Consider the following 72,089-nt stretch of genomic DNA (forward strand, 5'->3'; position numbering starts at 1 on the left):
TTATCAAACCTTATATTAAAATTAATATAAAATTGAAATATACACATGCATATTATTTATTGTTTATGTTATTATTGTTAACTATGAGAAATTATATTAAACAACTTATTAATCAAACTAAAAATTTAAAATAGTATTAACCTAATTTAAAAATAATAAAAATTTTCATTTTGATTTAGAAAGATTTTTTTAACAATAGATAACCCCTTGTAATACACAGGGTTTTTAAAAATATAATATATTTTTATTATTTGATATATAAAATTAGATTTATTCAACCCGTACAATACACAAAGTTTTTTAACATAACTTTTTTATTATTTAGTATACATTTAATCCACCTATCAATATACAGGTTTTTTTTAATATAACTTTTTTATTGTTTGATATATAAAATTACATTTATTTAACCCGTATAATACACGAGGTTGTTAAAGATATAATTTTTTATATCATTTAATATATAAAATTATATTTACTCAACATGTGTAATAAATAAGATTTTTAAAAATATATTATTTTTATTTAGTAGATAAAATTACATGTATTAAACCCGTGTAATACACGGGGTTCTAACCTAATACCATATGAAAGAGTTATTAACGTTTAAAAAATGGGGGGGGGGGGGAATTGGAGGAGAGAGAAACTATTGGCATGGATTGACTAGAATGCCCTTGAACAAACTCACGCGCCTTTTCTCTCTCTTTTAATTTCCCTGATTTAATCTTATCCCTTAATTAACTTAATGGATGGTCAAAATCACTTCCTAGCCTTCCTAGGCAAATAAACTTCCTATTGTATCTCCACCCACCAAACCTTAATTTACCTGCCAAATCATCTTATTCTCTAACCGCCTCTTAATTTACCCCCCCCCCCCCCCCCCCCCCCCCCAAATTCCCAATGCCCGGGGTGAGTAAATCGGTCAGACCGACCCTTCCCGAAACCCGACTTCGAATGAAACAATAACCCGAGTCCCGGACCTGTATTCCCTATGTCGTTTCGGGTTATCTTCACTTCGGGTTTCCGGTCTAATGTAAATACCCGAGACTGAAACATCATGAAAAAAAAGTGCGGGGAAATCGTGAGCCGTTCTGCACTTGTACATCCGCAATTCCATCTTTCGTCTGCTGATGATATCCTATCCAATTCAGCATATGACCGCAATTCATCCCTCAATCATATGAATATAGGATTGCAATTGATGTCCATCCCCTAAATTTAAGGTACTTTCTACTTGGTGTTCATCATATTCTATACGATTTTTTTTAAATCAGATGTTATGTTACGACATTTTGATATGAAACTCTGTTGTATAACATTTGTATTGTATAGCACTTACTGATTTTGGGGCTGAATTGATCAATATGTGTTTAATGTTTTGCTTGATTAATATATGCACTCCTACTGTTTGATGAAATATGACAATTTATCATTATCATCTAGTTTTTTTATTATATATCATAAATCTTAAGAATGCTGTCATCTGTAATTTTAAATTTTTAACAATTAAGCGAACTTCTCCTTTGAAACTTTGCAAAATGAAATTTGCAGGAGGGACACAATTAAGCAATATGGTTCTGTAAACTGTCGTCTACATAGAAGCAAAGAAAATAACACTCTAAAGCCTAAAGCCTAAAATGAGCGAATTGATGCTCAGTAATTCGGTCACTTTTACTAAGAAAAACAAGTGAGTTTAGTTGTTTGATGTATCTGTTTAGCTCAGTGATCCTTTAACTGAGTTTATAATATTGTTGTTACACCATTCTCTTTTACATGCTTTTAAGACAGTCGACCCTCATTCGAAGGTGTTATCAACATGTATGAAGTGCTTATGTTGTCAAAGCTGTTGGCTTTAGATTATAATTCACTGAGTATTGTTGCATGGTGTATGACCAGATGCCGGAGCCAAGGTGGGTGATCTCCATGGGAAGTTGTGCCAATGGCGGTGGATACTACCCTTACTCATACTCTGTTTTCTATGTCTCTGGCTGCCCACTAACAACTTAGGCTCTTTTATAAGGGCTTCTCCAGATTCCAGCTGCAGTAAAAGATCAAAAGGTGAGACTTGCCTGATGCTATGGGCCTGGCTTTTGGCATATGCTTTATTTATTTATTTTTTTTACCGAATAAGTTGTGCATTTGCTCTTCCTGCATATGTGTACATGTAGATGAAGCATTTATGACTTGTGAGACAGCTCAAAAATGTTTTTGCATGTTATAGTTAAAAATGTATGATTAGGGTTTAGTTGCATACTTGTGTATGGTCCATGAGCCCAAAATAGGTTTCCTTAGGGTATCTTACTTGCATATATTGAGGGTTCCCCTTTCATGGTAATTATTAAATATTTCAATTCACTTTTACATGATATCAGAGCTTAGGCTCTCAGTACCATACAAACACTAGCCAAGGCCTGTTCTTGTTCATTTGGGAAACCTGTTTTTGTCCCACTCTCAGATTCCCGCTACTTGTTCCTGTCTGAAATTCCTGCTACGTGTTCTGTCGTATTATATATCCTTGCTGCGTGTTCACTGCTTCTTCAAGAAACCTGTTTCCTTTCCAGAACTGCCATCGTCCCAATTCGCCGTTAGACACCTATGATTATGGAACCTAAAGAAAGCGTTGCCAAACCAACTATCAAATGCACCAGTGCGTGACTGGCCGGATCTTAGCCGGATTTTGTCTTTGACGTTCATGTTTCCATTTGTTTTAACCCTTGTCGTTGCACATAGCAGCCATCGTTTGCTCTCATCGGAATCTCGCACACTGTTTTCTATGTTTCAAAACAGAACGATGCTACCACTTGTAACGTGTCCCAGAATCACAGCTGACCATTCCTGTTTTTCCGTCCAGGCAATTCAAATTAAACATTCCGTCCCACGATAATTGTTTTCGGTTCCAGTGATTCCGGTCATGCCCCACGATGAGTGTTTTCGGTTCCAGCTTACTTATCCCTGTGTTAGTCGTGTTCCTGTTTCGATTTCCTCTGTTCATGTTTTATGTTCCCGGTCTTTGGTAATGTTCAAAATGTTACAGCCTCTGCCCAGTCCCTGTCGTGTGTTACGGTCCCCGCTGCAGTTCTTGTCTTGTGTTACAACCCCCTTGATCCTTGTAGTATGTTACATTTTTTGTTTTGTTCCTGTCCTGTGTTACATTCACTGTTCTGGTTCAATGTTTCAGGTTCCAGTATCTTTTAATATTGGATAAATGGGTGAAATACCCAAGTACCAAAGTCTAGTGGCATTGCAATATGCAAATGCTTTAGGTGATCATTGTAATTGGCCTGGTATCTATTGCAATGAAGCAGGAAGTATCATTCAGATAAGCTTAGGTCAGTACCTTGGGGGTCGACCTCATCTTGGAAACCTTGACTTCTCTTCGTTTCCAAACCTTAAGAGTCTTCATACAGACTACTGTGGGCTTGAAGGAAGCATCCCAGAGCAGATTGGTGTGCTGTCAAATCTCACCCAACTTTCACTTTCGGGGAATAAACTCACAGGTAAGTTGCCTGTTTCCCTCGCCAATCTAACCCATTTAGAAGCACTTTATCTTTCTAATAACAATTTCAGTGGTAACTTACCTGTCTCTTTCACCAATCTCATCCGTTTGAAATCCCTGATCTCTCTTTCTATGAACAGTTTCAGTGGTGAGTTCCCTGCTTCACTCACCAATCTCATCCGTTTGAAATCCCTCTCTCTGTCTTATAACAGTTTCAGTGGCAAATTACCTGCTGCTTTGCTCACCAATCTCATCCATTTGGAATCCCTTTCTCTTTCTAGTAACAATTTCAGTGGTGATTTACCTGTTTCCCTTACCAATCTCACCCATCTAAAATACCTTGGTCTTTCGAGCAACAATTTCAGTGGTAACTTACCTGTTTGGCTCACCAAGCTCGCCCAGATAGAATACCTTTCTCTTTATGACAACAATTTCAGTGGCGAGTTACCTATTTCCCTCGCCAATCTCACCCATTTAAAATACCTTAATCTCAATAGAAACAATCGTACGGGTCCAATCCCACCATCTTATGGTTCCATGCTCAATCTCAGAGAACTAGACTTGAGCACAAATAAACTGAATGCATCCATCCCAAACGAGTTGAGCACAAATATGTCGAGCCTTTCTTACCTTGATGTTTCATCAAACCAGTTGTCTGGTAATTTGTCTTTTCAAAGTCCATGTAATCTTTGTTGATACATATTTTGTGGATACGGCTCGGCTCGGTTCGACTCGGCTACGAAGTAAAGGCCGTAGTCAAGACAACCTCCTGTCTTGACTCGGTATGCGATTTACTTTGTAACGTTCGTTGTAAATGCTACTGCATGTGTGCAGTATGCATATTGATAAGTCTAGTGTTGTCTGTTCATTGTTGAAGCCCATTGATGAAGCCCATGTCCAGGCCCAACACATGTGACGAAATCACATGTGATGAAAACACTTTTGGATGAAAACACTTTTGGATGAAAACACTTTTGGATGAAAACCAAATAGGACGAAATCACAAGGGATTTCGTCCATAATGAAGTGTTTTCGTGGGCCTCTTTGTTTTCGTTGGTCTGATAGTATAAATACCCAGAAACAAGACAGAACACTTAAGACAAGTCTGAATAGATTTGAGAGCGAACACTGTAAACACACACTGAGAGTTTATGAGAGCATCTTGTAAACATTGTATTGTAACCGTTTCATAGCATTAATACAATGGAGTGTTAATCGTTGAATTGTTGTGTCTTACGTGTTCGTCACTTGGTTTAACTTACCCGTTTGGATTCCGCACTTTCGGGTTTGTCGGAAAACAGGGAATAGAGGTTACTCGATCCTCCGGGTGGACCTACAATTGGTATCAGAGCATTGGCTCGATTCCTTGTTTAAACCAAGTCGATTTTCTTGTGTTTTAATAGATTTTAAAGTATTTTTCAGTTTTGTTCTTGTTTGAATATCATACTTTTCTGGAAAATAGTTATGAAATCGTGAAAACCTTGTTGTTTTTGCTATTAGTTTTTATAAAACCATTGTTAAAATGCATTTACACATGTTTAGATTTGGTTTTTACTAAACTTTTGTGCAAAAACTTGTGTTCGGAAAGTTTTCAGGTTGCCGAAAAACTCATATATTCATCGGAGTTCATCAGACATTCAAAGTGTTCTTGAGTTGTTCTTATTTTAAATATGAGTTTGATCTTGGTTTGTTAAAATATTGAAGTGTTAGTGATTATAATATTGAAGTTTGACAAATGTGTACAAGTGCAATGATGAAAGGTTGAAATTAACATGCTTCGAAATCTGTTTCAGTAAGGTGCTTTCGGCAAAAGAAGTCTTTGTTGTCAGAAAGTAGGATAAGATTTGATTTTAAAATATCTTGCAAGTTGTTTACAAATTGTTTGTCTGGTCATTATTGTTCAACGAAAACACCTTGGTCAAACATATCATCCTAGACGAAAACACTTGTGCAACTTTACTTGTCTGGACGAAATCACACTTCATCAGGAAATCACTCAGTCAACAACATCAAGCTGGCCGAAAGCACACCCTTGCCGAAATCACCCTTATCAACGAAAACACTAGTGCATGAAATCATACATTCAGTCAACGAAATCACCTGGTCAATAATATCAAGCTGGAACAACTTTCTGGACGAAATCCCCTCCTATTTTCGTCATAAACAGTTCAGCAACAATCCTATTTTCGTCATAAACAGTTCAGCGACGAAATCAACTAATTCTGGACGAAATCACTTTTCCTGACGAAATCATAAGTGTCAGTAAAACATTTCAGCAACGAAATCACTTTTCCTGACGAAATCAGAAGTGTCAGTAAAACATTTCAGCAACGAAATCACCATTTCAGCAACGAAATCACCATTTCAGCGACAAAATCAAACATATCAGCAACTAAAACCCCTATTTTCGTCACATATCTTTTCATATTGTTAATAGAAGCTTTTTAAATCATATTTAACTGTTTGATTTGAGTGTGACTTTCAGGTAATCATTTTTAGTGATCAAACATGAACCCGAGTTGGTGGGGAACTCCGGCTTCAGATGGGGGAAAGTATACAAATACTAGTTTGTCTCCCTCATGGGCCGAATCTCCGGTGTCGACATCTTCGCAAGCAAATGCCATATCAACCGGTCAATGGGCATTCGTATCGAATCAGACTCCGAGCATTCAAAGTATCCTATTAAGCGAAAGCGAAACCGGAAGTTTGAATCGACCTCCAAAGTTGATGCACTTAAACGAATATCCGGGTTGGGTTGACAGATTCCGTACATACGTTCTCGGTCAAAATACAGAATTGTGGATACGTTTCACCACAGATTTCGATCAAGCTATAGAGGTTGCTGCTTCATCGACTGCTACGTTTGCCGATCTTCCAGAAGATCAAAAGAAGATATATGATCTGGAAAAGAAAGCATACGCCATTCTCACTCAGGCGTTAAGCAAAGATATCTACCACCAGTTTGTCAGCTTTAAGACAACGAAAAAGTTGTGGGACGCGTTGAAGACCAGAGGGGTAGGGAATGAAGCAACACGTCAATTGCGTCACGATCTACTCAAGAAAGAATTCGATGGTTTCACGTGTATGGATAAGGAGTCGTTGGGAGATATGACAAGTCGGTTTTATCACTTGCTTACAGAGTTGGGCAATTTTGGAGTAGTAACGACTACATCAGAGGTGGTGAAGAAGTTTGCTGATGCGTTGCCTCCCCAATGGAATAGTTTCTTGGAGATTTTGAAGTATAACGGGGTTTTGGGTACTACAAACATCAACGACTTCGTGCAGCTTTTAGAGAACAAGGATCAGGAGGAAACCTTAAAGGCAAAAAGAGTTCCAGTGCCACAAAATCCTGAAATGTATTATGGAACTCCAAGTACTTCTTCTGCAAAATCCATTGTGCCATGCAATCCTGAGATGTATTATGGAACTTCCAGTTCTTCGTCTGCAAGACCTGGTTCACATGCTCCACTTCAAACGGCGTTTGTCACAAGCACGGATATGTATGGCAATCCAATACAAGTTCCTGTTAAGCCGGCTCCCACCACAGACATGTATGGAAATCCACTACAACCACCTCCCCCTGCTCAACAACAAGCGTGTTATGGAAATACATCATCTGCTGGTCAGCAATCAAAGCCAAATACAGTACGGCTCGACACTTCAAGCTTTTCAAAGGTCAGTGTGGAAGTAGCAAGGGAACACATGGAGCTGCTTAACACTTTAGTGAGCGCGTACTGTGGGTTAGTGGAAAGTCAGATTGGCAACATTAATCTGACACAAGAAGACTATCAGCAGATTGACAAGGAAGAGATGGATTTGATGGACATCAAGTGGGCCTTTGCTAGTGCTGTAAGAAGGGCAAAGGATTTCATGGAGAGAACGGGCAGAACCAGCTTGGAAAGCAAGAAAGACACCAAGTATGGGTTTGATAAACAAGCAGTGAAGTGCTTCAACTGTGGTGAACGGGGTCACTTTAAAAGGGAATGTACAAGGCCAGCACAGCATGGGAACCAGAATCCCTTCAGAAACCAAGGCAACCAGCAAAACCAGAACAGGAACAATGAGCGTACATTGATACCTGTCAACAACCAGAGCCAAGCTGGAACATCAAATGCCAACCAGGCACTTGTGGTTCAGGTAGATGAAGGTTGTGACTGGTCAATTCAGTTAAGTGGTGATGCTCCAGACGGAACAACATGTTTTGCTGAAGTTGTGAAGGATTTAGTTCACACCAGTGGTGGAGAATCTTCCGCCAATGGTGGTGAATCTTATGAGGATGAAGACTCTTCGGGTTACAGCAGGAGTTCAGATGAAGAATCCTCAAATTCAGGTGATGATCATGTGGGTGAGGCCTCAAGTGTGTCAGTTGATGTAGACATTGATGAGCTTTTGGAGGAAGCTGCAGCAGGAACTCAAAGAAGATCTATCTTGGTGGATCAAGCTGCTTATTCTTCGTCCTCTCTCCATTCAGCCTTTATGGCTAATGTCGACAGTTCATCAAGTCAGGTATATGTCGATGAACCCACAGATATTAATTGTGATAATTGTGACAGTTTGCATGTTAAATGTGCTGATTTAGAGGAAAACATGTCTGAGTTGCAAGACAAACATGATGCTTTACAAGCTAGTTTGTTTGACTTGCAAGACAAACATGTTTCTTTGAATGCCAAGTGGTGTGACTTGCAAAGCAAACACGAGGCTTTGCAAGAGAAATATGATGTGACATTCATCCACAATCAAAAGTTGACCGTGGATCTTTCCAAATGCACTGAAGCCAACATGTTTTACGAAAACCATGAAAAAGAGTTTAAATCGGTAATTGAGAAATTAAAGAAAGATAAAACCGAGTTAACAAAAATGGTTTCCAGAAAACAAACTGACATTAATTTGTATATATCTCGCCTTGAGATAATGCAAAAGGAGATGGCTTGTGTCAAAACAGAAAGTGAGGCGATCCAACTTAAGTTAGACAGTTATTTGAGCTCTAGCTATGTGCTGGATCACATCATTGACGTTCAGAAAGAAAAACGGGATGTCACATGCATAGGCTATAAGAAATGTCCACCACATGTGAGACACAATTATGATGCGATGCCTGACGAGGAAGATAGAACGTTCTTTGAACCATCTGTCCCTCTAGATGTTAAAGAATTTGCAACAGGGCTCGGATATAAGAAAGAAATATCATCAGATTCAGATGTATCAGCAGATACGTGTGTGTCTTCTGCTGAACTGAATCAAGATCCTCCAGTCATTATTGAGGATGTTGATTCTTCTGATGATGAATCTGATGATACTATACCAGCAAAGTCTGATGCGGAAATTAAAGAAGATGACATACCTCTTGAGAATCATATTCTATGTGATCCTCCTGCAAAACCCGCTAAGACTGTTGCAATCAAGTCCACATCTGCAGAAGAATCGGAGAGTGTGAATTTGCTGTACACTCTTGTTGGTGATGATAGAATTTATTCAGACAAAGATTTTCCTATTAAGAATGTTAATCAATCATTAATAAGTAAAGTCTTTGAAAATTCGACAAGTAAGTTTTTGGGAAAGACAGGATCACATGTTACTGTAACACAGTGCCCTCCTATTCCAAAGGCCGAAGTTCGATGTCACACCCCGAAATATCAGAGCTGGCGTGACTGGACCGGTATCTTCATTGCACAGCGGAAGCAAATAAGCTAAGACTTCTCGAAAATGAACGCCGCTAAGTACTCGAATTCCCATGGGTTCTCCTATTCCAACCGTTCCATAGTTTTGAAAATGCAACCTGAGAAAGAAACATGCGAAAAATCAACATAAAGTTGAGCGAGTTCATAGTTTGTTTTGAAAAGATTTAATATAAATCTTTTAGATAACCGGTTTTAAAGTTGTTGAGAAAATATAGAAAAATCATTTTCTCGGCATAATATATGAAAAACTGTGAGTCTAGCCCACGAGAGTCTTTGTGCATTGCACGAGAGAGAAAGGGCCGAGCCCAAACGAACCTTTGTAAGCAGGATCAACGCGTCCTCTTACTTAGGTATAATTTGAAAAGCGTTACCAAAGTTTGTAAATCCATGTATTTGTGAGTTTCCATCAAATGAATCTTAAAAACATTTGAAAATTTGAGTATCAAAAGCTGGTATGTAAGCGTCTATGAACAGATCATTAATGTTTTGCAAGGACATTAATATGTGTGGCGACATAGGAAGCACTCAACCCTAGCGGATTTCCCCCGGTCCACCCGGTTAGAACAACAAAAGCACTACATGGGCCACACAAGGACCCAAGAGTGGGGCTCGCTACACCCGATAGATCTACCACTTTTGCCCTCGGTCTTATACAAGATTAATGGCACTTAAGAGAGATTACTATTCGCTCACCTGATCTAACAGTTCATTCCCTAGCTTAACCATACCCTAGTTAACGTATAATGTGTGAGTTATTCATGTCCTTGGGCCTCTGCCCACGTCATTTGTGTTATTAAAACTCATGCATGTTTCGAAAAACACTTATGTTTTCATAAACATTTATAAAAATGTAAAACAGTAAAAAGTGGGGGTTATGAACTCACCTTGACATTCCTGTGCAAAGCTAGCTTAGCGTGATTCCGTAGTGTCATTCCAAGAACGTGAAGTGGCTAGCATACGACTACGACATTCCTACGAAGGAATACTTATGAGTGTCTAAACGAAACAACGTAGCTAAACTACGTGTCCGAGCTCTACCGAATCGTTAACTAAACGATTCTATAAAGGTGTTATTATCTTGGTTTGAAATAACCAAACTATTGTTAGTTGATCCCGTTTATAATCGGGATAAAACTAAGTCTCGAGATCGACTTAGTTTTCGAGTGATTAAGATATATACATGTGTATTTATATCCATAAATATAATATATTTACATAGCCGTGTTAGTTGTCGCGAATAGAAATACGTATATGGATAATGGAGCGTCTTGTTGTGTCGTATATGATACGGTAATACACCGTTGTAGTTTTCGTAGGATGGAAGTAGATGAATATATATACATATATATAGATATATATACTCGAAAACTTGGTGTTTGAAGCCAATATAAACAAATATACCGTTGTTGTAAAGTCACTCGAAAACATTCGAGTCGTCGACGCTTGCAGTAAATATAACAACTCAATCTATTTCACATAAGGGTTTAAAGTTGGCGTGCGAAATAAACATTCGAATTCGCGATATTTGAAACAAATGTGGACTATTATATTTATGTTATAAAGACGCTTGGAGTATCGTATACTAAATGTTTGAAATATATAAATTCCGGATTCCGTCGTTTGAAATAAATATAAAACAATTATATTTGTAAATATACATGGCATTTGAAATAAATATAAATAATTATATTTATTTAAAAAAATATTATTCGAAAAACGACGTTTAAACGAAATACAACTAGTCATAGTTTCGTTGTGAAAGTTTCCGAGGTTTGGACGTTTGAAACAAATATAAATAATTATATTTATCTTAAATCAAATATCGGTTTTCGTTAACTTATAGCGTCGGAAAAATAAATACGTCTTCTTATTTATGCTATACGAAAAGCTCGAATTTCAATACGTGACGTTTAAACAATAGAGTTACGTTTTGGTATTTTGGATTTTTAACGAAAAACGGACAGAGCTTCCTCTGTTTTTGGAATAACCCCGACAACTCAAGTTGTCGTTAGTCGTCAAAATTCAGCAATCACTCAACAAACATTATATTATTTTTACGTTAAATATATCAACACGTCGAATACGAAACAAAATCACTATATGTAAAACCGTTAGTTAGTCGGGTCGAGCTCGGTTCGCGTATACTAAATAAAATCTAACGTAGACTAATTCGCTACGCTAACTTTACCGGGTCTTTCACGTTCTCGACGTTTGACTGAGTTGACCGAGTCGACTGGGTTGACCGAGTTGACTCGCTGAGTTGACCAGGCTTGACCAGGTTGACTCGGTTCGACCGAGTCAACCGAACTGAAACTAATGTATCTCGAACACGCTGACCAGTTGTCACTGTTGACCAGAACCTGCTGAAACTGAAAGAACCGAACTTCAACAGCATCAGAATCGGACTATACAAAACATAAAACGTGGATTTTGAGTGCACAAATCTAACGGATCTGAGTAAAAGAAATAATAAAAAAAATAACAAACCCGGCTCACTAACCGGAGCTCATCAGAGACACACCGCCATCGTCTGTTCTCTGTCATCATCATCAGCTTATCATCATCATCATCTTCAACAGCGGATCATCAACAGAAACAGAGCCGGAGCCGGTCCGACCAAAGATCCGGAGAATGAACGGGGGGGGGGGGGGGGGTCTAACCGTGAAACTGTCGGAATCAAAAGTGCCACCACCGCCGTCGTGACGGCTCTGCTGTCGCCGTTTGTCGTGCCCGGGTCCCGTTCCTCTCACTACTCTCTCTCTCTCTCTCTGATTCCTCTCTCTCTCCTCCGCTATGTTCTCTCTCTCCTCTCTCATTTTTCGATCTCGCCGCAGCACCACCATACGACACCACCGGTTGGTGGTGGCTGATCGTTAACCCAGAGAGAGCAGATAAAAAGATGGTCTGCGGGTTTTCTTTTGATCTGTGTTTGGAAGGAGGGAGTTTGGGAACTAGGGTTACTCACAAAGAAGATGGAGGGCTTTCTCATTGTGTGCGTGTAGGTTTGATCAGGGGTTTCAAATGAAAAGCTAATGGTATCACTACACATTTATACTTAGGGTTTAGTAGTGGGCTTTGGGCTTGGGCCCAAGGCCCACAAGCCCAATCCCTGAGTTTAAGTGGCCCGTAATTCCTACGAGACCCGTTTTCGCATCCCGAACTATTCGTAAGTCGTAAATTAAAATTTTTGGTTTAAATGCTCGTGAATTAGTATAGGTAGACGTCGTTTGCGCGCCCGTTTGTCGACTACGGTAATGATCGCGTAAAATTGTGTCGTTGTCATTTTTAATCAGTTCTTCTATTCGGTTTCGACTATGGTTACTAAAATTTAAATACGAGGCTAAATATATCGTAAAATTTCATTTTTAAAGGTAATATGCGTGTCTGCTGCTTCCTTTTCGTTGCCGGTGCGTTCCTGCAGTCACGTTTCTCATTCACCTTTGCGTTTTGTGGCGTACGGAAGCACGATAAATTCGTAAAACAAAATTTATCAGTATAAAATATTCGTATACAATTCGTGATTGTCGACGTTGTCAGTATTTTGTTCGGTTTCAATTCGTTATTCGTTTAACACTTAGCAGGTTTCCCGAAAATCACCATATGCGCGCTGTAGCGTCAGATAAGCGTTCTTAGGCATTCCAATGGCCTAATTAAGTTAATTCGTGTCCTAAACACTATTTATTATCGCCTTAAACGTTCGTTAATCGCGTAATTAGAAGCCGTTAATTACCGGTTGTCACATTCTCCCCCTGTTACAGAAATTTCGTCCTCGAAATTTGTACTACGTTATCTCCACAGAGTTGTTTCGTTTCGCAGGTAAGTCCGAATAATACCAAAGTGAATGATCGCGTAATTGAATCAAGGCTTATTCAGGTTACGTGAGTGTAAAGACATTTTGCATCAATAAGAGCCCAACGGTTCAACCGAGTTTGTTCCAGAAATCGATGTCAAGTGAACGAAGCGTTGTGATACTATCACCAAAGTGAGTACGTTTACGGGTTTCAACAAAAGAGAAATTTCGACCAATAGAATTCCAAATTAACGTTCACAATATGCAATCACTTTTTGAAACAATAGAATTTACTACCAACGGATGCTTGCGTTGGTTGTTGTATGATTAAAACTCGAATTCAACAAGCTCAAATAAATAGAATCATAAAAATGATTTGTCAACTATCGAACCAATAAATGAATAAGATAAAATCATGGTGTTGACATTGTTGAGTTGCAAGGATACACCGAAATGAAATACAAACGAACCTGGTGTATCATCGTCCTAATACATAGTTGCATTAAGACTACTTAAATGACGCGTCAAACGAAAAACATATACAATTTCGCATGAGACGGCTGATCGTGATTAGCACAAGCTTCAAGTTTATACCGACGCCACAAAGTGTCGTAGTGAGTGAAACAATTCAATAATAGCGGTGATCGAACAAGTATCACCTGCGTTTTGTGTGAAACGCTCCATTATGATTAGCCCAAGCTACAAGTTTATACCGACACCACAAGGTGTCGTAGTGATTGAAATAATTCAATAATAGCGGTGATCAAACAAATATCACCATGTTTGAAATCAAATGAAGGTTCAACGAAGTAAATCTGAATGGTTGTTTCAAACAAATCTCATAGGATTTTTTTTCAATTGAAAATGAAACAAATAAATAATGTTTTTGATCGAAGTTGGAAAGCAATAAATATCACAGAATGTTTGATCGATGATGAAAGAACCGTTAAGAGGTACACCAGAATATGACATGAATTTGTGTACCATTATCTTAACACACGATTGTGTTAAGATTGCTTTAATGCGACAAATCAACAAAATGGATTTAATATCAACAAACAAATAATTAAATAATTAAACCCATACGTGATGTGAGCAACAAGATTAGCGCAAGCTTCAAAGTTGTGATAAATAGAAATACCACCACAAGGTGATCGTGATCAAAGAAAAGGTTCAATGAAGTCAAAGACCAAACAAGCCTGTTATGGTTCAAAGCAAATGAAGTGCTTGTTGGGATTATTTCGAATATGATGGCTTCAATCCATCATATGGAATCTTGAATCGAATATATATAACGAGCAAGTTCAATCAATTGAACTTGGGTTAAGCGTAATCCAACAATGATTACATGTATCAACAAGAGAGTTTTGCCATGGTTACAACGAAAAACCATGTATGTAGCTTGAAAAGAAAGGAGCTTCAACGAGTTTCGTTGACTCGATATCAAAGAGTCAACATTATGCAATAATGTGGTTTAGCTAGATCACAATGCAAGGAGTGAAGATAGCGAAATAATATTTGAACTTGATAAAGCAACAATTTCAAGTGAAGCCACATGCTTAACAAACAACACATGTGTAACATATGAATTCGTTAAGAATGAAGCAAATGAGTATTCGCTATTATGAAAGAAGATTTTTGTGATGCAAGGATCATTAGGGGGAGTAGAAATATGAAAGTCTACTCGCTATATGCAAAAGTCAGAATTTCAACAAAAGAAGTTTAAGGACTTTACCTGGAACTTCGTGTGATGGTCGGTTGTTAGGTGACATTACCATGGAATGTCGAACATAGCGTATTTGCCATAAATGAAATAGGGGGTACGAAGACGTGTGACTTCTTTTGCAGCGCCAACCATTGTGAGTCTCTTCAGACTAAGTAACGACCGTTGTGAAATCTTGTTTTAACATACCTCTGCGTGACTCATGTCATTTGCAGGATCACGTGGCAAAGTACCGCATTTCGGTTGTCGTTCCTCCCGCTGGCGGGATTAGCATCGTTGTTGTCATGCCCAATCATGTTTCCCAAAGGCCTTGCCTCGAAAGTCGTGTGTGATATACTTCGACGTCCGTTGACGTATAGTTTAAGTTTCACGTATAGTTGCGCAATGGCGTTTCGTTCTACGGAGGTTACCTGCTCGGGTAACTAAAAAGCATAGACAAGATAATATAATGGCGTTTGCCCGAGTTGTTAGTCACGGTTTCTAAGTGAGGACCTTTAATAAGTTTCGACATAAGATTTCCAAAGGTGCTAAATGCGTGTTATCAAAACCCTCCAGGTTTGCTTACTGTATGTAATCATTCGTGTATCGTGTATCAAACGCAACTCTTGTGCATGTTTAAAATCGAAACAGTTGATTCATTGTTCTTGGCAACGGTTGGAACCCATATTCGAGTCTTAGGCGTTCTGTCTGTGTTCAATTCTTGATATCTAAGTCCCCAGAGGATAGTGAGGTTAAAGCCTAGGTATCTCTACAGAAACCTAATTCGCTGAAACCTATAGCTCTGATACCAATCTGTCACACCCCGAAATATCAGAGCTGGCGTGACTGGACCGGTATCTTCATTGCACAGCGGAAGCAAATAAGCTAAGACTTCTCGAAAATGAACGCCGCTAAGTACTCGAATTCCCATGGGTTCTCCTATTCCAACCGTTCCATAGTTTTGAAAATGCAACCTGAGAAAGAAACATGCGAAAAATCAACATAAAGTTGAGCGAGTTCATAGTTTGTTTTGAAAAGATTTAATATAAATCTTTTAGATAACCGGTTTTAAAGTTGTTGAGAAAATATAGAAAAATCATTTTCTCGGCATAATATATGAAAAACTGTGAGTCTAGCCCACGAGAGTCTTTGTGCATTGCACGAGAGAGAAAGGGCCGAGCCCAAACGAACCTTTGTAAGCAGGATCAACGCGTCCTCTTACTTAGGTATAATTTGAAAAGCGTTACCAAAGTTTGTAAATCCATGTATTTGTGAGTTTCCATCAAATGAATCTTAAAAACATTTGAAAATTTGAGTATCAAAAGCTGGTATGTAAGCGTCTATGAACAGATCATTAATGTTTTGCAAGGACATTAATATGTGTGGCGACATAGGAAGCACTCAACCCTAGCGGATTTCCCCCGGTCCACCCGGTTAGAACAACAAAAGCACTACATGGGCCACACAAGGACCCAAGAGTGGGGCTCGCTACACCCGATAGATCTACCACTTTTGCCCTCGGTCTTATACAAGATTAATGGCACTTAAGAGAGATTACTATTCGCTCACCTGATCTAACAGTTCATTCCCTAGCTTAACCATACCCTAGTTAACGTATAATGTGTGAGTTATTCATGTCCTTGGGCCTCTGCCCACGTCATTTGTGTTATTAAAACTCATGCATGTTTCGAAAAACACTTATGTTTTCATAAACATTTATAAAAATGTAAAACAGTAAAAAGTGGGGGTTATGAACTCACCTTGACATTCCTGTGCAAAGCTAGCTTAGCGTGATTCCGTAGTGTCATTCCAAGAACGTGAAGTGGCTAGCATACGACTACGACATTCCTACGAAGGAATACTTATGAGTGTCTAAACGAAACAACGTAGCTAAACTACGTGTCCGAGCTCTACCGAATCGTTAACTAAACGATTCTATAAAGGTGTTATTATCTTGGTTTGAAATAACCAAACTATTGTTAGTTGATCCCGTTTATAATCGGGATAAAACTAAGTCTCGAGATCGACTTAGTTTTCGAGTGATTAAGATATATACATGTGTATTTATATCCATAAATATAATATATTTACATAGCCGTGTTAGTTGTCGCGAATAGAAATACGTATATGGATAATGGAGCGTCTTGTTGTGTCGTATATGATACGGTAATACACCGTTGTAGTTTTCGTAGGATGGAAGTAGATGAATATATATACATATATATAGATATATATACTCGAAAACTTGGTGTTTGAAGCCAATATAAACAAATATACCGTTGTTGTAAAGTCACTCGAAAACATTCGAGTCGTCGACGCTTGCAGTAAATATAACAACTCAATCTATTTCACATAAGGGTTTAAAGTTGGCGTGCGAAATAAACATTCGAATTCGCGATATTTGAAACAAATGTGGACTATTATATTTATGTTATAAAGACGCTTGGAGTATCGTATACTAAATGTTTGAAATATATAAATTCCGGATTCCGTCGTTTGAAATAAATATAAAACAATTATATTTGTAAATATACATGGCATTTGAAATAAATATAAATAATTATATTTATTTAAAAAAATATTATTCGAAAAACGACGTTTAAACGAAATACAACTAGTCATAGTTTCGTTGTGAAAGTTTCCGAGGTTTGGACGTTTGAAACAAATATAAATAATTATATTTATCTTAAATCAAATATCGGTTTTCGTTAACTTATAGCGTCGGAAAAATAAATACGTCTTCTTATTTATGCTATACGAAAAGCTCGAATTTCAATACGTGACGTTTAAACAATAGAGTTACGTTTTGGTATTTTGGATTTTTAACGAAAAACGGACAGAGCTTCCTCTGTTTTTGGAATAACCCCGACAACTCAAGTTGTCGTTAGTCGTCAAAATTCAGCAATCACTCAACAAACATTATATTATTTTTACGTTAAATATATCAAAACGTCGAATACGAAACAAAATCACTATATGTAAAACCGTTAGTTAGTCGGGTCGAGCTCGGTTCGCGTATACTAAATAAAATCTAACGTAGACTAATTCGCTACGCTAACTTTACCGGGTCTTTCACGTTCTCGACGTTTGACTGAGTTGACCGAGTCGACTGGGTTGACCGAGTTGGCTCGCTGAGTTGACCAGGCTTGACCAGGTTGACTCGGTTCGACCGAGTCAACCGAACTGAAACTAATGTATCTCGAACACGCTGACCAGTTGTCACTGTTGACCAGAACCTGCTGAAACTGAAAGAACCGAACTTCAACAGCATCAGAATCGGACTATACAAAACATAAAACGTGGATTTTGAGTGCACAAATCTAACGGATCTGAGTAAAAGAAATAATAAAAAAAATAACAAACCCGGCTCACTAACCGGAGCTCATCAGAGACACACCGCCATCGTCTGTTCTCTGTCATCATCATCAGCTTATCATCATCATCATCTTCAACAGCGGATCATCAACAGAAACAGAGCCGGAGCCGGTCCGACCAAAGATCCGGAGAATGAACGGGGGGGGGGGGGGTCTAACCGTGAAACTGTCGGAATCAAAAGTGCCACCACCGCCGTCGTGACGGCTCTGCTGTCGCCGTTTGTCGTGCCCGGGTCCCGTTCCTCTCACTACTCTCTCTCTCTCTCTCTGATTCCTCTCTCTCTCCTCCGCTATGTTCTCTCTCTCCTCTCTCATTTTTCGATCTCGCCGCAGCACCACCATACGACACCACCGGTTGGTGGTGGCTGATCGTTAACCCAGAGAGAGCAGATAAAAAGATGGTCTGCGGGTTTTCTTTTGATCTGTGTTTGGAAGGAGGGAGTTTGGGAACTAGGGTTACTCACAAAGAAGATGGAGTGCAGGGCTTTCTCATTGTGTGCGTGTAGGTTTGATCAGGGGTTTCAAATGAAAAGCTAATGGTATCACTACACATTTATACTTAGGGTTTAGTAGTGGGCTTTGGGCTTGGGCCCAAGGCCCACAAGCCCAATCCCTGAGTTTAAGTGGCCCGTAATTCCTACGAGACCCGTTTTCGCATCCCGAACTATTCGTAAGTCGTAAATTAAAATTTTTGGTTTAAATGCTCGTGAATTAGTATAGGTAGACGTCGTTTGCGCGCCCGTTTGTCGACTACGGTAATGATCGCGTAAAATTGTGTCGTTGTCATTTTTAATCAGTTCTTCTATTCGGTTTCGACTATGGTTACTAAAATTTAAATACGAGGCTAAATATATCGTAAAATTTCATTTTTAAAGGTAATATGCGTGTCTGCTGCTTCCTTTTCGTTGCCGGTGCGTTCCTGCAGTCACGTTTCTCATTCACCTTTGCGTTTTGTGGCGTACGGAAGCACGATAAATTCGTAAAACAAAATTTATCAGTATAAAATATTCGTATACAATTCGTGATTGTCGGCGTTGTCAGTATTTTGTTCGGTTTCAATTCGTTATTCGTTTAACGCTTAGCAGGTTTCCCGAAAATCACCATATGCGCGCTGTAGCGTCAGATAAGCGTTCTTAGGCATTCCAATGGCCTAATTAAGTTAATTCGTGTCCTAAACACTATTTATTATCGCCTTAAACGTTCGTTAATCGCGTAATTAGAAGCCGTTAATTACCGGTTGTCACATTCGAAAACAATTTGGCAATAAGAAATTACCAACAGTGCAAAAACAGCAAAGTCACACCAAGCCAAAAGGAAAATTACCGGCTCAAGGTCAAAAGAAGCCGAATCAAAAGAAGAACAAAAATGTGAACTTTGTGAAATCTAAGGGAACGGACAAAATTGAAACGTTTGAAAACAAATCTAACTTAGATTTTGTTAAAAAAGCAACTGTGTCAAAAAGAAATGAACCAAGCAGTTCAAAACCTAGTACCTCGGGATCACAAAGTTCATCATCATCGGCAAGACGATCACATGATACTTCGGGGTTTGTTGAATGAAGATCATGTTTTGAATGCGGTACAATTGGACACATAATTCGAAATTGTCCATATCTTCATAAACAAAAAGGAAAAGTTGATGATCCCCGTGACCAAACTGACCGTAGGCGATCTGTTTCTGTAAAACAAGATTTCCGCCTAGTAAAAGAAAGGGAAAAGAAACAGAAACGTCAACAGGTCAAGAAAATTGAAAAAGCCATTAAAACCGATGTGGTTAACAAAACATCTGTTTCTGCAAAACCAGACAATTCAATAACTTCAGACAACCATGAAGTTAAAATTTTTAAGAATAACACTGGTAAAACAAAACAGACCTGGAAACCAAAAACGGTTACTGAATCAGGGGGACCATCACAATTTCCAAATCATCAAAAGGTGGAAGTTATCGTTGTAGATGAAAATGGAAGACCCAAGACCACAATGGCTTGGGTCCCCATCTCCAACTAATCAATTGAGTTCATGTGCAGGGTGTTCCAGGAGGAACTATCAGTAGTCATTGGATTGTTGATAGTGGGGCATCCAGGCACATGACGGGCGACATGAAGCTTCTCTACGACGTCAAATCTATTAGAGGAGGTTATGTTGCTTTTGCTGGAGATAAGGGTGGTTATATTACGGGTGAAGGAATGATATCCAACGGGATTGTCAGCTTTGACAAGATCAACTTTGTGCAACAACTTGATCACAATCTTCTTAGTGTTTCTCAAATCTGTGACAAGCAGTTCTCAGTACACTTTGATGCTAATGGATGCTATGTGCTGAAACCCGGCTTCAAAATTCCAAAAGAATGGATTCTCTTGTCAGCTCCAAGGATAAATGATTTGTACGTCCTTGATATGAGCCAAGCTATTACTACGTCTGCGCAAGCAACATGTTTCGTTTCTAAAGCCACAGAAAAAGACTCAATCTCTTGGCACAGACGAATGGGTCACATTCACTTACGCAAAATGAATCATTTGGTGTCAAATGAATTGGTGAATGGTGTTCCTCTTAAAAATTTCCATCTTCAAGACGTCTGTGTTTCGTGCCAGAAAGGAAAACAAACAAAGAAGCGACATCCTACAAAGAAAATCAACTCGGTGGCCGTTCCGTTAGAACGTTTGCACATGGATTTGTTCAGTCCTGTCAAGCACAAAAGCATTCGGAATGATCAATACTGCCTCGTGATAACTGATAACTGATGATTATTCAAGATTTTCTTGGGTGGCGTTCATGGCCCACAAGAGTGAAACCTTTGGTATTATCAAAAACTTAATCATTCAGATTGAGAACTTGTATAAGCTGAAGGTTAGGCGGATACGTAGCGACAATGGTACTGAATTTAAAAATCATGCCATGGTGGAGTTTTGCACGTCAAAAGGTATTCTTCATGAATTTAGTGCAGCTTATACTCCTCAGCAGAATGGCGTCGCTGAACGTAAGAACCGCACATTGATCGAGACTGCTAGGACTATGTTGGTAGAGTCGCAGTTGCCCATTCCATTCTGGACTGAAGCTGTGGCCTCTGCATGTTACACATTGAACCGAGTCCTTACAGTCAAAAGGCACAACAAGACCTCCTTTGAGCTTCTTCACAAACGGAAACCAGATTTGTCTTATCTTGAACCGTTTGGAGCTCCATGCACAATTATCGATCCTAATGGAAAGTTTGGGGCAAAAGCAATTGAGGGATACTTTCTTGGGTATGCCACCCCGAACTTAAGAGTCTGGAATCTAGAGACAAAAAGGGTCGAGGAATGGTCTGAGGTCAGAGTACAAAGGCACACATTACCAGTCAAATGTCCTGGTCAGCCTTGGATGTTTGAGTACGATGACTTTTTCAATTCGATCAATGTTGAAGCCGTTGAAGAAAATGCTGCGGCAAGGATGTTTTTCGAGAGTGACAATGCAACAGTTTCACCGGTGGTTCGTCCAATTATTGTTAATCAAGAACCATCTTCGGTGAACAACAATGCTCTCGACAATGAGGATTTTCACGATGCTAACGAATTGAACGAATCTTCAGAGGATGATGAATTTCCAGATGCAGATCAAAAAGTCCCAACAACAGCAGTTCATGGTACTTCAGAGGGTACTCCTCCAGTGGATGCCCCTAGAACAGCTGAAGCTACTGCATCATCCTCTTCGTCAATTCCGGGAATTGATTTAGTTGTTGATCTTGTAGGATCGTTTGCTGACCCGATGAGTCGATCAGAAGAGCACTTAGACTAGTTCAGAGGCGGAATTCATTGAATTAGTCTTCGTAAAGCTTGATTTCACAATTTAACTGTCTCCTTTATTGATCCGCTAACAAGTTACAAGAATGTGGAGACAAACGGACAGAGCTACGCCTTTACACACACTAACCTTGCTCACAATACTACCTTGATCGCTTATACGACCTATCTATATATAGACAACATGGGCCGCTCATATGGACATGTCCATATGAGCGATCCACATAGCTACCAGATAAGCGGTCCATGATTACCACATAAGCGGTCCATACCATTTGTCCCTCGAGCGATCCATCCACCTGTCCGCTCAAGTGGTCCTAACCTAATTGACACAAAAGCGACCCTAACCTCTAATTGGACTAATGAGCGGTCCAACAACTTCAATTCTATACAAGCTTTCTTACTTTCCTATTCCTATACAATCAGCTCTGCCGTAAGACTCGAACGAAGATGTAGTCGACAGACAACTGCACCAACAGACTCCCCCTTGAATGTTGACGGAATCTTCAGTGAGAGTCTTCAATCATTTCTAGCTCTTCACTCTTGTTCGGTCTTCTTCAGGAACTCTGCCTGGAATTAACTCTTTTCTTTAGGAATTTCCTCCTGGAATCATATGCCTGGATCATTCTCTGGCTCTAACTCTCATCAGACTCCCCCTATCATCATGCTGGGATCTCTGTCTGGAAATCGTTATCACCATTGAAATCAACTCCTAGCTTTCTCCGTTTAAGATCTTCTCTGGTTCTGATTTATCTCCTGGCTATCCGAAGCAACAGGATCAGAAACCTGCAAAACTTAACCACACTATCACAAACTAATACAATTTGCAATTCAACTTAATGAATCAGCAAATCATATAAGAAAAATTATGAAGATCAAACTGTTGATTAACATTAACCATAGTCATCAAGTTAATGAACCACTTTTGCATTTAAAATCTTCACAATCTAACACTCTCTCTCAAATCATAATAATTGTGATTCAATTTAATGAACCAATTAAGCATTGATAATTTTTTTACTTATACTCTGATTCACAAATTTGAAACATTTCAATTTCTGATTCAAACTAATGAATCATTTTAAACATTTCAAATGTATTTACCAACCTGTACGTTCATCAAGTTTAGCCTTTGAGATTTTGAAACTTAGCTCATCAACATCAGTTGTCGAAAATCTTTTTGGATTTTTCAAAATATCAAACATAAATGTAAAGCAAAAATTTAAATGTAAAACAAACATATTTTTGTGAGTCTGTGCAAGAGGATCATATCAGATTTTGAAACATATCACAAGCACCGTTAAGCTTCTAATCGTTTTAAGTTCTAAACGATTCACGTAGATTGACGATATAATTGTCCTCTTAAATTTTCATACAATTTTCAATCTATTCAGGATACTATTTAGGTATTTTATGAACTTAGTTCAATTCATGTGTCCCACCTCTTGAATATACTCCCGTATCCAGAATCCCAATATTCAGTCTTACAGGTATGAACACTACAATGATATCTGTATATAAATTAGGGGAAAGATGCGAGAACTGAGGGATGTCAGGTCAGAACTTCCGTTCAGCAGAGAGATATCAGTTTCGACTTAGCAGTGGGTCCCCTTTAGAGGATCTTTTTAGCTACAACAACTGATCATCAATTTTATTGTCTAATCAGCTGAGGGCTATAATGCTGTGTTTCAAGCACTTTGCGGAAAGTATTAGCCAAGGACTAGGTCAGAACTACCGTTCAGCAGAAGTCCCGGAATAATACCCCAGACATCATAGAGTATAAACACCTAGTATATCAGAATATGAGACCTTTCAAACAAGATTTCAGGGGTTACCTATATATCCAAGTAGTGTTCCCCACGAATTTCACAAGTTAGAAATTTTAGGTTTATATCCCGAATAAATCTACTAAATGTACGAAAACCTATCGTCACATCATTAGTGAGACCGTTTATCACATTTTACATTACATTTCTTTAGCATGCTGTGATAGTCCACTGATTTACAATCATTTCCTCTTTTTCGCAACAAAACTCGTTTTTTACAATTTTTTTAATTTTTTACATTTTCAAATTTTCTAATTTTTTTTTTTAAAATTTTACTCCCCCTAAAATCAAAATATGTCTCAATTTTGATTTTCTGGGAAAATTTGAAACAAACTGTACAAAAATGACAACATGATGAGAATCACATCAATTCTCCATCCACCTGGCATAAACAATCAGAACTCCCCCTCACAACAAACTATTTTCCCATAATGATTTCAAAACACTTAAGTTTGTTTTAATCAGAATGGTTTTTCCGGAAAAATTAGTTTGTGTAACAATCATTTGTAGATTCGGGGTTATCTCTTCATCTTGTTTTTCTTTTGCCCATATATAGTAAATCAAGTACAACTTAATGTCCCTAATTTACCATTTGCAATTAAGCCATAAAACTAATCACTTGTAGGAATGTTACGTCTACATCACCATTTTACCAATCAGGATGCCGATTCCTGCTTCGCACTTACCAACCTGGAAGCTCCGGCGTTGACCTTCAACCTGTAAAATTTTTACAATTTTAAACACTTTCAAATCATCCTAATCAAACATGAAAGATGCCGATTCCTGATCCACGATATAATCTTGGGATCTCCGGCAAGTCAGGTTTTTCATTTAAACAGTTTCACCCAAGCCTGACTGTTCTTGGGTGATTTTGAATTCTTGTTCAACAATGGTGGAAAATTTGCATCATCCATTGCTAAACTTGAATTCTCCTTTTTTACCTCAACCAACGGCTCCTCTGGTTTTACCATACCAGAATCATTGCCTGAATGTGGCTTGTCTGACTTTGACTTGTCAGATTCATTGCCGACATTTAGCTCCTTTGTTTCCGAAGAAACAGATTCATCGCCAGGAAGTAAAAACTTCACTTTCTTCTTTTTCTTCTCCTCTTTTGTCCCCAGATTTGTATCTAATGAATTCTTTTTGCTTGTCTTTGCAACTGAGGGAGTAGATTCATCAGAACTGTTATTCTGTTTGTCTCGTGAACCCGAGGACAAAATCTTCTCGAGATACTCTCTCGCCTTCTTCCTTTTCTTCCTCAGTCTGTCTTTCTGCCCCTGTGAAAGCTTGACTTTCTTTTCTTGCTTTGACTTATCTTGAACTTTAGGTTTCAGAACCTTCTGTTCCTGGAGCTTGACTTTGACTGGAATTTTTGCCAATTTCTGAGACTTAGCCCTCAATCTTTCACTTGATCTCCTCAGGCAATCTCTGGCAATGTGACCTTTGATATTGCAATTAAAGCACCTTCTGGTCTCATACCTCCAATACTGGCAGTTAACAGCAATATGCCCCTGATAGCCGCAGCTGTAGCATACCCTGTTATCGTACCTATCACCATCGTTGTACCAAACATTTAAGTCGTAACATTGTTTGGCCTGGTGATATTCTCTCCTCCAATTTGCTGGATTTGGCTTTGACGCACTGTGGTCCAACCTACACCACTTATTACCAACAAATTTAGAATTTTCATTTTTTAATTTTTGTAATTTTTTCTTTTGATTGGATGATCGACCCGATGAACTTTTATTATCTTTTTGTTTCTGTTCCACTTTCTTCTTCAAAGGTTTCTGTTTAGAACATTCACCTTTTTCAGTCGATTGTAGAACAGTTTTCTGAAATTTTTCTTTTAAATTTAAAAACAATTTTTGTTTTTCTTTTTTGATATTTTCATCATCAGGTGTTTCATCACAATCTTCAACTTTGACAGAGTCAAAGTTTGTGACACAGTCACTTATTGGAACTGAGTTGATTGGTTTTGGACAAGGAATATTCGGCTTGTCAGATGAAGTCACAAAACCGATCAACTTCTTTTCAAGTTCATCAATCTTGATCCTCGAATTCTTAGCTTCTTCCTCAAGTTTAGATATTCTCTCAAGATGAGACTTGATTGAATTTTCATTTTCATTTTTCAAAATTTCAAGAACAGACTTTTCATTCGTCAGAACTTTTATCTGTTCCTGAAGCTTTAATTCATTTGTTTTCAGATTTTTGTTTTCCAATTTTATCCAGAAATCTTCATTTTCTGATGATTTCTGTTTGTTTTCAAAACCATTTATATTTTCTATCAAAACTTTGTTTTCTGAAGTCAAACTGCTCAAACCATCCAACAGTTTGTCATTATCAGCTTTCAACTTCTCACTATTTTCCTTCAGAATACGAATCTGTTTATCATCAGTCTGTTTCTCATTTCTCAACTTCTCGATCTCCAGTGCCAAACTTTCCGCATCTTTGACAAGTTTGTCATTTTCGGTCTTCAAGTTGTCACATTTGAAACACACTGAGGCAGAACTTGTAGAGTCATTCTTCACAGATTCTTTTTCTGTTTTCTGTCCTTCAGCTTTCTTTAACTCAGCAAATCTTTTGTCTCTCTCATCACATTCTTTGCAAGATTCGGAGCACTTCTCGCAAGGCTTAGTAACCTCAATTACTTTTTCAACTATTTTTTCAACTTCCACGAGTTTCTCGACTTCAACAATTTTCTCCACTACTTTCTCTACAGCTTCAGTTTTTGCCTTTTCATCAGCCAGTGACTTTGCTGCATCAAGCTCTCTCTGCAACCGAGCAATCTTCTTTTGATTCAGCATCTCAACTTTATCTGCATAGAAAAAATTAAAACTGTCAGGATCAGTGCTTTTTCTGCATTTGTTGAGATACTCTTCCTCATCATCCGTATCAACATCACTTCCGAGATCTGGAAATATCGGAATTCTTTTCATGTTTTCAAAAATACTGTTCGGATAAACGGATGTCCAATAAGCAATCAAACAATCTGATCAACAAGCGAACCGGATGTTCAAATCAACGAACCGAATGAGCAGACCAAGATAGTCAATTCGAACGAGCCTGATCTGTCCAGATAAGCGACCCGGTTGTGTCCAAATAAGCGAATTCAACCGTTCATATAAGCGGTCCAAACTGTTTGAATTAGCGGTCCAAATTGTTCGGATGAACGGTCCAGACGGTTTGTTCGAGCGGTTCCAAGTTGTTCGTTCGAGCGGTTCCAAGTTGTCCGTTCGAGCGGTTCCAACCGTTCGGATGAGCGATCCGGCTATTGTTCAGATAAGCGATCCGGCTATTGAGCTAGTCCAAATAAGCGGTCCAATATGTCCGAACGAGCGGTTCACAAGTGTCAAATAAGCGATCCGTTCGAGCGGTCTGTCCCAAAAGCGATCCAAATCAGCGAACCAGCCCAGATTCCTTCGCAATTTCGAACCGAAAAACCTTGATATCTTCCAAACGGCTTGGAATTCTGATCTGAAACTTTCCAGGGTTTGTCACAGTACTATTGCGCACAATCCCTGAGATTTTGAATGATTTTTGACCGTGAAATCTTTTCGAATCAGATAAGAAGGTGTAGAAGTAAGAATATCGAGTGAAAATCGAGCTAAACAGCAAGAACTCTTCCTCCTGAGCTCTGATACCACATGTAGGATCGTTTGCTGACCCGATGAGTCGATCAGAAGAGCACTTAGACTAGTTCAGAGGCGGAATTCATTGAATTAGTCTTCGTAAAGCTTGATTTCACAATTTAACTGTCTCCTTTATTGATCCGCTAACAAGTTACAAGAATGTGGAGACAAACGGACAGAGCTACGCCTTTACACACACTAACCTTGCTCACAATACTACCTGGATCGCTTATACGACCTATCTATATATAGACAACATGGGCCGCTCATATGGACATGTCCATATGAGCGATCCACATAGCTACCAGATAAGCGGTCCATGATTACCACATAAGCGGTCCATACCATTTGTCCCTCGAGCGATCCATCCACCTGTCCGCTCAAGTGGTCCTAACCTAATTGACACAAAAGCGACCCTAACCTCTAATTGGACTAATGAGCGGTCCAACAACTTCAATTCTATACAAGCTTTCTTACTTTCCTATTCCTATACAATCAGCTCTGCCGTAAGACTCGAACGAAGATGTAGTCGACAGACAACTGCACCAACAGATCTCAATCTCAACAATCTGGGTATAAATATTCCAGTTCGAGATAATCCTGAAACAAGGATTCATAATACCCATCCTTAACAAAACATCATCGGAAATGTGCAAAGTGGCATTCAAACAAGAAACATGTTGCGGAACAACAACAATGCAGGCTTGTATGCAGCTATTCGAGAATCCGGGCAACAAAATGATTGGTCTTTCGCGTGTTATGTCTCACAGGAAGAACCAAGAACTTGGAAAGAAGCCATGAAAGATAACTCTTGGGTGGAAGCAATGCAGGAAGAATTGCAACAATTCCAGAAGCTTGGTGTCTGGAAACTCGTAGAGAAACCTGCTGGCTACAAGAAGATTGGTACCCGTTGGGTGTTTAAATGCAAAAAGGATGACCGCGGAGTTGTTATCCGGAACAAAGCACGTTTAGTCGTTCAAGGTTTTCGTCAGATTGAAGGGATCGACTACAACGAAGTGTATGCACCAGTGGCACGTCTCGAAGCAATTCGAATCTTTCTAGCCTATGCGTCCTTCAAAGGGTTCAAGGTTTATCAGATGGACGTGAAAAGTGCATTCTTACATGGTGTGGTAGAAGAAGAGGTGTACGTCGAACAACCTCCAGGTTTTGAAGATCCTATCCATCCCGATCGGGTTTGGTTGCTCAACAAAGCTCTCTATGGTCTTCATCAAGCACCGCGAGCTTGGTATGCAACCATATCTAACTATTTGCTGGAGAATGGTTTTCGAAGAGGTCTTATCGACTGTACTCTTTTCATCAAAGAACAAGATGGAGATCTTCTACTGGTACAGGTATACGTTGATGATATTATCTTTGGTTCTACTAATGATGTTTTGTGTAGAAATTTCGAGCGCATTATGCAGGATAAATTCGAGATGAGTGCTATAGGGGAAATGACTTTCTTTTTGGGCCTACAAGTGCAACAAACTGAGTCTGGGATATTCATCCATCAAACTAAATATGTTGGTGACATCTTGAGCCGGTTCCAGATGTCTGATGCAACGCCCATTGGTACCCCATTGCCATAAAATCACAAAATTACTCCAGATTTAAAGGGTGAAGCGGTTAGCCCCTCATACTACCGCGCGATGATCGGATCTCTTATGTACCTCACAGCATCAAGGCCAGATATAATGTACCCAACGTGCCTGCTTGCCAGATATCAAGTTAACCTGAAGGCCTCACATCTTGCAGCTGTAAAAAGGATCTTTCGTTATTTGAAGGGTTGCCATGACACCGGTCTATGGTACCCTAGGGATAATAACTTTGACTTGATAGCTTTCAGTGATTCTGATTTTGGCGGATGCAAAATCGACGGCAAATCCACAACGGCTGGATGTCAGTTTTTGGGAAATCGCTTAGTCACATGGCAGTGCAAGAAGCAAACGTGTGTCGCTACATCAACATGTGAAGCTGAATACATTGTTGCCTCAAGTTGTTGCTCCCAAGTTCTTTGGATCCAGCAACAATTACGCGACTACGGTTTTGAATTCCTAACTACTCCTATTTACGTTGATAATTCTGCTGCTTTACAAATCACTAGAAATCCTGTGCAGCATTTGTGACATCTGTGCTTGTGATCATTGTAAACAGTTCAATTATCAATGAAATAAAGTTATTTGATCCCTATGTTTGTTTGTTTATGTTTGATGTTTTTCATATTTTGACTTTTATTCGATTTCAAACTCTATATCGCTTTCTGGAGAATTATGCGCAAACTGGTGCGAAAACGTAGTCAGTTTAACGCGACAAATACTCCGGAACATCAATTTATGCTTAACATACCTTAAATAACCTTTACATAACTTAGAAATAAGTTTTGAAGGCTTTGGTATGGCAAAATCTAGTATATTCGCTTACAGGGACTAAAATTGACAAACTGCGAAAGTATGCCGATTTGAACTGTAATGAACATTCCGGAACATGCCCATAAGTTAAACACACCCTAAATATCCTTTACATAGCTTAGAAATAGGCTTTGAGGGGTTCGGTGTGCTAAAATAAACTTTTGGGTCATTCAGGGACTAAAAACGTCAAAAAGTGCATAAGTTTGCATTTTCGCGCATAACTTACGTTCTGAATACATCCGGACATCCAAAAATTTATGTAATCATTAAAATATTATGTTTTAATGATTGGCTTGTTAAAAATCCATTCGTCGCGCAATTTGGACCGTTTTTGCGTCCGTTACGACTTCCGTCGTAATTAACCGAACAACGCGATCGTACGGCCAAACGAACCGACATCCGAGATATTTTTGAGCACATTTTAAGTTCCCTATACTTTAACTTCATTTTTGAGCTTTGAAATGGGGTTAACGGGGCTTAAACGTGTCAAAAATGGGCCGAAATGCATGTTTCTCAAGTGCAGGGACCATTTTGCAATTTCTGGAAAGTATCAGACCTGCAAGGTCCTTACGGACCGTAAGACCTACTCCATACGGTCCGTAAGCAGATCCCAGTTCAGCAGAAATCATTTTTAATAAAACCCAGCTGCTCCTTGGTTTTGCAAATTGTTTTAAGGTTCCTATGGGCTGGTTTTAGGGTCCCATGGTTTCACAAATCAGTGGGCATGAGGTGTATGGCTAAGATTGAAGCTCGGTTTTCGATAAACGATCCTAACGGTTGTGCGAAAACTATAAATACCCCCACCCATTTCATTCTTTCCCCACTTGAATTCTGAGATTTTCTCTAAGTTGAAGTGTAGAACACTTCATACCTGAGAAATACTTGGAATATCAATCTTGCGGGGACCTTCTGTAAGTATTCTTTCGCGTTTTTCGTTCGTTTTAGCGTTAAAGTCAAACTGCGTTTGACTTTCTGCATTGACCAGTTTATGGTCAATGCGAAGTTCGTTTGAACTTCATAACGTGAGCGTAATCACGATGGTTATAGTCCCTAGCGACTATACCTACTGATTACCACGTTATCTAGGCTCAGTGACGAGTCGGAGTTTCGGCCAAAATGCGTTTTCTCACGTATTTTGTAACCAAACTACTCTAGGGTATTAAAACCGTTTGTTTTAATACCAAACCTGTTTTCTAACTTTACTAAACATGTTCTAGCATGTTTAGCTCGTCGCTTTTAGATTTGTGCTTGTTTAGGGTCGTAAAGGTAAGCGATCTAATCAATCGCTTATGCTTACGAACCCGACCCATTTGGTCGATCATTAGGATCCGACCAAACATTTTAGGTGACCATAGTTGTGTAGGGAATAACCTTCCGAGGTTATACCTTATGGTCACGACGTTTAAGTAGTTGTATGATAAGTATTTCTTATGCCTTAGGTAAATTACCAAAATACCCTCTTTGCGCCAAAATTCATTTTAAGCCTATGTAACATAAATTTTGACATCTAAACTGATTTAGCAACAATATTAAGCATGTTAAGGCATAACTTGCTTGTCATAGGACTAGTTAAGCATTCCGAACGCGTTTTACGCGAGTGACGCGTTAAAGTAGCATAAGCTACCTAAACGGGTCGTAACGGGTCAAAAGCACTTAGGATAAGTTTCGTTTTAGTATGTAGGCTTTGTCAAACCATATTACATAAGTTCCCATACTTATTTGGTTTACGAACCCTCGTACTACCCGATCCACCGATAGGTCCGTTTATTAATGTAGATACCTATATAGGTGCCGTTCGTTTCCCGTGATCTTCTAGCATTGCTTGGTGGTTATCCTACGACTTCTAAGCAAACTCAAGTGAGTACATAGTCCCCTCTTTTACTGTTTTCCAAACATTTTGGGGTGAAACACATGTGCCTACTTGTTACTTTCATGCTTTCCATGTTTTCACAACTTATACTTGCTATGTTCATTAGTACACTATTAGTGCATGATTTCATTATGTTTTGCTATGTATGTTAACTTAGCATGCTAGCACATTGATTTACATTACATTGTTTTGCTATATATGTTTACATGGCATATTAGCACATTGTTTTACATGACTTTTCTACTTTGTATGTTTACTTAGCATACTTAGTACATTGTTTTTCACATAACTTGTTTACTTTTGGTATGACATTTGGTTTGCATAAACGGTTCTTTACTACATTCATTAACATTAGCTACGCCGCTCGGTAGTAAGTAATGGTACCATAGGACTTGACAAATCCCGTTCCTGACATCCTGGGTTGGTTTGGATGAATGGAATGACTGAATCCGAAAACATTTTACTTTGATAACCTTTACTCTAAGGTTATCCTGCTGTCTCAAGGCTTGAATGTAATGCGTTAACTTACCACATAAATGTTTGTATCAATAAAACAAGCTTTTACTTGGCAAAACATAACTTTTTGATTTATTCAAAATACTTTGTTTTGTTCCTTTTTACTTATGGTTAAGTATTCTCATTTCGTTACTTACCATACATAACTTTTGTTTATACTTAACTACATGACTACATTTTGGGTTTTAAACATATGACAATGGTTTAGACAAGAACATTTGATGGTTGGTTTAAACATGAACTATATACTTTGGTGGTTTGTTTAAGTGACTTAAGTAACGATATATGTGTAGTATGCTACAAGCATGGTGAATACGCCGCTGGTACTTCCTATATATAAGTGCTTGTATTATATTACATGACATACCGTTATTTAAATCATTCAATTTTGGACTTATACATTTTTGCAAATAACATATTTTTCACAAGACTTTGTTTTACAAAACAATTTATTTCATACAACTTATTTTTACTTGGTTATTCTTTTAACCATACATCATTCTTTTATACATACATATTAACTGATTTGTTATCGCTTTTCAAACATTTTATAAGCAAACACTTAAACTAGATTCATGACAAGTTTTCATTAAACATTTTCTTAAACCTAAGTCATGAATCCTATTTTCATAAAACCTATGTTACTCACAGGCATTTTTATGCTGACGTACCTATTTTCACATGTGTTTCAGGAGCTAATGCATAGGATGATCGTGACACGCTAGGGTGGACTTGGGCCTTAGTGACATAAAACAGAGCTAGACTTAGTTTAATTACGTTATGCACTCTTTATTTCAGTAGTTTTAAGACAATGTAACACGATGGTTCTTGTTTTGAACAATGTATTCCACCCTTGGGTGATGAATAAAATTTTATTTTAATTACCATGGTTGTGGAACAATAATTCTGTTACAACACTCCCCGACGTTTCCGCCACGATTTGATGTTTTACGTGGTCGGGGTGTGACAGAAGAGTTGGTATCAGAGCCAATGGTTATAGGGAATTAGGTTATTAGTAATGCTTTGACCTAGACTATAATCTTTCTAGGACCCCAACACAAGTTGTCTTGTGTTTAGATCTTAAAACATACACTTCACCTATCCTTAGGTGATCAACAAAACAAGAACCTAGTTTTCTAAAACGATTTTTGAAAAACAATCCTCTGTTTTCAAATAATTTATTATATGGTTTTGAACCCTTTTGATTTTTCAATTTGATTTTGAAAATTTATCATTTGTTTTAATGATTCTTTTGGCCTTGTGCCTTCCAAGTTTTCAAAATCTCGTCAAAGTTTTGGGTTCTAAATAGTGTGAACACGTGCAAACTGGAAGGGTGAATGCATGTACCCTCGGTTTTCTGTCTAAGGCTAGAGTGTTCGTACAAATCCACATAATCGGACCAGTCACTCTTACCTGGGAACTCTTGGGGTGAGTGTTCACTTATAGGCGAGCATGTCTTCGCTAAGCATTATTTATGGACCCATTTACTTTGATTAGTCACTGTGTGTCATTTGTTTGCTTTGTGATACGGACGAATGACCACCATCCTTGCTTTGTTGATTTTGTTCCGTCTCGTTCTTTTCATCTAATCATCTCACTCGTTTCCTCTCGTGTTTTCCTCTTTTTAGCATGCCTCCTCGACGCGAAAATCCGCTACCGAATGCCGAACTGGCAGAAATCATCGCACAGCATATGGCTGCTGCGTTCCCGAATCTTATTGCTCAGTTTAACCAAGCCAACATCAATCAGAACGCTCCTTGTAACTTCAAGAGCTTCAATTCGGCTAAACCACTCAAGTTCAGTGGTACTGAGGGGGCAACTGGGCTCCTTCAATGGTTTGAGAGCATTGAGAATACTTTTCGACATGTTCAGTGTCCTGATAATCGCAAAGTCGAGTTTGCTTCTAGTGTTTTTCAAAAGAGGGCGTTGACATGGTGGAACGGGGTCATGAGAGATCGTGGTGCTGAAGTTGCTTTAGCACAAACATGGGCAGAGTTGAGGACTCTCATGATGAGTGAGTTTTGTCCTCGTCATGAACTGCGAGCATTGGAAAGGGAGTTCGATGATCTGAAACAAGTAAGTGGTGAGCACCGGGCGTATACTGATAGGTATGAGGAGCTGAGTTTGTTATGCCCAACAATGGTTACCCCACTTGATAAGGCTATCGAAAGATACATCGATGGTCTACCTGACTCTGTGCAAGACATAGTTACTGGTAGTAAACCTACCACTGTTCGTCAGGCAATCGAACTATCTGCAACGCTGACTGAGTCGCAGATACGAAAGGGTAAGTTGCATAGAAAGGGTGACAAGAAGGGTAAAAAGCAGGATTCTGAGAAGAAGGAGAGTAAGAAAGGTAAAAACAAGAAGGGGAATGATGCGGGTTCTTCGAAGGGTTCGAGGAAGCGGAAGGCTTCCCAGAACTATGCCGTTACTACTCAGCCTCAAACTGCTCAAAATCAGCCTGCGCAACCTCTTGCCAAGAAACCATACTTTGGCAATGCACCTTTGTGCAATAAGTGTAACGGACATCATCAGCCACACCACCAGTGCCGTCAATGCACCAACTGCGGAAGACCTGGTCATCTTGCTGCTACATGCCGCATTCCTGTCAATCAGAATCGGGCAGCTCAGAACCCGGCTCAACAGGTTGCTCAGCCTCTTGCTCAGCAACAAGGTCAAGCAGCACGACCTCACTTCCCACCAGGCTCTTGTTACAACTGTGGGGATCTGACCCACTACCGTAATCAATGTCCAAGATTGGTGAATGCAAACCCGGTTCAAGCTCAGGCTCGTGGACGAGCTTTTAACATGAATGCTGTTGAAGCGCAAGCAGACAACGAGGTGGTGAACGGTACGTTCTTTGTTAATAATCAACCTGCGTCTGTTCTTTTTGATTCAGGGGCCGATAAGAGTTTTGTGTCGTTATCTTTCGAGCCCTTGCTTCGCGTGTCTAGAACGAAACTAGGTAAGCCTTTGACAGTCGAAGTTGCGAGTGGTGAACCCGTTGTTCTTGATTCTGTTCTTCGCAACTGCCAGTTGAACCTTAGCGACCATCTTTTTCCTATTGACCTCACGCCTATGCAACTGGGAAGCTTCGACATTATTGTGGGTATGGATTGGTTAGCCAAGCATCGCGCAGAGGTAGTTTGTTTTGAGAAGATTGTTCGTGTGCCACTTTCGTCAGGTGAGATACTACAGGTTCGTGGTGAAAAGCCTGCTAGTAGCCTCAAGCTTATGTCTTGTTTTCAAGCTCGGAAGTATCTGCGAAAGAACTATGTGGCCTTCTTGGCACATGTTACAGTAGATAAAGACCAAGGTAAGTCTATGCAAGATATTCCTGTTGTTCGGGATTATCCGGAGTTGTTTCCTGAAGAATTGCCTGGTCTACTTCCTGCACGCCAAGTCGAGTTCCGTATTGATCTTGTACCTAGTGCAAATCCTATTGCCAGGGCTCCATATCGTCTTGCACCGTCTGAGATGCAAGAGTTGTCTAAGCAGCTTCAGGAGCTTTCTGACAAAGGTTTTATCCGTCCTAGCTTTTCACCTTGGGGTGCTCCCGTTCTCTTTGTCAAAAAGAAGGATGGATCCTTCAGAATGTGTATCGATTATCATGAGCTGAATAAGCTTACCATCAAGAATCGATATCCCCTACCTCGCATTGATGATCTCTTTGACCAGTTACAGGGTGCTACTTGCTTTTCGAAGATTGACCTTCGTTCTGGGTATCATCAACTTCGTGTGCATGAAGAGGATATTCCCAAAACAGCATTCCGCACTCGATATGGGCATTATGAGTTCACAGTCATGCCATTCGGTTTGACCAATGCTCCTGCTGTTTTCATGGACTTGATGAATAGGGTCTGCAAGCCTTATTTAGATAAGTTCATCATCGTTTTTATTGATGACATCTTGATTTACTCTAAGACGCAAGCTGATCACGAGCAACATCTCCGTCTTACTCTGGAACTCCTAAAGAAAGAGCAACTTTTTGCCAAGTTCTCCAAGTGTGAATTTTGGCTTAAGGAAGTTCAATTTTTAGGACATATTGTCAACGAACAAGGTATTCATGTAGATCCCTCCAAGATCAGTGCGATTAAGGATTGGGATACGCCTACTACTCCTACTGAGGTTCGTTCTTTTCTTGGTCTTGCGGGTTATTACCGCCGCTTCATCGAGAACTTCTCAAAGATTGCAGTTCCTCTAACTGCTCTAACTCAGAAGAATAAACCCTTTGAATGGGGTTTTAAGCAAGAAGAAGCATTTCAGACCTTGAAGCAGAAGCTTTGTGATGCACCTATTCTGACTTTGCCTGAGGGCAATGATGATTTTGTTGTTTACTGTGATACATCGAAATTGGGTCTTGGCTGTGTTCTGATGCAAAGGAACAAAGTCATAGCCTACACATCAAGGCAATTGAAGGTACATGAGAGAAACTACACCACTCATGATCTTGAGTTGGGTGCAGTTGTCTTCGCTCTCAAAATCTGGAGACACTATTTGTATGGCACAAAATGTGTGGTTTTCACTGACCACAAAAGTCTCCAGCATATCTTCAACCAGAAAGAACTCAACATGAGGCAAAGACGTTGGGTCGAACTCCTAAACGACTATGATTGCGAAATTCTCTACCATCCTGGTAAAGCGAATGTCGTGGCTGACGCATTAAGTCGTAAGGAACGCACTATGCTTCATTGTGTTCGTGTTCAATCTGCTATTCAAGCTTGATCTGATATCCAAGCACGCATTACTCAGGCTCAACAGGCTTGTGTTTCACAAGACTTGATGGGTAAGGAATTACCCTATCACATTAAGCCTGATCTTGTGCTGAAGGAAGATGGATCGTATTATTTCATGGACCGTTTGTGGGTCCCAAGCCAAGATGATCTTCGCACTCTGCTTATGGATGAGGCCCATAAGTCTCGTTATTCTATTCATCCTGGCTCAGACAAAATGTATAAGGATCTTCGTACTCAGTATTGGTGGCCTGGTATGAAGAAAGACATTGCCTTGTACGTTTCAAAATGCCTTACTTGTCTAAAGGTTAAGGCTGAACACCAACATCCTTATGGTCTTTTGGAGCAACCAGAGATCCCAGTTTGGAAATGGGAAAACATTGCTATGGATCTCATTACTAAACTTCCGCGCACTAAGAAAGGTCACGATGCCATTTGGGTAGTTGTTGATCGTCTTACAAAGTCAGCGCATTTCCTGCCGATCCGTGAGAATCTATCTGCTGAAGATCTGGCCAAAATCTACGTGGATGAAATTGTATCTCGACATGGTGTTCCTTTGAACATTATTTCTGATAGGGATGCTCGCTTCTCTTCTCGATTTTGGAGAACCATGCAATCTGCTATGGGGACCCAACTCAATCTGAGCACAGCTTATCATCCACAAACAGATGGCCAAACTGAAAGAACAATCCAGACTTTGGAGGATATGCTTAGAGCTTGTGTGATCGATTTTGGTGGTAGTTGGGATTCACATCTTCCATTGATTGAATTCTCCTACAACAATAGTTATCACTCCAGCATCAACATGGCTCCTTTCGAGGCTCTCTATGGTCGAAAATGTCGTTCACCAGTCTGCTGGAATGAAATAGGTGAGGCTCAGCTTACTGGACCTGACCTCATTCTAAAGACAACTGACAAGGTTAAGAAAGTTCGTGATAACTTACAGGCAGCTCGAAGCCGTCAAAAGAGTTACGCGGACCGACGACGCAAGCCCTTAGAATTCCAAGTCGGTGATCGTGTATTACTTAAGGTCTCACCTTGGAAAGGTGTGATCAGATTTGGAAAGAAAGGAAAACTTGCACCTAGATATGTTGGACCATTCAAGATCGTCGAAAGAATCGGCAAGGTAGCCTACAGACTTGCATTACCTCCTAAACTTGGAAATGTTCATCCTACCTTCCACGTATCCAACCTCAAAAAGTGTTTAGCTGATGAGAACCTCCACATACCACTTGACGAAATTCGTGTTGATAAAACACTACATTTTGTTGAGAAACCTGTGGAAATTATGGATCGTGAAGTCAAATGGCTTAAACGCAAGCGCATTCCGTTGGATAAAGTTCGCTGGGAATCTAAACGTGGACCTGAGTTTACTTGGGAACGTGAAGATCAAATAAAGGCGAAATATCCACATAAATTCCCACGAGTTTCCTCTAAACAAATTTCGGGACGAAATTTCCACAAATAGGGGAGACTGTGACATATGTGCTTGTGATCATTGTAAACAGTTCAATTATCAATGAAATAAAGTTATTTGATCCCTATGTTTGTTTGTTTATGTTTGATGTTTTTCATATTTTGACTTTTATTCGATTTCAAACTTTATATCGCTTTCTAGAGAATTAAGCGCAAACTGGTGCGAAAACGTAGTCAGTTTAACGCGACAAATACTCCGGAACATAAATTTATGCTTAACATACCTTAAATAACCTTTACATAACTTAGAAATAAGTTTTGAAGGCTTTGGTATGGCAAAATCTAGTCTATTCGCTGACAGGGACTAAAATTGACAAACTGCGAAAGTATGCCGATTTGAACTGTAATGAACATTCCGGAACATGCCCATAAGTTAAACACACCCTAAATATCCTTTACATAGCTTAGAAATAGGTTTTGAGGGGTTCGGTGTGCTAAAATAAACTTTTGGGTCATTCAGGGACTAAAAACGTCAAAAAGTGCATAAGTTTGCATTTTCGCGCATAACTTACGTTCTGAATACATCCGGACATCCAAAAATTTATGTAATCATTAAAATATTATGTTTTAATGATTGGCTTGTTAAAAATCCATTCGTCGCGCAATTTGGACCGTTTTTGCGTCCGTTACGACTTCCGTCGTAATTAACCGAACAACGCGATCGTACGGCCAAACGAACCGACATCCGAGATATTTTTGAGCACATTTTAAGTTCCCTATACTTTAACTTCATTTTTGAGCTTTGAAATGGGGTTAACGGGGCTTAAACGTGTCAAAAATGGGCCGAAATGCATGTTTCTCAAGTGCAGGGACCATTTTGCAATTTCTGGAAAGTATCAGACCTGCAAGGTCCTTACGGACCGTAAGACCTACTCCATACGGTCCGTAAGCAGGTCCCAGTTCAGCAGAAATCATTTTTAATAAAACCCAGCTGCTCCTTGGTTTTGCAAATGGTTTTAAGGTTCATATGGGCTGGTTTTAGGGTCCCATGGTTTCACAAATCAGTGGGCATGAGGTGTATGGCTAAGATTGAAGCTCGGTTTTCGATAAACGATCCTCACGGTTGTGCGAAAACTATAAATACCCCCACCCATTTCATTCTTTCCCCACTTGAATTCTGAGATTTTCTCTAAGTTGAAGTGTAGAACACTTCATACCTGAGAAATACTTGGAATATCAATCTTGCGGGGACCTTCTGTAAGTATTCTTTCGCGTTTTTCGTTCGTTTTAGCGTTAAAGTCAAACTGCGTTTGACTTTCTGCATTGACCAGTTTATGGTCAATGCGAAGTTCGTTTGAACTTCATAACGTGAGCGTAATCACGATGGTTATAGTCCCTAGCGACTATACCTACTGATTACCACGTTATCTAGGCTCAGTGACGAGTCGGAGTTTCGGCCAAAATGCGTTTTCTCACGTATTTTGTAACCAAACTACTCTAGGGTATTAAAACCGTTTGTTTTAATACCAAACCTGTTTTCTAACTTTACTAAACATGTTCTAGCATGTTTAGCTCGTCGCTTTTAGATTTGTGCTTGTTTAGGGTCGTAAAGGTAAGCGATCTAATCAATCGCTTATGCTTACGAACCCGACCCATTTGGTCGATCATTAGGACCCGACCAAACATTTTAGGTGACCATAGTTGTGTAGGGAATAACCTTCCGAGGTTATACCTTATGGTCACGACGTTTAAGTAGTTGTATGATAAGTATTTCTTATGCCTTAGGTAAATTACCAAAACACCCTCTTTGCGCCAAAATTCATTTTAAGCCTATGTAACATAAATTTTGACATCTAAACTGATTTAGCAACAATATTAAGCATGTTAAGGCATAACTTGCTTGTCATAGGACTAGTTAAGCATTCCGAACGCGTTTTACGCGAGTGACGAGTTAAAGTAGCATAAGCTACCTAAACGGGTCGTAACGGGTCAAAAGCACTTAGGATAAGTTTCGTTTTAGTATGTAGGCTTTGTCAAACCATATTACATAAGTTCCCATACTTATTTGGTTTACGAACCCTCGTACTACCCGATCCACCGATAGGTCCGTTTATTAATGTAGATACCTATATAGGTGCCGTTCGTTTCCCGTGATCTTCTAGCATTGCTTGGTGGTTATCCTACGACTTCTAAGCAATCTCAAGTGAGTACATAGTCCCCTCTTTTACTGTTTTCCAAACATTTTGGGGTGAAACACATGTGCCTACTTGTTACTTTCATGCTTTCCATGTTTTCACAACTTATACTTGCTATGTTCATTAGTACACTATTAGTGCATGATTTCATTATGTTTTGCTATGTATGTTAACTTAGCATGCTAGCACATTGATTTACATTACATTGTTTTGCTATATATGTTTACATGGCATATTAGCACATTGTTTTACATGACTTTTCTACTTTGTATGTTTACTTAGCATACTTAGTACATTGTTTTTCACATAACTTGTTTACTTTTGGTATGACATTTGGTTTGCATAAACGGTTCTTTACTACATTCATTAACATTAGCTACGCCGCTCGGTAGTAAGTAATGGTACCATAGGACTTGACAAATCTCGTTTCTGACATCCTGGGTTGGTTTGGATGAAAGGAATGACTGAATCCGAAAATATTTTACTTTGATAACCTTTACTCTAAGGTTATCCTGCTGTCTCAAGGCTTGAATGTAATGCGTTAACTTACCACATAAATGTTTGTATCAATAAAACAAGCTTTTACTTGGCAAAATATAACTTTTTGATTTATTCAAAATACTTTGTTTTGTTCCTTTTTACTTATGGTTAAGTATTCTCATTTCGTTACTTACCATACATAACTTTTGTTTATAGTTAACTACATGACTACATTTTGGGTTTTAAACATATGACAATGGTTTAGACAAGAACATTTGATGGTTGGTTTAAACATGAACTATATACTTTGGTGGTTTGTTTAAGTGACTTAAGTAACGATATATGTGTAGTATGCTACAAGCATGGTGGATACGCCGCTGGTACTTCCTATATATAAGTGCTTGTATTATATTACATGACATACCGTTATTTAAATCATTCAATTTTGGACTTATACATTTTTGCAAATAACATATTTTTCACAAGACTTTGTTTTACAAAACAATTTATTTCATACAACTTATTTTTACTTGGTTATTCTTTTAACCATACATCATTCTTTTATACATACATATTAACTGATTTGTTATCGCTTTTCAAACATTTTATAAGCAAACACTTAAACTAGATTCATGACAAGTTTTCATTAAACATTTTCTTAAACCTAAGTCATGAATCCTATTTTCATAAAACCTATGTTACTCACAGGCATTTTTATGCTGACGTACCTATTTTCACATGTGTTTCAGGAGCTAATGCATAGGATGATCGTGACACGCTAGGGTGGACTTGGGCCTTAGTGACATAAAACAGAGCTAGACTTAGTTTAATTACGTTATGCACTCTTTATTTCAGTAGTTTTAAGACAATGTAACACGATTGTTCTTGTTTTGAACAATGTATTCCACCCTTGGGTGATGAATAAAATTTTATTTTAATTACCATGGTTGTGGAACAATAATTCTGTTACAACACTCCCCGACGTTTCCGCCACGATTTGATGTTTTACGTGGTCGGGGTGTGACAGCATTCAAAGACCAAACACATCGAAATCAAATATCACTTCATACGTGATTGCTTTGATAAAAGGCTAATCGATGTTGTTAAAGTCCACACCGATGACCAACGTGCCGACCTTTTTACCAAAGCATTTGACAAATCAAGATTTGACTTCTTATTATTGGTAAACGGCATTAAGGTCAAGCCAGAGTAAAACCAACATCGGAAAATCATTTTTGTAAATACCTTTGTGTTTAAATTTGTCTTAGTTTATTGATTTTAGGGGGAGTAAATCCAAAATTTGAAAAATCCAAAAACATCGAAAAATTTCAAAAACACAAAAACAATAGAAAAGCAAAAATGAGTTTCCTGGCGAGAAAAAGAGAATATGATAGTACATCAGTGGTCTATCCAAATCTCTTTAAACCTAAACTGAAAAACGATAAGCAGCTCTATATAAGATGTATCGGTAGGCTCACAATCATTTTAAAGTGTGCAGGGTGATATAAATCTTAAACCGACTGAAGACCAGGTGGGAACCATTCATTGGCATATGGTCTTAGTACCGAAATTTCGTTTGAGAGATTGCCGAGGTTCTGAGATATTCGGTCTTTATGCTGCTTATCATCTGGGTATCATGGTTGTATCTTTTACTGAAAATAACGGGGACGCAAGTCTAGATCTTCCATGATACTATACATACGTGTACATATTGCATACGACCTCAATAAGTGATCAACAATCACATGTCCCTCAATATAAGTGATAATATATCACATTTATCCAGGAGTCAAGTTCGTCTCTCTGCTGTACGAAAGTACTGACCTGTTCACGGACTTGCTCCTGTGCCCTTCATGCATCTGAAAATCAAGTTCCTCATCAATAAGTGATTATATCACATAGGGCTTGTTTTCAATCAAAATAAGTGAGAATCTCACATCATATACGGTCAAACAGATGATAAATGGTATACTCACCAGTAAGATGAACTCTCGTGCATACCTTGATACGGGAATGTGTCGTGATGTGGATGAACACCGGCCGATAAGTATAAATCATACCTTAACGTATCCCCTCGCCATGATTACATATGATAAGTTGAGCTTATGTGGATAACAATACTGATAATCGTTATAGGATGTTTATCTAAATGTTAACAAAGAGAACAACAAGAGCGTTTTGGCATGACCGTACACTGATATGATTCTCTTACCCACGAAACTCGCAAAAAGAATGTTTGTATATATTTACTTTTCTTAGTTTCTGTAACTCTGTATATATTTATTTACTGCTTTCAGTCTTTAAGTTTGAAATATTCAAAATACCAAAAAGATTTTAGGTGTGTTTTAATATAAACTTTCTAAAAGTCAAAAAGATTTTATTTCTGCTTTAGTTTTGATTAACCGATGTTGGAACTCAAGTCTTCGTTGCCTGAAATCTGTTGAAAACCAAAATGACTGAATCTTCATAAACGGTCAGAGTTTGCAAGTTTTGAAAGTTAATAATCAAAATTGAAAAATCTGTTAACTTTTCAAACTAAACTGTCGGACAGTAGTTGAAAATATGGTCACATGTGTGTCACTTGTTTAATGTTAACTATATTCCAAGCAGTTGTTCTCATTACGCGTTTAGCTTTCTTGCATGTGCAGATGCTAAAGGCAAGGAGAACATGTTCGATGATAAGCTTTGGAATGAAGACACGACGTGAAGGCACTCAAAGGATAAAGATGATTGAGTTGCCGCTGACCCTTCATCAACACCACAAGGAGCTGAAGAATTGACAAGTCGAAAGATTCACGAGCATAACTCAATGGAGAGTTTATTTTAAGGGGGAGTTTGTTAACACACTTCTTAAATGAAAAGGGATTTTGTTGATACACTTCTACTTACGACGCGTGAAGACTTTAAAGATCCTTTCCGAGAATGAATGCACCATCAAGAGATGGAGAACGAGATTACGAACCTCGCGAGCAGCATCCAAGGGGGAGTTTGTTGATACATATTTTGTGGATACGGCTCGGCTCGGTTCGACTCGGCTACGAAGTAAAGGCCGTAGTCAAGACAACCTCCTGTCTTGACTCGGTATGCGATTTACTTTGTAACGTTCGTTGTAAATGCTACTGCATGTGTGCAGTATGCATATTGGTAAGTCTAGTATTGTCTGTTCATTGTTGAAGCCCATTGATGAAGCCCATGTCCAGGCCCAACACATGTGACGAAATGACATGTGATGAAAACACTTTTGGATGAAAACACTTTTGGATGAAAACCAAATAGGACGAAATCACAAGGGATTTCGTCCATAATGAAGTGTTTTCGTGGGCCTCTTTGTTTTCGTTGGTCTGATAGTATAAATACCCAGAAACAAGACAGAACACTTAAGACAAGTCTGAATAGATTTGAGAGCGAACACTGTAAACACACACACACTGAGAGTTTATGAGAGCATCTTGTAAACATTGTATTGTAACCGTTTCATAGCATTAATACAATGGAGTGTTAATCGTTGAATTGTTGTGTCTTACGTGTTCGTCACTTGGTTTAACTTACCCGTTTGGATTCCGCACTTTCGGGTTTGTCGGAAAACAGGGAATAGAGGTTACTCGATCCTCCGGGTGGACCTACAATCTTCATCATCTAAACCTCTCTATGAATCACATGACTGGAATTGTCACAAGTCTTCTTGTTTGCAATCACTTAGAGTACTTGGACCTTAGTAGTAATAATTTTTTTGGAGATGAACTTAATAGTTTGGAGTTCCAGTATTTGATATTCTTAAATCAGTCCCTAAATAAGAATCTGACTTCAATCGCCCCTGGTCCCTTCAATCCAGAATAGAGAAACTGGCTTGTCATGCAATGCTTTAAGTGGACAATCAACCTGCAAAAAACATATGCCAAGAGACAACTGATTCACTATTTGACCATTATTTTTCTTCCCATCATTGTGGGACTTTGTTTCTTGCTTCTGGTTTATGTGTGTTACAAAAAACACAATTCCACACAAACTAAAATGCAGCCTGAAATTATAAGACATGGAAACGTATGCTCAATATTGAATTATGATGGAACAATTGCATACGAAGACTTCATCAATGCAACAGAGGACTTCGACCTCAAATACTGCATTGGAACCGGTGGCTATGGTAGTATTTATGAAGCCAACCTTCCTGACGGTCAAACATTTGCTTTGAAAAAACTCCATGGTTTTGAAGCCAAGCAACCAACATTTGACCAGAGTTTCAAGAATGAAGTCCAAGTGTTGACCAACCTAAGGCACAAAAACATCGTCAAACTCTATGGTTTTTGTTTGCATAACAGGTGCAATTTCCTTGTATATGAATACATGGAAAAGGGGAGCCTGTTTTGCGCCTTGAGTAACAGTGAATCAGCTGTAATAGTAGACTGGATGAAGAGAGTGAACATTATCAAAGATGTTGCCCATGCTTTGGCATATCAACCAACAACATTCTCTTGAACAAAGAACTGGAAGGATTTGTTGCTGACTTTGGAGCAGCAAGATTGCTCGACCCAGATTCCTCCATCCAAACGGTAATTGCAGGAACTTTGGGATACATTGCTCCAGGTATTTGTACTTAATCTCACACTTCTTTTATGTGTGTTACTACTCTATTAGCTGTTAAAATTTTGCTCATGGTCCTTTGGTATATATGTTCATGCAGACCTTGCATATAACATGATTGTGACTGAAAAATGTGACGTGTATAGCTTCGGGGTGGTGGCATTTGAGACAATTGGGGGGAAGCATCCTGGAGACCTTCTCTCATCCCTGAACTATTCGACTACTCATGGTATAACTTTGGAAAATATATTAGACAAGCGACTCCCTTATCCAACCGATCTATCGATTGAAAAGGAAATTGTGCGTGTTTGTAATGTAGCAGCAGGGTGCATTCTCACAGATCCAAAGTGTCGGCCGACAATGAGAGATGTGTCTCAGGAATTATCATGTTGAAAAGACATCATATGGGCTATCTCCAAGCTTTTGTCACCATGAAATAAACCTATAACCTTGAAACTTTTAGAACTGTTTGCAATGTGGATCTTAAATGTCTAAAGTTTGTTTAGTTATTTAAAGTTCACTATGCACTACACCAAATTTAGTAAACTTCTTTTTCAACATAGAATTAAAATTGAACAGAAGAGGAACCCTAACAAACTAATGCCCTAAATTAAAGAAGTTGATTTACAAGATCAATAGATTACATGAACTGGTGTAACATGGTAAACATAAAATAGCATAATATAAAGTAATAACTGAACAAACAAAAAGGGGCTGTGGAGAAGCTAGAAGGATTGTTCCAATCTCAGACTCCGATGAGAGTGGCGATGGCATGAAAGTGAACAGAGGCCAGATGAGAATATACATCAGCGAGTCAGAGAAATCAAACGAACACAGAACCTTTTATAGAAACTGAACGATCTTCGTTACCAGAAAGCTGAAGATGATGGAGCGATGAAAGATGAAACCAAAGGTGAGGTGGGGAATATTAAAAGGGCAATCTTGTCTTTTAATATTTTTTACATTAGTTAGATCAATGGGACTATCCGCGCTTCGCAGCGGACTTTCGATTTGGTTTGGTATAGTACCGACCCTTGGTATAGCAACCGAAAAAGATATGCCTATGATGATATCAATACTCATTTTACATCAACCGAAAGGTACCAATGTTGTTCGGCGTGTATCATTTCGGTTCAATTACCTTACCAGCACTCGCTATAGCTTACCATATAATAATACTCTATTACGAATACAACTCTGAATGTGACATCGGTACCGATGTTCACCTCAAGAAAACTATAAAAACAAATATGGTACCGATACCAATGTTGAGACTGTATCATTCGGTTCTTTACGGTAAGAAAAAGATCTACCATATTTAACAACCTCGAATAAACATTTATGAAATCGTAGATAAAAATAAACACCTCGCAACAGTATATTCAGAATGTTGTGAAACACTATATTATATTACTAGAATAACAAAAAAAATGTAAGCTTTATAACATGTACGTTTGTGCTTTAATCATTTGTACATCAACATCCACATATCGGTTTTGAGTAAAATTTTATATAGAGGCATAGATTAAAATACATACGTTGCGACGTTTTCTTAAATTCATTCATACATATATAAAATCTAACTAATAAAATAAAATAATTATTTATAGTTGTCGAGGATTTTGTATGAGGTAGATATCTTTCTAAATCATGTTGACCCATTTAAGATGTCTAAACTGGGTTAGACAACCACAACCCCTAAGCTATTCTTCATGTTTTGTTTATGCTCTTATAACCCAACTAATTTAGTTTACTAAGTCTACATACTTGAAAACTGGAAAATATTTTTGTGATTGTCCAAGGAAAATGTTACAGAATATATAGTGGAGAATACCACTGATTTACAGCTATCATTCCTAAACAAGGGCAACTAACTATGGAAGATATACACAATTACACAACTGTTACATAAATCAAATATATGGAAATCTTCTAGATTTCCATCGGCTAACATACCTCCGCAGTCTGAGCTGTCGGATGCTTAGACTGGATTTAAAGTGTTGAAAGAGTTGGCTACACAACTGTTACATAAATCAAATATATGGAAGATTTCCATCGGCTAAGATACCTCCGCAGTCTGAGCTGTCGGATGCTTAGACTGGATTTAAAGTGTTGAAAGAGTTGGCAGGTGAAACGCCCAAGGTTTCACCTTCCTAAATGTGATATTATCATACTATAATTTAACAAAAATCGGGCATGACCCGTTCGTATTATGAACAATTCCCTGTAAGACTAACTTGTAATAACTTAACAATACAACACAGCGGAAAATATGAACCAAAAATTTCGTTCTTTAATAGACATAGTACTTACAGGAAAGTTCGAATACCAAATGTATACACTCATTAAAAAGTATTTACCACGTTCCATTATATGAATACTTCGGACCTACATTTGTTAAACTATGTGACCGATCCTTCCCGTACAATCCTTGCTCTTGACTCGATCTTCGTCCGCTCATCTTCGTTAGTAGAAGAAGAAGAAATCCGTATGGTACCTGTGAACATCACATACAACTTAATCATTAGTCATTGACAACCTCATACAACACTATTCTTACACAATTAACTTTCGTATAATATTCGACAATATAGCTTCAATTCATTCGACTATTCTCTCTAAGTCTCTTGTTCCGAGTTCGGCTTCAACTTCATAAGAATCCGACATTCTCATTCCTGCATTACATCCCAAACTCAAGGGCATTGTTAGTAACGTTAATTCTCAAATGCATCCAAATCATGCATTCGCACATACTTGCACACATACATACTTACAATCATACACATCTACATACCTAATATACATTCAATCATACCTACAATCATGTGTTCATACCTACGTGTTCCGTACGCATTCTTGTATACCATTAACATGTAATATATGTCCAACTTCATTACATACATCTATCATACTCTTATATAAATTACATGAGGCTTAGACTTGGGTTTACAACTTATAATCGTCAAGGGAACACTCGAAATCATGTTTGGGAGGCCCACCGTAGTCCACGGATAATATACCGAAGCCTACGATGCATAAATCACACAAATAATATTTTTGACAAAACCTTCACCCGGCCGTGTCAGCTCACCACCCGGCCGTGTCACACTACTAGAAAATATACATTTCTTGACACGCGAACAATGACACACACTCATTTTATGACATTCAGAAACGTGTGTCAAGAAAAAAATGTCATGGTTTACAAAATTCAATAAATTTATGACACTCTTTTTTGCATGTCATCTTTTTAGCGTCATGAAAAAAGAACAAGATCATTTTATGACATTCCAAAGTGTGTGTCAAGAAAAAAATGTCATGGTTTACAAAATTCAACAAATTATGACACTTTTTTTGTGTGTCATCTTTTAGCGTCATAAAAAACAAGACCATATGACTTTCAAAAACGTGTGTCAAGAATAAAATGTTGTGGTCTAAAAAATTCAATAAATTTTTGACTCTTTTTTGTGTGCCATCTTTTTAGTGTTATAAAAAAACTCTATATATTTGACCAATTAATTAAAATTGAACTCGGGACTGCTCGGAAAAGAATGGAAGAGTTAACAAGTAGAGTAGGCTCAAATTTTATTTATATACATATATTATATCTGCCTCTCATCATTAGAAGTACTATTACTAATACTCAATGGCACTGAGACCGAGCGTAGTGGCCCGTGCTTGGGCTAACCACAAGGCCACCATGAAGCCACTACCATCACCCCCATACTCGTTATCCGACAATTTGGGCATGCTCTCGTTGCTTTGGTCACGAGCAAATAAACACTACAAAAAAAATGCCATTCAGTGGCACACACATTTAGTGACTTTAAGCTTTTGTGCCACTAATTTAGTTTTTAGTGGCAACTCGCGTATGCCATATTTGCTTAGCACGTACTTTTAGTGGCATTTAGTTTTTTTTACCACTAATTTAGCTTTTAGTGGCGCTTAGCGTATGCCATATTGCTTAGCATATACTTTTAGTGACATTTTTTTTATTTTTTGCCACTAATTTAGGTTTTTAGTGGCATTATTAAACTTTAATATATTTTTGCCTCTTTACCTCCTTAAATACATGGACGTATAATATTCGAGCTTCAAATACAAATTGAATATTGAATACGGATTCGAATAAATTAAATCTTAATCGAATACGAATTTAGGTAAAAAATAAAAACTCAAAAATTTGGTTACATTAATTTGAAAATCTTTTATTCGATTCATTTAACAACCCTACCTAAATATATATATTTTTTGAACGACAAATGTTACTTCTTTAGACCAATAATTCTAAATTATTCTTCTTTGCTCAGGTTTTAACCCGAGAACTCTCATTTAAGAGGTATGTGTCTCAATTGAGCTATCCCATATTTGAATACTTAAATATATAATAACATCAAAATTTTCCTTCGCATCAAAGATTTCCTTTGCTCTTGTTTCACTAAAATTTTTGTTTCCCTCGCTTTAGTACCTTGAAAAGTTTTAAACCCTTTTTTATTTTATGCTTCTTGTAATATTACAAAATTTATTTACGTGTTTTGAATTTTTTATAATTTTCGTTTCCCTCTTTTCAGCCCCTACCCAAAAAATCGAAATACCTCCTATCCAAAATCAAAACCATCTCCGCAGTCCGCTCAAACTTTACATTTTCCCAACCCAAATTCAGTTTGTTTGCTCTCTCTATCTCTCTCTCAATCTCGGCCGATTTCCACTACGATGGTGAACGTTTGTGGCCACCGCCGCACCCCCATTCAGCAGCCCTTCATCATTCAGCAACTTCTTCATCCTCGTTCAGCAACCCTTACGAAGGTGAGGTTCGGGAGGATTTCAATTGCCCATCAAAATTACATCGGTGAAAAACAATTTCGTGCTTTTACCCTTTTTATTATAATTCTTGTTTGGTGCCCTAATCTTATAGTTTTCATTTCAGAATACGAATTATTACTTATGGACGCCATGTGTTTGATTAAATGCCTGTGAGTTTTTGCCTCAATTTGGTTTACTTGTTTTCTTTTGATAGATTCATAAAAACTATACTTGATGATATGCACATGAGTAAATTGCTTAAATGTGTTATCATTAGTTTGAATTGCGTTGAATTGTATTAGCATTTAATTTAGGCGTTGTTAATATGAAATTTGTGCTAGGAATGGGAGGTTATATGTTAAACAGTGCCATAGTGGTTACATATAAACACATACTGTTTAACTCTTATATTGAGGGGTGCACCCCTTTATACATACATGGCTGCACATGAACTCACTAAAAATTACTTATTTTTTATATCGCCTTTTGGACGTATATCTTCTGTTGGTTCAGGTCCTTTATATGACAACTAAACAGTAAAAACTATATGATAATTGGATAGCTATAGATTTACTCCTTCAGATTAGATGACGACCCGTTTGATTTTTGGTTCAGAAGATGGTAGACGGCCTGCTGTTGTCACCCCAAATTGAAAGTAACAAAAAATCTCTTTTTTGTTGTTTTTGATGTCGAAAGTCTACTTTGTTATCTCTTTATGTGGCGAAATGGAGGTACAATCTTAATCAGGTTTGATTTGGATTAATTTGTATCTTCTTATTTCATTTAAAACTTTTTAATCAGTTTTGATTTGGATTAACTAGGTTTTGCTGCCAAGAAAATCAAATGTTGTGAAGGGATGTAAAAAAGGTTAATGATGAAGACTGGTAAAGTATATGTTTTTTCTAGATTTTGTTATTGGGTAGGTTGAAACGTGTATATATACATATAATAGTTTAGCAAAAAGCATATGGTAGATGCGGTGGCTGGCACGTTCCTTTCATAAGGATTCGTACTAAAGAGCCAAAGGTCTCATTTTCACATCATCTTTGGATTTTATCAAATAGGTATCCTTGAAGTCATAAGGGTTCGTACTTATGCTTGAATTCGTAAGGGTTCGTACTTATGCTTGAAGTCATAAGGGTTAACTTTTATCTCTGGTGATTACACCCCCTCTCATTTTCTGTCACAACCTTTTTTGTTGTAAATTTTCAATTATTTATTATGAATAATAAGAGCATGAAACATGTCAAAATGTCACAATTCGTCTTTGTATGACTAGGACATCAGATGAGTTGTTGCTGCATTTGTGAATATCAGGTTTGTTTCTTTCAATGGATTTTTTTTTGTGATTTTTTTTGGTGATTAGAATTAATAGTGTACTTTCATGTTCTAACAAATGCTTAAATTCATAGATTTAGATTTAGTCTTGAAATTAATATTTAAATTCTTTGATTAAGATTTAAAATACTGATTTTAAGATTTGTTTTTTTTACATGGCTACTCGAGAAGCCTGGCTTGGTTTGTTGCTAACATGGGCCTTGCTGTGGGAAATTGCTTCAAAGAAATTAAAAAAGTTTTGCCACAAGGTGTCACATTTGGTCTTGGTTGGAGGAAGAGTAGAGGAATACTCGGCTGCAGAGGTGGATGGCATTCGCGAAGATTGGTCGACTTATGCGGCTATCTCTATTGTTAAGTGAAACCATATTTAGGTTTTGACGAATGTATTGACAAACATTTTTTTTTGTTAACGTTAACATATTTGTAATATACTTGACATATGACTATGTAAAGGGTTGTTTTGGTATATATATATTTTTTATGAAATACATTTATTGTTTTTGATATTATATATGTATCCAGGGTAAATCAGTAATTTTATAAAAAAACATTTTATAAAGAATTAAAAGCATGACACGCGTAAATGAATGTCATACGTATGTGTCATAAATGCTTGTCATGAACGTGTGTCATTAAAAAGTGTCATGAATGTGTGTCATTAAAAGATGTCATAAAATGAGTGTCATGAATGTGTGTCATAAATGCGTGTCATTAAATGTGTGTCATTAATACATGACACACAAATGCATGTTATGTTAATTTTATGACTCCTCAATCAACGACTCGCATTTGTGTGTCATAAAGACCCTTTTATGACACGCAATGCATGTCAAGAAAGGTGTTTTTTCTAGTAGTGATTATTTAACGGGTTCGATTCCAGCTAGATTAAGCAACTGCACCAATTTGAACTGGATTTCGCTTTCCAATAATAAATTGGTCGGAGAAATTCCAGCAGCCCTTGGTGGTTTGTCGAATCTTGCTATTCTTAAACTTGGGAACAACTTGTTTTCTGGCCGGATACCAGGAGAGCTTGGAGATTGTAAGAGCTTGGTATGGTTGGATTTGAACACCAATCAGTTAAGTGGGATGATCCCGCCGGAACTTTTCAAGCAATCTGGATTCATTGCTTCTTGGTATCTCACTGGGAAACAATATGTGTACATTAAGAACGACGGGAGCAGCCAGTGTCATGGTTCCGGGAATATTCTGGAATTCGGAGGGATCCGCCAGGTGGATTTACAATGGTTTTCATCGAGACACCCATGTAACTTCACCAGAGTGTATTTAGGGATCACTCAGCCGAACTTCAATCACAACGGGTCAATGATATTTCTTGATCTTTCGTACAACAAACTGGAGGGTGGAATCCCAAAAGAACTCGGGTCAATGTACTATCTCAATATACTGAATTTGGGTCACAACAATATCACCGGACCGATACCCGAAGAGCTAAGCGGGTTAAAAAACGCAGCAATTATGGATTTATCACATAACAGGCTAAACGGGTCGATCCCAAGATCGTTATCCGGTCTTAGTCTTGGAGATGCCGATCTCTCCAACAATAATTTGTCTGGTGTCATCCCGACATCTGCTCCTTTTGATACTTTTCCACCCGACAGGTTTTCAAATAATCCCGGGCTGTGTGGGGTTCCTCTTCCTAGCTGCAGGATGGGTCCTAATAGTAAATCAAATGGTCGACAGGAAGCCTCACATATGCTGAACTATTTAACCATTTTTCTTCCCATCATCGGGGGACTTGGTTTCTTGCTTCTTGGTTACATGTTCTACAAGAAGCACAAAGCTACCGAAAAGAAAATCCAACCGGAAACAAAAAGACATGGAAATGTGTGCTCGGTATTGAATTATGACGGAAAAATTGCATATGAAGACTTCGTCACCGCTACTGAGGACTTCGACCTTAAATATTGCATTGGAACTGGTGGCTACGGTAGTGTTTATGAAGCAAAACTGCCTGACGGTAAAATATTTGCTTTAAAAAAGCTCCATAGTTTTGAAGCCCAGCAACCAGCATTCAACCAGACTTTCGAGAATGAAATCAAAGTGTTAACCAACCTAAGGCACAAAAACATTATCAGACTTTATGGTTTTTGTTTGCATAACAAATGCAACTTCCTTGTGTATGAATTCATGGAGAAGGGGAGCCTATTTTGTGCCTTGAGTAACAGTGAATTAGCTGTTCAAGTCGACTGGCTCAAGAGGCTTCACATTATCAAAGGTGTAGCCCATGGTTTGGCATACATGCATCATGATTGCAACCCTCCTATTGTTCATAGAGACATATCAACCAACAACATTCTCTTGAACTCAGAACTGGAAGGATTTGTTGCTGACTTTGGAATAGCCAGATTGCTGGACCCCGATTCCTCCAACCAAACGGCCGTTGCAGGAACATTGGGATACATTGCTCCAGGTATTTATTAATTTTACGTAAGATTACACTTCTTCTGAGTCTATTAGCTATTGGAGTTTTTCTAACGACCGTTTTGTATTTATGAACATGTAGAACTTGCCTACAACATGATTGTGACTGAAAAATGTGACGTGTATAGCTTTGGGGTTGTGGCGCTTGAGACAATTGGAGGGAAGCATCCTGGAGACCTCCTTTCATCCTTGAACTATTCAACTAGTCATGGTGCAATGTTGGAAAATATATTGGATAAGAGACTCCCTTATCCAACCAATAAGTCGATTCTAAAGGAAATCATGCGTGTATATAATGTAGCATATAATGTAGCACTAGCATGCATTCTCACAGATCCAAAGGGTCGACCAACAATGAGAAACGTGTCTCAGGAATTATCATGTTGAGCACATCATTTAGGCTATCTCCAAGCTTTGTCATATTGAGAACAACCCGTAGTTATAATTGTTTCAGGAACTTATTTATATTTATGTCATACTTGTTGGCCCCAAAATGGATCTTGATCTCTAGAACGTGATAAACAAACTTGAATAACAATAATAACTTGAATACAATGATCATACAATAACCGAATGTATGTATCGAATTGAGAGTAGTGATTACAAATGAAACTACATGATCCTATTTATAGTTTTCCAACGGGTACGAGTGAATAGACGCGTCTCTTCGCGAAAAGTCATGTCTCTTGGATGTATGGTTGAGATTGAAACTTGAAAAGGTATGTCGAATCTTGTCCATTCACTCCAACCGGTGCGTCTTTTCTTCTTGTGCCTTGATACCCAATCGGAAATGGTGTGTGTAGAGAGACACACCTTTTCGGTTATTAGGGTAGTTTCCATCTTCCATGTTGTCAACTTTGGTCCTTGTAGTTTGTAACCGCCAAGTAACCGCCATCTAAATAACTATTAACTATATACATAATAACCCTTGTACTTTAAGGATGTGTAGGGATTATAACTTTCATTCACCCCCCTAATCACGAACATCCTCACTACTAGAAAAATTAAAATTTCTGACACCATTTTCCGTAGAAAATGCGTCACAACTCGCGATTTTTTATGAATTTGTGACTTAATGCATATGTAGGAAAACCACTCGTAGGAAACCGGTTTCTTACGCATTTTCTACGCATTTTCCTACCCATTTCTGACGGAAAAGGCCTGTCACAAATTGCTACACAATTTCTACGCATTTTCCTACCCATTTAACGGAAGTTAATTTTTAATTTTTGCTACACAATTGTCACGAAATTTAATTTTCTACGAATTTGTGACGAAATGCATATGTAGTAAAACCACTCGTAGGAAACTGATTTCTTTACACATTTTCTACGTATTTTCCTACTCATTTGTAACAGAAAAGGGCTGTCACAAATTGCTACGCATTTTCCTACCCATTTAACAAAAGTTGATTTTTTATTTTTGCTACACAATTGTCACGACATTTAATGTTTTTTCTAGTTTTATTCTATTTATAAAACATCCGAGAGATCGGATACAAAAGCAAATAAAACTAAAAACTATAAAAATTCAATAACATTAATCATAAATTTATACAACTTTACAAACAAATCTGAATCGCATTCCCAATCGAAATCTAAATTTGAATTGCATTCACAAATTTACAAACATAAATTTATCTTGGGCATAACTTCAAAGCCATCCGAACCCAAATCTGAATCGCATTCCCAATCGAAATCTAAATCCAAATAGCAACGTAGATTCATTCTTGCTTGCAAATCCGACACACGGATGGTTGAAGTGGAGGTGCCAAGCAACATGTCAACAACTTCTCCATTGATGCCGCAAACAGGACATCAATAACAACAATATTTCGTCATATGAGTCCTTCCATCAAAATAAAGTCGGATATGCAACCATCCATATTGAACTTTTTCCCTAACCCACTTTGATTCAAATGAATAAGATGAATTAAACATAAAAAAAAAGAAATAAAGAGAAGAGACGAGTGATGGTGAGGGTTTACCATGAAGTTTATCGGTCGGAGATAAAGACCGCCGCCGTGAGCCGGAAAAGGGGGAGTCGAAGGGGGTGTGGCCGGTGAACCGACCGGAGGTGCTCCGTTTTGTCGGGTTACAGGGAACCGAAGGGGAGGCGGGGTAGTGAAATGAGATGTTTGGGTTATGTATGAGGTGTATAGGTGAAGAACCTTGTGTTGTAGGTGAGATTGTTAGGGTTTTCTTTAATGATAAATGGAGAAGATAAGATACAGGGGGTTTGGGAGGGAAATATCTTTGGGAACGGCTGCACATAGTGTAGAATTAGGGTTAATAACTCTTTTATACTTAGGGTTATTTTAGTGGGCTTTGGGCTTGGGCCCAAGGCCCACAAGCCTAATCTCGTGCGTTTAAGTGGCTCGAAATTTACGAACCATTTTTTAAAACCCGAACACTCCGTAACGTTGTAGAATAAACTTTTAGGATCAAATTATGAAAAATAGAGTCGGTAGTCGCGTTTGGTGTGTTTGCTTGTCGTTTACGATAATAATTGCGTAAAGTTGCGTAAAGTTGCGTCGTTCGCCGTTTCAATCCGTTTTTCGATACAATTTCGACTACGGTTATTAAAATTTAATTACGAAGCAAAATATATCGTAAAATCTCGGTTTTAAAGGTAATATGCGTCTCCGATACTTCCGTCTCGTTGCAGGTGCGTTCCTGCAGTCGCGTTTCTCATTTACGTTTTCGCTTTGTGGCATACGAAAGCCCGATAAATTCGTAAAACTAGCTTTATAAATATAAAATACTCGTATAAAATTCATACTTGTCGGCGTTGTCAGTATTTTGTTCGGTTTCAGTTCGCTACCGTTTAATATTTCGTAGATTTTTCGCAGATCGTCATACGTGCATTGTAAAGTCAAATTAAGTTAGTTCGCATCACAAACACCGTTTATTATCGTTTTAAACATCTGTTAATCGTGTAATTAAAGGCGTAAATTACCGGTTGTCACACTAACCCACCACCACATCCACCCATTCACCTTCACCCATCATCACGAGCGTCGTCGAACCCAAATCAACTGACGTCACCGCACCTAAAGGACATAACGTGCAACATTTTCAAACATTTAAATATTTTTTCAATTCTAGTTTAAATTTAGAAGGTTAAAGTACGGGTTGTTAGGCCATGTGTAAGGGCACTAGTTAAAAATTTAAATATGGTAATAAATAGGGCTGTAAACGAACCGAACGTTCAGCGAATAGTTCATGAACTGTTCGGCGGGAAGTTCGTCTATGTTCGTTCGTTTAATAAACGAACGAACATGAACAAGAAATTTCGTTAGATTAGTTAAATGAACGAACATGAACATAGGTCTCGTTCGTTCGGCGGGAAGTTCGTCTATGTTCGTTCGTTTAATAATAATGCTAATTAAACATTAAAATATAATCTAAGTATAATAATGAATATTTCGTCATAAATGCGTAGCAAGTTGCTACGCATTTCCTATGCAATAAATTTTCCATCACAAATGCGTAGCAAGTTGCTACACATTTTCTACGCAATAATTAATAATAATGATGATTAAACATTAAAATATAATCTAAGTATAATAATAATATTTCATCATAAATGCGTAGCAAGTTGCTACCCATTTCCTACGCAATAAATTTTTCATCACAAATGCATAGCAAGTTGCTACACATTTCCTACGCAATAATTAATAATAATGCTGATTAAACAATAAAATATAATCTAAGTATAATAATAAATATTTCGTCATAAATGCGTAGCAAGTTGCTACGCATTTCCTACGCAATAAATTTCCATCACAAATGCGTAGCAAGTTGCTACACATTTCCTACGCAATAATTAATAATAATGCTGATTAAACAATAAAATATAATCTAAGTATAATAATAAATATATCGTCATAAATGCGTAGCAAGTTGCTACGCATTTCCTACGCAACTGTCAATTAATTAGGGTTTTCTTATTTCTCGTGATAAATGTGTAGGAAACGATATCATTTTCCTTTATTTTTTGTTTTGTAGGTTATTTCCGATAGATTTGTTACGCAACTGTTAATTAATTAGGGTTTTCTTATTTTTCGTCATAGATGCATTGAAAATTTGTAACAAAATCTTGAATTTTTTTTTGTAGGAAATTCGTCATAAAAGTGTAGTAATCTGTGACGAAAAAAATTGTGTAGGAAATTTCTGTAGAAAATTGCCCCTTTTTCTAGTAGTGCCTTGAGTTGTAGATCTTGAACTTTGATTAATTCCATCTTCTTGAAACTCCTCGGTATCCGACGTTTCACACGGATCTTCTTATTCACCAACCTTGCTCCTCACGAACCTTGCTTCACACGAACATTGCTTCACACTTGTCTTGACCGCACTTGATTTGTATCACACGAATCTTTTCTTGTGTAGTTGTCTCAACACGAACTTCACCTGGTCTTGATTAACTTCCCCACAATCATATCGCATGATCGGAATCCATTTCTCATAGATTTTGATAAACTGACTCACTCAGATCTCTCTTGTGATTGTATCACACAACAATTTTTTTCTTCTGACCCAGTCACAGGATACAGGCGTCTTCTCCTTGATTTATCCTCTTCACGGTTGTCTCTCACAACGAGTTCTTCATCGTTGATTGCTTCCCTCACGGATTCTTCGTTTTGATCCGATCTAGTCACTAGTCACTGAACTGTTTTATTGTACCTTTCACAGGTTATCTCCCTCCGCATCACACGGTTTTCCCTTTGATCGTTTCACACGACCAAATTCCATGTTTCTACCGCTCTTCACTGTCTAGGCACATCAGAAGTGCCGGTTCATCATCATCTTCTTCTATTTCGACCAATAGTGTCTCACTTTCTTTGGTCTTCTTGGTTGGGCATTCATAGGCATAGTGCCCAAGTTTCTCACATCTGTAGCAAGTGATTTTCGACTTATCTCTCATAGTCGATGTTTCTTGCTTGCTATCATTCCTTTGTGGTTTGTCGGTTCCTTCCGACTCGTAAGAGGTGTATCCTTCACCCCTATGTTGATAATTTCCTCTCCCTCGGCCTCGTGACGGACGGAATCTCCCTCGTCCATGATTTCCAACATGTTGTCCATGACCCGCATACAGGAGTTCTTCTAGATTGTTCACGGGGCTTTCCTTTTTCTTCAACTTTAACCTTTCTTCATACGTTTTTAATCTTCCGACCGCTTCTTCTAGCGTCATAGTTTCTAGATCGGAGTATTGTTCCATGGAGGCAACGATTTGAGTAAACTTATCCGGTACGCCATTTAGCAGTTTGCGTACTAGAGTCGGTTGACTCAATGTCGTTCCTACTTCAGTTGCCCGGGTAACGATACTATTAATCTTTGCGGTAAACGAATCAATAGTGTCGTCATCCTTCATTTGCAACAATTCAAATTCTGATAATAACGTGTACATACGCGCCTTTTGTACCCGATCAACACCAACGTGTCTAACCTTTAGATTATCCCAAATTTCTTTTGCAGTTTTACAACTTGCAACTTGCAATACAACGTCTTCTGGTATTGCTTGAAACAGATATGCAATTGCAGACTTATCTTTCTTGGTGTCTACCATTGCATTTTCTGCCGGTTCGATCGTTTCCCACAAACCATTCGCTTCAAGAATCGTCTTGATACGAATAGCCCAAACTGTATAGTTTGTTGGTTTCAGAATCGGACACTGAAACTGGGAAAGAGAATTTCCATTTATCGGGCTTTGCCCGGATGATCCTGCCATATCTTCCTGCCGAATAATCTTCACTTCTAATAAACTTTCTTTTGGTTTCAATATATCTTAACAACCCCGATTTTCCGAATCGTGTAATAACCAAAACAACCAAATCAATCTAATTCGCACTATAACCCCGGAATCAAAACAAACGAATCCTAGATTCCTAACCGTTCGGTTCAACCGATCACCCTAGAACCGAAAATAAAAATTCTGAATTGAACTTTGCGAATTAAAAAACGAAATTGAAACCTGATCGCGAATTCCCTGCGATGCCTTGCGATTCCCATGCCTAGAGCCTGATGCTCTGATACCAATTGTTGGCCCCAAAATGGATCTTGATCTCTAGAACGTGATAAACAAACTTGAATAACAATAATAACTTGAATACAATGATCATACAATAACCGAATGTATGTATCGAATTGAGAATAGTGATTACAAATGAAACTACATGATCCTATTTATAGTTTTCCAACGGATACGAGTGAATAGACGCGTCTCTTCGCGAAAAGTCATGTCTCTTGGATGTATGGTTGAGATTGAAACTTGGAAAGGTATGTCGAATCTTGTCCATTCACTCCAACCGGTGCGTCTTTTCTTCTTGTGCCTTGATACCCAATCGGAAATGGTGTGTGTAGAGAGACACACCTTTTCGGTTATTAGGGTAGTTTCCATCTTCCATGTTGTCAACTTTGGTCCTTGTAGTTTGTAACCGCCAAGTAACCGCCATCTAAATAACTATTAACTATATACATAATAACCCTTGTACTTTAAGGATGTGTAGGGATTATAACTTTCAATACTTCTGAGCTGTGTGCTTAGATAAGATATTGTTAAAGGATTAACCATAATCCTAATCAGAAATGAATGGGTTAGAGATACAGGCTGCTTTGGTTTATTTGTTTAGTCATTATCCAGTTGTTGAGTCATGGTTATCAGGCTAATTACTTATGGTTTATCTACTTGTTTCGTATAAACAGGATCGATGTGTAATCAAGGTTTGAGTGTGTTGTGTTTCCGATTTATTTTACTTAAGTGTTGAACAGAGTTGGTGTTCAATTCGTGTGAACCAATTAAAGGAATGCGCCAACAATTGGTATCAGAACCAAGTACTCATCAACGGATTTGTTTAAAACAGAAGATCGTCAGGTGAAAAAAAAAAGAAACAATCGACAATGATCAAAAGGCAGAATTAGTAAGCTATTTAAAAAGAACAGAAGCAACAATGAGCAGCCAAGAGTGGTGTTTGGGCTGGGTGTTTTTTTTTTCATTAGTAGTTTTTCAGTCTAAGTAAGATAAAGAACTCAAGTCGTTTCTTTACTTTTCTAAGAGCAAAGCAAAAACAAATAGTTCTATTGGACGAAGCAAAGAGACCGTTGTGTATCTGAATCAAGTTCTCAAACAAACCGTGAAATCGAACAGTTTCTTCGTAGATTCCGTCCGGTTTATAAGCCGGTTCAGACACGTGATGGTATATGGTGGTCACGGAACTACCGGGCATCGGTAGATGCCGGTGACGGAACTACCCGCGTCGGTAGATGCTATTTGCACGGTAACATCTGACAATGTCGGTGTTCCGGGTGACTTGGCAATTGATGTTGGATGATGCATCCCCCACCCAGTGGCGGACCCAGGAATTTTTCCATAGGGGTGCGGAACATTTTTAAAAATTTTAGGCCCCAAGGTATATAAGTAAAAAAATCGGTTCGTATCGGGTCGGGTCGGGTCAGGTCATGTAAAACAAACGAACATCAAACTAAATTTATATAAACATCAAAAACATGTCAAACCTTGTTACAAACATAATTAAAACGTCGACGCCCTACGGGTTTTCATTTTTTGAAATCTATCCAAAACATCATCTAAACTAATTTCTTAAGCAATTATTTCTCTATATAACATAAGTTCATCGCTACATAACATAATGTTTCAATTTTAGTTTTAATTTTTAACTATTCAAGCCCTAGAAATCATAACGTAAGTTGTAATCACCCTAAAAATATATAAACAACATAATCACCCTAAAAATCATCTAAACAACCATAAACAACGTCAAAACACACAAAATTTCAAACCTATTTAACAACTTTATTACCCTTTTTTTCTCCTATAATATCAACCAAAATTATCAAAAATAACAAAGAAACTTACCCGTGTTCGGATTCCGGTTAGATTTGGTGTTAAACGACGGTGGTATGGTGGCCGATTACGGTGGTCGCCGGCTGCTAAACTGTTGTCGCTGGGTGATGTTGTTCGTTGGCAGTGCAGGGACGCAAGAGAGAAAGAGAGAGAGAGCGGGAGAGAATTTTTAAAGGTTTTGGACTTTAATTATTTTATTATAGTTTGAAATATTGTTGGGTTTGGTTAATGAGCTAAGACTTAGTGGGCTAGCTAGTTAGGAATTATAAGTGGGTAAAGCTATGGGTATTTGGGTTTAGTTAGTTAGGTATTAAAAGTTATATAATTTAGGTAGTATTTTTTTAATAAGAGTTTACTAATAAAAATTAAAATATAAATTGATAACACTTTTTACCTAAGGGGTGCAGACGAAAAATTCCAAGGGTGCGGTCGAAAAATTCCAAGGGGTGCGGATGAAAAATTCCAAGGGGTGCGGACGGGATTTTCGACGGAACTTAGCACTAAATTTTTTTTTCCTCGGGGGCGCGCCCGCCCACCTTGGGCTGGACTTGGGTCCGCCCTTGCCCCCACCGCCAAGCACATCACCCTAGACTGACGTCCCGGCGCATGAATCTGAAATATGAGCTCAGGTACTCGTTTGAATCTGAAATATGAACGCAGTGCACTTCTCCATAAGAATTACGTTTCCACCACCGTCAAAACACCTATCGATATCCTGTTAAAAAAACATAGAATTGTAGTGTTAGACTCGATATTAGAAATTATGGGTGGAGATATAATAGGAAGTTTATTTCGCTAGGAAGCATATGAAGTAATCATAACCGTCCAATTGAACAATCTACGGTCTAGATCAAAATCAAATTAAAAAAATGTCATTTAAACACGCTCTCCGGGCTTTCAACGGTATAATCGTCAAAATCCAAAATAACCGTCGTTGAATATACACAGAAACGCTTCGAAAAAAACTGCATTACGTTTTACACTTCCATTCAACGATCACACACATACAGAAATTTGAGAAAATCATACTCCATTGAAGTTCATGGCGTCGTCGAGAGATAATTTGAAGGTTTACATTCGAGTTACTAAAAAAAAACCAGTCTCTGAAAACCCTAAATCATCAAAGAGGCTGAAAACATCATCATTTGAAGAGAATATAGAACAACAAGTAAATATTACCCGAAAATCAACAATGAAACAATAAAGTAGTAGAAAACGCAAAGAGATTTCAGACAATGGTAATTTTATGTATTTTTTCTTTTTATCTGAATTCAAGTTACGTTTTATGAAGTGCAATAGACCTAATATATCATATCCCTTCCTAAAATTGTTAATGAGTGATATCTTATCCCCATGTTAACATTTTTGTTATTAGAGTATACATTGCGTTTTATGTTAAAACTATGACCTAGGGTACTAATGCTTTTTATGGGATTTTTATATTGTGAACTAATGCGTTTTATCTTAATAAATTTGAAGAAACAAAGAGATTATTATTATGATAATTGTAATCGAATTTATGATAGAGTATCTGTATGAATCATTGCGTTTTATCTTTGAATTTGCTTAGAAACATGCGTTGTTAACTATTGCGTTTTATCATAATACTATCAAATGCTTTTTTTACTTGCATATTGCGTTTTATATTAAAATATCATAAAAAACAAAAATGAGATTATGTAATGTTAATTTGGTGTGTTAAATAATATGATGTAAAGTATTGCGTTTTATCTTAAAACTATGAATTAGTGCTTTTTATCTTTATCGTGTTAGCTAATGCGTTTTATCAAAAACTTGTTAACTGACATTGTTTCATTATTCTGTTTAAAGTTAGAAAACAAGAGGAAAAACAAAAAAGGAGAAGAAAGAAAGTGGTGATAGAATCTTCAGAAGATACAATTTCTGATCTAAAGGATGAAAATTCTAGTCGAGCTATAGTTCTGCATACTTCCAAACAACAACAAGTAAATTCAGGTAACATAAAACGCATTTAACAAATTTCATGAAAAAAAATATATGTTTCTAAAACACTTCAATGTATCAGATGATGATTTTGTTAATCCACCACCAAGACTGAAACAGACAAAAAATCAAAAGAAGGAAAAGGCAGAATCAAAACCAAAAAGATCATTGAGGAAAGATAAAACAGAAGAACAACTAGAACAACAACCATATTATGATTATGACGGAAAAAATAAACATAAGATGCAGTCAATAATCTAAAAGATTATATTGAAAGTTTGTCAAAAGAGTAAAGGAAAGTTGTTCGAGAAATAGGGTTTGAGAGCATACTATCATTCAAGCTGCATTCAGTTCCACGCAAATTCGGATATTGGCTAGTAAAAAACTTTGATGCTGAAAATGATCAGATAAATACAGGAGATGAGAAGATAAATATCACAGCTGAATTGATCCAAAAGGTATTTCAAATACCAAATGGAAAAACAGAGATTGAGGAAAAATTGAGGCCAAAAGATAATGATCTTATCATTAAATTCTGGCGCGGTCAGTTCAGCAAAGATATTTTGAAGAGAATGTATGCGGTCAACTTGATTACACATTTAAAATCAAGAAATGAGTTTGGAAGAATGTTCAAACTAAACTTCTTGGTTATATTTTTTTACGGTCATGGCAGAGGCAATGCAAAGTAGTAACGTTAATCAAAGATTCTTGCCATCGATGAAAAGTGACAAAAAACCCCAGGATAGGATTTTAATTGGTGTGAATATATTCTGAATGTTTTAAGGCGTACAAGAAGACAATGGCTTGGAAATGACAAGCTCTTCAATGGACCTATTGCATTGTTAGCGGTATGAAATCTGATCTTTCATTATTGCTACATATTTGCTGAATGCTTGTTTATGCTGCTTGTTTATATTCCTTGTTTAATGTTACAAAACGCAATGACTTGTTAATATTATTTGTTTGTTTGTTTGTTTAAAACTATGCTTTATTAAAACGCAATGTTTGTGTAAAACGTAATGTTTTTGTAAAACGCAATGTATTTAAAGTTACAAAAAATTAGTTGTGTAAGTTGTTTACAATGATTTATATTATAAAACGCAACAAAATTAGTATTGATTATTTTTTAAAACGCAATGATTCATACAGATAATATATGCTTACAAAAAACAAGGATTTGACGATGCTGAAAACACTGAAGAGTTCTCTCTTGATAAAATTGACTCTACAACATTACAAGAATTTGAAGATGAATTGGAAATTGTTGTGTAAAATGAGGGGAGAGTTCTTGTAAAGGATAAAAAGAAAAAAGAGAAAAAAGTCAGAAAGAATAAACAAAAAAAGAAAGATGAGGAGGATGAATTTTATGTTTATCCATCTGAATTCGAGAATGAAAACGAAGAAATTTTGCAAGATGAATCTGAAGAAAAAGATGAAGAAGATGCTGAAGAACACCCAAACATCAATATAAAAGATGGAAACACCTTACTTAAAGCTGCAACACACTGGATTGAACAAGAGAATCAAGAGAATGTTCAAAACAGCCCACTTAAAACCAATGAAACTGAGATAACACATACAGAAAGTGGAGGATCATGGGGCAATTCTTCATTAAACCATCAATAGGAAATAAAGATAAACAGTGGGTAGACAGTCAATGCCGACTGCGTAATTTCATGCCATCACAAAATCAAAGTGAAGGTCTTTCTGACATTCATTCAACAAAAAGTGGCATGAAAATATGAAGAACATTGAAGATAAAAAAAATCACATGAAGAATAATTTGTGACTACCTTGGATGATCATTTTAAAGGGTTGAAGAAATTTTTGAAACCATCCAATCACGCATAGATGAGATTGTTGAAGAATATCCAAACAGTGAAGCTGTTCATAACAAAGTAAACGAATGGGCGTCATTGATTGAAAAATTTAAGCTTCAAGTTAAAAAGCACAAGAAAGTTAATATTGATTCAACTCTAATGGAAACACCATCAAGGTTTCTAAATTTGAGCCAAAATGAAGACACTGAAAATCAAATCATTTCAACTCCATTGATTGTAAAACACAATGATCATGATGCAAAACGCAATGAGGATAACACAGCTGTAGTCCAGTCCTCCAATCCAGAAAAAAACAGTGACAATGACCCTGCATTTATTCTGCAAACACACATTGAAAAATCGTCAATGGAACAATCATCATTTAGCGAAGAAACTTCATCATTAATGTTGGAGATAATCAAAAAGACAGATGAAGAAGAAAAAAAATCAAATCAAAAGAAAATTCAAGATAATGAGGTACCATCCTTTGATTTGAAAATTTCTCAGTTGTCTTCAAATGTTGATGAAAATGAAGTTGAAGTTGATGCTACTCGCCACGCTGCACAAACCGAAATTCAAGCGGAATCTAAAAATAAAACAATCGAAAAAGAAGTTCAAATTACTGGAATACAAACAATGTTTGATAGAATTGAAGAACAAGATACTGAAAAGGAAATCAGTGATCTAATTCAAAACACATCATTCCTCAACCCACAAGAAGATCCGTATAAAACACCTGCAAATCAAGAACAACCAACAAGTGATATAAGCAAAATAGAAGAAATAATCACAAGGATGGTACGACCAGATCCAGAGAAAAATGTATCAGAAGTATTTTGTTCACCTTACTATGTAAGACAAGTAGCAATGAAGGAAGCAAGAACGGCACACGAAAACAACATATTGGGATATGCTTTCCATGCAGAAGGAGAAATGATGTAAAAATTCATTTATATACACTAAAACAGAAAAAAAAACAAATTATTATAATTTAATTATTATTTTTTTTGCAGGGACACTCTCTTTGAAATTAAACATCATGTATTTCTATATAGATATGCTGCTGAAACAATGAGGCCAGGATTGGAAATCACCGGAGAAGTAATCAGTTGTTGGTCATATATTTTGAATGAAGAAGAAAAAAGAAGATTAAAAGACAACAAAACTCCAAGATTTTTCTGTACTATTCGAATGTTGGTATGATATATAAAACGCAATTATTCTGTATTAGAAATAATATTCGTATAATGAAGTATTTTGAAGTTTGATTGAATGAAGTTTTATAAAACGCAATTGCAGTTTTATTTCTTTAATAAAACGCAATGCTTACTCTGTTTGAATGAAGTTTTATAAAACGCAGCTGTATGTTTTGTTACCTTCATAAAACGCAGCTGTATGTTTTATTACCTTCATAAAACGCAATAATATGTTAACTTGTTTAATTTTATGCAGGCTTTAACATCGAGTGATAAGGAAGAAACTGAAAATAAAGAAAAGATGATAGAAGCATTCACAAAGAACATTGAAAAAATTCTTCATGGTGCAAAGCTAAAAATCATAAAGGATTTTAAAATTATCCTTGTCCCGATTCTCCTTTCAGAGCATTTCTTTGTGATCTCCTTCAATCTTGAAGAGAAACAAATATTCATCATTGATAACAGTGCGAAAGAAGAAACAAATGAAGCTAAATATGGTGATATGCCTGAAAATACAGTAAGTATTCTTACTTATGCTTTTAAAACACAAATATAAACCACCTAATCTTTTTGTTTTGTTTTTTTTTTCTGTAGAGGAATGCTTTGGCAGCTTACCTTAAATCTGTTGGACATGAAAAAGCAGATGATATAAAGGGAATAACCCCTGTTAGAATGCAGATGTAATTGAGGACAAAAGATAACGACATTGATTGTGGTATATTCTGTATGCGTCATATGGAATGTTATCATGGTGAAGCGGTCGAAAAATGGGATTGTGGGTTTAACGTGGAATATGAAGAACCTGCAATTATCAAGAAGGGTAAAAACAAAAAAACCAGTCAACAAGCAGACCGCACAACTTGAAGATTTAAGAAGAAAGTTCATCGCGAAGATATTATTGCACGAAATCAACGAACAAAAAGATTATGTTATTGAGGACTCAAAGAAGTTTCGAGACCTCAGTGTGAAACTTAAAAAACAATCTTATGACACTAGTTAGATAGGATTAAAGACAGGCTTGCTCATGCTGGTTTACTTTGATTTTGAAATGCTACTTATTATAAAACGCAATGTTTTTTCTTTTAGCATGGTTTTAATATAACTCATTATTTTCTTGATCTTGCTGGTTACTTTGATTTAGAAATGCTACTTATTATGATATGCAGTGTTTTTTCTTTTGGGATAATTATTATATAACGCAATATTTTGATGATATATTTAAAATGCTCTTATTTGTTTGTTATTTTAAAACGCAATTTGTATCCTTTAAAATTATTTAAACATTATTTTGAAAAAAAATTTATAAAATATATATAAAATTTATAAAACGCAACATTTTAATAGTATGCTATCACTCAACATTGTCTATTTATTTGTTGTTTGACATAAGTTATTTACTGTAAAACGCATTACAAAGTGTTTCCTAATTATTCATTTCCAAACATATAACGCAATATACTTTATAACACAATGATTTTTTTTTACAATTTTTATAACACAAAAAACAAATTAAAAACTTAATTACAACAATGACAATCATAAAAATGATAAATTATAATCTTCTAAAACGAAATGTTATAAAAAATAATAATAAATGAATAGTAGATAAAACAAAAAAAAAACTGATAGCTTAATGACAAGAATTAGATTAGACAAAAAGCCTTAAAAAGCCTTTTGGATTCCTGATATAAAATACTGTATGATTTAACAATCAATTCAAAGATAAAAAATAAAAAATAATTATTTTTATTACTAACACACTTGATTCAAATCCCTCTACCAATCCATTATATAAGAACAAAAACCCTAAACTATTTTCACATTGCTCTCATCATACACCAAATACACTAATACCCAACACACACAAACCCTAAAATGGCTAATCAACAACTATCAGTTTGGTGGGTTAAAAGAGGTAATTTCGTTCTTCAATACCTTGATGGAAAAAAATACCATTCCGTTGCTTCTGTTCTTCAAAACTGCAATGATAGTGTTTTGAGAAGGATGAATGAAATAGGTATACCACCTTCTTGTTACACAGATCAAACAGCCGCACTGTTCAGAATTCTACACAAAAGATTTGGAAATCCGAATCAAACTGCAACTGAAGATGCCCAGGTTACATCTTGGGAGTTCATTGAGGAAACTTACAAAGTTTCAGTGACTTGGGACGATGGTGATGTGGAGATATATGACCCAAAGTACATATCTACCAGTGAGGATCTAAATTTTTTGAAGTAGTTATCTGAAATACCAATCATCAACAACTCTGCTAGCAAATTTGTAGAGAAGCTTCAAAAGGCAGTAGTCTCACAGGTTGAACTTTGGGTTGAATCTAAATGTGATGAGGAAATCCCTGATGGAAGCTTAGGGTTCTCATCCGAAGAAGAAACACACTTTGATCCATGATGCTGATCATGCTAGTAATTTTTATTTAATTTTGTGGTTTGAAAACATCATCTTTGTTTAAAACTATCATCATCTATATAATGCAATGTTTATTATATCCACTTGCATTTCTTGTTTAATTTGATCTATGATCTGTGTTATAATAAAATGCAATAATCAAAAAATGTCATTTAAAGTATATTGTTCTATGTATAAAACGGAATAACAATATACTGTTATCATAAAACACAATTAACCAAAAAAAGCTGATAAGTGATGAGGAAATCCCTGATGGAAGCTTAGGGTTCTCATCATTTCTTGTTTAATTTGATCTATGATCTGTGTTACAATAAAACGCAATAATCAAAAAATACCATTTAAAGTATATTGTTCTATGTATAAAACGCAATGTTTATGATATCCACATGCATTTCTTGTTTAATTTGATCTGTGATCTGTGTTACAATAAAACGCAATAATAAAAAAATACCATTTAAAGTACATTGTTCTATGTATAAAACGCAATAACAATATACTGTTGTTATCATAAAACGCAATTAACCAAAACGAGCTGATATTTATGAAGGATATCACAAAACGCAGTAACAAAAAGAGATGAAACCTATACATCATAAAACGCAATGACAACTTTTTTTCTTATTGATATCTGATTTTGATAGAATTTGTATACATAATTACATTGCATTGCTAGAACATATAGCATTAGAAGAAACCTTATCTTTACATGTGCGACTGTTATGTCCTTTTCCACCACATACACGGCACGATTTCTGGATCTTTGATGATTTCTGAATTGAAATCTCACGATTAGACTTGATCTTTTTTTGTACACCGCATCCTTTGGTCCTTATTTTGATCGGGACACGAATCATAGAATCTGATTTTTCTAAGTTCCCTCCAATATCAGCAAATCTTTCTTTGCGACTAGGAGGCGGCGCAGCAACCATAACCTCATCGGCTTTATCAATATAACTTTTAATATGATCCATGTAACGACACAGCTCATCTAAATCGCCAACCAGCCTATTAATCACATACTCATTTGCAACAACGATTTCTCTATAAACTTTATCAATTTCACTATTCCTACCAATTTCATCAAACCGAATATTGCAATGATTTGATCCAATTGAAACAACATCTCTCATCCATCTTCTATGAACATATCTTCTAGGAAACTCAGTTATATAATTATACCGTAGAACATAAAATATATGGCGGCACAATATACCAAATTGTTCAAACCGTTTGCAAGAACAACTTATACTTAAACCATCTTCTTGTTTGCTGTATTGCACATGTAAATAAGATTAAAAAGCTATATAAAATTAGTGAAATGTAATATAAAACGCAATGAATAATAAATATAATACAGATATAAGTATATGATCATATAATGATAAAACGCAACAAAAGATGGAAAAAATAAAACGCAATAGATATTTAAAACAATATAAATTTAAAAAATACCTTGAAAAAAGATGTGAATGGCTGTTTAAAATCCTTTATTTCAAAATATTGAACATCACCCACAGTATCAAGAGACTTTGACATACACTTTGTAATGGCAGCATCAATTTCAATCTGAATATCCTTAAAAATTGTTTTGGTATATATTTCTGATGCTTGTTTCTCCAATACAAAGTCACTCTAGGGCTTACACTGAATATACCTTGTATCATGATCATTCCTCCTATGCTCATGCCTTTGAATATCCATTGCAGTCCCAAAATGAGTGAAAAATTCAACAAGTGTACATCTTGGATTGCAAATCTGACCAAAGAAGTAATTCTCGCTTTCACATCTTGACGTAGTACGCATAAGACTAGCCAAATCCTCTCCATGGTAATAAGCAGGAATCCAATCAAATCGAAGATCATACATATCTTTTAACCACTCATGATTTTCCAATACAAAAGTAGACATTATTGAATGCCACTCAGTTTCAAAATCTTCTGGAATCATAGTATCATTCCAAACAACATGAGTCATTCTTGTATTAAAATCAATGTTTGCAGACAAAACAGGAACAACCTGAATAAAAAGTAATAAACTTATTAAACATAAAACGCAATAATTTAAAACCCAATATATTGAAAATGATAAACATAATGCATTGATGGTAAAACGCAATTGTTTTGTAATTCTATTGACAAAAATGTTTGGGGATCTTATTGTATAATACATAAAACGCAATAATAAAACAATATAAAATTGTAGTTTGTTATATCATAAAACGCAGTTAATACCTTTGTCTTCAATTTCTCCCATATATGCCACATACATAACCTATGCCTACTTCTTGAAAGTACATCCTTAATAGCTCTCTTCATTGCAACATCTTGATCAGTAACAACAACTTTAGGCTCACTTCCAAAAACATTAACAAAGCACCTTAAAAGCCATCTATAAGAATCTGCAGTCTCCGAACCAAGTAATGCCCCACCAAATGTGACATTCCTAAAATGATTATCAATACTAGTAAATGGTACAAAAACCAAATCATACCTACATAAAGAACAAATTAAAAAAGCATTAGAAAAAATAGAACATGATATATAACGCAATAAATGAAAAAAACTTACTTGTTTGATTTATAAGTAGCATCAAAACCAAATATGTCACCAAACACTGTATAATTTGTTTTTGATTGCTCATCAGCCCAGAAAAGCCCTTTCAATCTTCTATCTTCACCAATAACATAATCACATGTGAAAGCAGGACAACATTCTTTCTTCCTAATAAGACGCCTAACTACTATTTCTGCATCATACTCTCTGATGT

At 37.3% G+C, this 72,089-nt stretch overlaps 3 protein-coding genes and 3 long non-coding RNA genes across 6 annotated transcripts; 2 read left to right on the forward strand and 4 right to left on the reverse strand.

Moving 5' to 3' along the window:
- Nucleotides 1-927: 927 nt before the first annotated feature.
- Nucleotides 928-2,251, forward strand: LOC110929868. Its single transcript, XR_002587469.1, has 2 exons — nt 928-1,223; nt 1,897-2,251. It is a non-coding gene; the product is annotated as an uncharacterized LOC110929868 (long non-coding RNA).
- A 535-nt stretch (nt 2,252-2,786) lies between these two features.
- On the forward strand, nt 2,787-54,475 carry LOC110932160 (brassinosteroid LRR receptor kinase-like). Its single transcript, XM_022175518.2, has 5 exons — nt 2,787-4,100; nt 7,855-7,857; nt 37,857-37,890; nt 52,468-54,044; nt 54,138-54,475. Exons 1-5 carry the CDS (start codon nt 3,206-3,208, stop codon nt 54,440-54,442), a joined length of 2,814 nt encoding a protein of 937 aa, XP_022031210.2. The 5' UTR covers nt 2,787-3,205; the 3' UTR covers nt 54,443-54,475.
- LOC110929867 lies at nt 11,256-12,146 on the reverse strand. The gene is made up of 2 exons (XR_002587468.2): nt 11,675-12,146; nt 11,256-11,579 (listed from the first exon to the last, which is right to left on the reverse strand). It is a non-coding gene; the product is annotated as an uncharacterized LOC110929867 (long non-coding RNA).
- Nucleotides 17,486-18,553, reverse strand: LOC110929866. The gene is made up of 2 exons (XR_002587467.2): nt 18,043-18,553; nt 17,486-17,947 (listed from the first exon to the last, which is right to left on the reverse strand). It is a non-coding gene; the product is annotated as an uncharacterized LOC110929866 (long non-coding RNA).
- A 4,338-nt stretch (nt 54,476-58,813) lies between the features above and the next one.
- Nucleotides 58,814-59,785, reverse strand: LOC110932161. The gene has a single exon (XM_022175519.1). The coding sequence runs from the start codon at nt 59,783-59,785 to the stop codon at nt 58,814-58,816; it is 972 nt and encodes a 323-aa protein (XP_022031211.1).
- A 10,194-nt stretch (nt 59,786-69,979) lies between these two features.
- Nucleotides 69,980-71,638, reverse strand: LOC110932162 (protein FAR1-RELATED SEQUENCE 12-like). Its single transcript, XM_022175520.2, has 3 exons — nt 71,555-71,638; nt 70,978-71,339; nt 69,980-70,592 (listed from the first exon to the last, which is right to left on the reverse strand). The coding sequence occupies exons 1-3, from the start codon at nt 71,636-71,638 to the stop codon at nt 69,980-69,982; spliced, it is 1,059 nt and encodes a 352-aa protein (XP_022031212.2).
- Between the last annotated feature and the right edge of the window lie 451 nt (nt 71,639-72,089).

Source organism: Helianthus annuus, chromosome 3 (genome assembly GCF_002127325.2).
Source record: "Helianthus annuus cultivar XRQ/B chromosome 3, HanXRQr2.0-SUNRISE, whole genome shotgun sequence".
Lineage (NCBI taxonomy): Eukaryota > Viridiplantae > Streptophyta > Magnoliopsida > Asterales > Asteraceae > Helianthus > Helianthus annuus.

Bases quoted from the DNA above. Each gene is read 5' to 3' on its own strand.
- LOC110932161 (XM_022175519.1), bottom strand. From the start codon at position 59,785: ATGGCAGGATCATCCGGGCAAAGCCCGATAAATGGAAATTCTCTTTCC.
- LOC110932160 (XM_022175518.2), top strand. From the start codon at position 3,206: ATGGGTGAAATACCCAAGTACCAAAGTCTAGTGGCATTGCAATATGCA. The intron at 37,891-52,467 runs GTTGGACCATTC...TTTTTCTAGTAG, and splicing joins GAAAACTTGCACCTAGATAT to TGATTATTTAACGGGTTCGA. The intron at 54,045-54,137 runs GTATTTATTAAT...ATGAACATGTAG, and splicing joins ATTGGGATACATTGCTCCAG to AACTTGCCTACAACATGATT.
- LOC110932162 (XM_022175520.2), bottom strand. From the start codon at position 71,638: ATGAAGAGAGCTATTAAGGATGTACTTTCAAGAAGTAGGCATAGGTTA. The intron at 71,340-71,554 runs GTATTAACTGCG...CTTTTTATTCAG, and splicing joins GGGAGAAATTGAAGACAAAG to GTTGTTCCTGTTTTGTCTGC. The intron at 70,593-70,977 runs GTATATTCAGTG...TGTGCAATACAG, and splicing joins AGGAATGATCATGATACAAG to CAAACAAGAAGATGGTTTAA.